Below are 72,089 nucleotides of genomic sequence, written 5' to 3'. Positions count from 1 at the left end.
AATCGGCGACCTGGCCACTTGCACCCATACAAATCAAAGGATCGCACTCAATGGCAGGAGTTCTTAACTCACTCAGGATTGAGGTCATGTTACCTATGGCCATCCTAGTGAAGTGAATTCTTTGTCATGAATGGTGTTATATAACGAGACGTTAACACTTCTTGGTCAGGTCTTATACAAACCCTTTGTATAGAACACCCCCGTTCGCATGTCCCCAACACGAATGATCAGGATCAGACCATCTGTGACAAGTCACAACACTTATGACCATTCAATAAAGTGGGCCGCGTCCGTAGCGTTACCAGGATAAGGTTTCCCTCCTTTATCCATTTACTACATACCATTTTGGTTATTACTCAAGACATGATCAACTTGTATGTCACCACATACATGCTTGAGTCACATATAGATAACCAAGGATTTTATGTTTATTGATTTGTGGTAAAGCAAATAAAACAAATAACCGAGCAAAATAATAAGATGAGAAGTAAATACCATATATTAACAATCACAGGTGTTCGTATATACTGTTTACAAACTACAGGATATGAAACTTTAGGGCATCAACCCCAACAATCTCCCACTTGTCCTAAAGCGAAGTGGGGTGTACAAAAAACTTAGTATAAAACAATAAATTAGGGCATAAAAGCCCAATACAATAAAATCTCCCACTTGCCCTAGTTCATCCGCGGGTGATCCTATAGACCCATGCTTCGTAGGTGACCTTCAAACACTATAACCGTGAGAGTCTTCGTAAATGGGTCAGCAACATTGTGCTCTGAAGCGATCTGCATGACAATTACGTCCCCTCGATGCACTATCTCGCGGATCAGATGATACTTTCGCTCTATGTATTTACCGCATTGGTGACTCCTTGGCTCTTTAGAGTTCGCCAATACCCCACTTTTATCACAATAGATGGTAATGGGCCTAGACATATCTGGAACAACTTCCAGATCTGTCAAGAACTTCCTGAGCCAGACGACCTCCTTAGCAGCTTCGCAAACTGCTACGTACTCTGTCTCCATAGTGGAGTCGGCGATGCACCCCTACTTAGTGCTTCGCCACACTACAGCTCTTCTGTTAAGAGTAAAGACTGACCCTGATGTGGACTTGCAAGAGTCCTTATCAGTCTGAAAGTCAAAATCCGTGTATTCTGTAAGGATCAAATCCCTTGAACCATACACGAGCATGTAGTCCCTCGTTCTCTGAAGATACTTAAGGATGTTCTTCACTGCGGTCCAATGACCCTGGCCTGGGTTAGACTGATACTTACTGACTATGCCCACAACATAACAAATGTATGGACGAGTACATAGTATCACGTACATCAAACTGCCAATGGCAGACGCATATGGGACCCGTCTCATCTCCTCAACCTTTTGAGATGTCTTAAGACACATTTCCTTAGACAAAGTGACTCCATGCCTGAATGGCAGTAGGCCTCTCTTGGAGTCCTGCATCGAGTACTTGAGCAACATCTTATCATACGATGCCTGAGACAGTGCTAGCACTTTGTTCTTGTGATCTCGAAAGATCTGTATACCTAGTACAAACTGAGCCTCTCCCAAATCTTTCATTTGGAATTGGGTCGCTAGCCAGTTCTTAACTGCAGTCATTAGACCTACATCATTCCCAATGAGTAGGATATCGTCTACATACAACACTAAGAAGACTACTGAAGCGTTGATGATCTTCTTGTAGACACAAGGTTCATCAACGTTTTGGTCAAAGCCATACGACTTGATCGCAACATCAAATCGTATGTTCCAAGATCAAGATGCCTGTTTTAGTCCATAAATGAACCGATTCAGTTTGCAAACCTTTTGTTCTTGACCTTAGGCTATGAATCCCTCGGGTTGCACCATATAAATGGTCTCCTCAAGATTGCCATTTAGAAAGGCCATCTTGACGTCTATTTGCCAGATCTCATAATCATAATAAGCTGCAATGGACAGGAGGATACATATCGACTTTAACATGGCAACAGACGAGAAATTCTCTTCATAGTCGATTCCCTCTACCTGGGTATAACCCTTTGCCACAAGTCAAGCCTTGAAGGTTTGTACCTTCCCATCAGCACCCCGTTTGTGCTTGTAGATCCATTTACAACCTATAGGGTGAAACCCATCAGGCGGATCTACAAGATCCTATACTGAGTTGAAGTACATCGACTTCATCTCGAGATCCATGGCCTTGACCCATTCATCCCGGTCAACATCCTTCATTGCCTTCTTGTAAGACAACGGATCCTCAACGTCACTATCTGCTACCATAGCAAGGATTTCCGTGAAACCTAGATAGCGAACGGGTGGGTTCGCAACCCTCTCACTACATCGAGGTTCCCTCGACTCTTGAGGTGGAACCGACCTACTAGATGAACTCCCATCAACAACTCTTGTTGATGTAACATGCTCTTCAAAAACTCTTGTTGAAGTTTCAGTAGTTTCATTGGAAAGCTCTCACAACATGACTTTGCTCCGTGGACTGTGTTCCCTTATATGATCCTCCTCCAGGAAAGTAGTGTTTGTTGAAAAAAACACCCTATTTTCCGTTAGATAATAAAAATAACCCCTCGTATACCTTTAGGGTATCCTACAAAGAGGCATAACCTCGACCGTGGTTCCAATTTCTTGGGATTAGCCTCAAGCACATGTGCAGGGCAACCCCAAATGCAGAAATGGCGTAAACCAGCTTTACACCTGTTCCACAACTCCAGAGGTGTTCTTACAACACTCTTGGAGGGAACACATTTGAGTATGTACACCGCAATCTCCACTGCGAAACCCCAAAACGAGTTCGGTAAGGAAGCGTAACTCATTACCGAGCGAACCATGTCTAACAAGGTCCTATTTCTCCTCTCCACTACACCATTCTGCTAAGGTGTACCCGGCGCTGAGAGTTGGAAAACAATTCCATATTCTATCATATAGTTCTGGAATGCGGAGTCCAAAAACTCTCCACCTCGATCTGATCGAAGTTTCGTCTATCTAATGCGTTTTCAACTTCAGCCTTGAACTCTTTGAACTTTTCAAAGGATTCAAACTTCCGTTGCATAAGATAAACATACCCGTACCTGGTGTAATCATCAGTAAAACTGATAGAATACTTATAGCTACCTCGGGCTCGCACATTCATAGGACCATAAAGGTCATAGTGTACTAACTCAAGAGGCTCCTTGGCTCTAAAACCTTTTCTAGTAAAAGGTCGTTTAGTCATCTTACCCTCAAGGCAAGATTCGCACACAGATAAAGAATTTCTTCTAACTTACTTAGAAGTCCATTCTTCACCAATCTCTCAATCCTATTGAGATTTATGTGCCCTAAACGTAGATGTCAAAGTTGGATATTTTCTTTTGGAGAAATTCGTCAACGTTTTGATTAAGTTACGTGTTATGAATATTTCAGTATTATGGAGGGAATTAATGGCTAACGGCCTTAGCACATATAAATTCGATTCCAGATTTGCTGTGCAAATAAAGACACCATCTTTATGAATAAATGCTTTACTCAAATTGAAAGAAACGGTGTATTTACATTGCAATAAACACTTTACAGAAATAAGGTTCCTTTTTAGTTCAAGAACAATATATACATCATTTAAAATTAGAAACCTATTTTGTAAAGTTAACTGGAGTCCTCCCACTGCCACAGCTGAGACAATGTGCCCGGTGCCTACTCGCATCGTCATTTCACCAGCCTCCAGCTATCGCCAAGATCTAATTCCCTGAAAAGAAGAACAAACATGGTTAGTGGTGCCTGAATCAATTATCCAAGCAGAATCATCATTCTCCACTAAACAAGTTTTGTGCACAAGTAAATCACATTTACCTTTATCCGCTTTGGCCTTAGCTTTGGCTGTTTCGTTCTCCTTCAGATACCGATGACAGTTCCTCTTCTAATGTCCATCTTGGTTGCAATGGAAACACTTTCCCTTGGCAACTGGTGGACGCCTCCTCAAGGCGACAGGCGGTGGGTTAGCAGGTGCCTTCCCTTTTCTCTTACCATCCTTCTTCTTCTCCCCCTTTTGCAGAGTTAGAAGTAGAAGGTGCAGACTTCGTTCCTGAGGTTGAACCTCTATGGAACGTCTTTGAGGATGAAGCAACATTTGCCTCACCCTTCTGCCTCTTCTTACTTTTTAGTAAAGATTGGTATGTCTGCAACTTGTTGAGGAGAGTTGTAAGGTTATACTTCACTTTTGTAAGAATCATATTACTAATAAAGTGCAGGAAGCTCTTCGGCAAAGAATGCAGGATTATGCTAACCTGGCTGCCCTCATTGATCCGCCACATTGAAGTATACCATCATGTTTAGTACATGTTCACAAATAGAGGTGCCTTCTTGCATTTTGGAGTTGAATATGTATTTAAGAGCCTCATGCATAAGCTGTTCAGACGATTGTCCAAACATCCCCATAGGGACTCCATGATCTCACAGGCTGAGACCATAGGTTCATGCTTCTTGGCCAAGACGTCAAAAAGACATGCCAAGATATAGGCTCGGGCCTTCTCATTTGTCCTCGTCCATCGCTCGTATGCCTCCCGAACATTTTGGGCAGCATTTGAAGCTGGAATAGGAGGACAAGCCTCCGTGAGAGCGAACATGAGATCCTCGATGATTAGGATCGTCGTGATCATGTGTTTCCATGTTGAAAAATTGTCGCCAATTAATTTTTTAGCGCTTAACAATGATAAGGTGGTTGTAGCCATTTGAAAAAGTTGCTGAAAATACGAACAAATCTTTATTAGACTTTGCTAAACCACTTTTAAACCAATTTGTTTTGCAAAACAGTTTCAAATACCCTAAGTTATAGACTTCTATTTTGCAAAGATGTCCTAGTGAGTTAGGACAAATGCCATCAGTGGGGTGATCAGTTGCCTCTTTACTGGGATGAGACATTCTCAACCATTAGGCAGAACCACCTCTTGGAACTGAACCTAACAACCACCATTTTTCGGTCTAGAATCGTTAACTTTTAACTATTCCGCGTAAGTGTAACCTCCCGCTTTCGGTGCCAGAGTTCTGCCCTAATGTGCTTACTATAGGAAAAAGACAGATTAGGACAAGAGACTAAGTTACCTTATCCTCTTACAGGAGATCAAATAAAGAAACGCACAAAACTGCCATCCTTTAGGGGGGACACTCCCAGGGTGCCTCGAGGCGATGCGCAGTAACTTTATTCAACCTAACGAGGGAGACCGAGGGATATGCTGTTGCACTTCCCACTCCCACTTACTATGAACATTCTCTCCATCCATCTTGATATTGACCTACCCAAACACCATCCGTTGGGGGCACACGCCAAAGGTGCCGCAAGGCCGAGGATAGATCTCACGCTATGGACTATTTAGGAGAAAAGTGAAAGTTTTAATGAAGCATCTTATGCCCCAAATACCTCCCACTGTATGTTCAACCTAGGGATTCATTAACCTAAACAATTTGGCTACTGATTTTAGTCTAAGTCTTCTTTTTAAAGTCTGCTCATAAACAACGTTTGTTTATGAAATATAAACAAGTTCAAGTAGTCACATTTAAACACTTTAATGGACTGTCCTTAACTTGTACGCATGCATCAAATCTATCTAATTCACCTTTCCAGGTAAGTTCCCAGGTAGAGGTGTAATATTTCTGTCAACTTAAATACCCCAGCCTAGATAGAACCTGCCTTAGACAAGAGGTCCCTTATAGATAGATTTACTATACTTTAACCTTTTATTAGCCAATTTAATCCCATTAAACTGATTAAAAGATTAAAGCCTAAGGGTTCCTAATCATATTAGAACCGTGATCTTAGGTCTATGTGATCCAAGTTTTAAACATTTTAAACCTATGAATTAAACCTAAATGAGCATGCATGTCTTTCTTATTTCTTTTAGTTCTAATTTCTCTTTAACTCTTAAAAAGAAACAACTAAAAAAACATTGCACATAACGAGGCGTTTATAAAATTTATAAAGTAACCTATGTGACATGCTTCATGCAATGTTCGGTCATTACTATATAACTTTTATATAATGCATAATAACCAAGCAAATATGCTATCATTCACCCTTATACTATAACAATTATAATATAAAAATGATGCATGTCAATGCATGTTATGCATGCATAAATATAACTCTTATATTGTATGATGCAAGAGCATGCACTTACATAATTAAAATCATGCTTCTCTAAAGTATAACAATTACAATAAAGAGATGAGGCATGATCATTGCATAACCTAAGGTGGGATTTACTATATGTGCATACCATATGACATATAAAACATACATCACATGTATTAAACAAAGAGATTAATGGATCGGGATAAGCCTTTAAACCAAAAAACCGGAATGAAAACCCTATCTATTACATTTTTCATCGAGTAAACCGGGTCTTGAACCGCCAGAAGGTCTTCATCGTGTAGCAAACTCCAACAGGTAGACGATCGTTCATCGCGCACTAGATGATAGGAACATTAGCAAACGATCGTGTAGACGACGACGAGGCTGCGAAGCCTGATCGTCCATGCGATCATGTAGCGCGACGACAGGTAAATGATTTACCTTGAGTTACTAAGCGATCGTCTAGTCAGTTACTAATCTCTGTATTGTATTACATTTTAGCTTGAGATATTAAGATATTTTGTGATCAATGCAAATCTTAATTTCTTCATTACCATCTTCTTCTTCATCTTTATCTCTATCATTTTTATCTTTAGTGTTTATTTATCAAATTCAATCACATACTTAATCGTGTAGTCTAGAGTTAGGACGCATGAAGCAACCCACCGAGAGGTGTGCGTTGTGCGAGTATAGTGAGTTAATCCTCTTTTCTTGGTGAAAAGCTGTAGCAACGCTTGTCTATGGGATGTTGCATTGTTTGTCTATAAGTTAAATAGCCGCGTCTAATTGCCTAAGAAGGTAAGAGATGGAACGCACTAAGCAAGGTTCGCATTATTCCTAGAGATAGGCACAATTTTATGCTCAACGCAACCATGCACTATAGAGATATAGTCATGCGGCTGACCACCGAGAGGTGTGATGCGTTAGTGCAACGAGCTGGGATTACTCGAGCGATTTAAGATAGTAAACATTACTATGCATTATTGGTTGTTGTGTTTTTACCTATTCTCATTGTAAACCTTTTATTACTCAATCTGTTTAGCTAGGAGTAGGAGTAGTGTATAAGTCATTTAAACTTTCTTCGCTTTATTTTTATTCTTATTCCTCGCCTCAAACGCATCACTTCACAAATATTATTGAGTGACAAGTCCCCGTGTTCAACCTCGGATTACCCGAGAAACTTGTGTTTGTGTTATACTTGGCGCAAGCGTAAGAAAACTTGTGATAGGAACGCGTGGTCATTGCATGCCAAGATTAACGCATCATCATTCCGACGCATGACCTCAGATGCATGTGAGCAAACGCATCAGTTATGTCTAACGCATGATTTCATGTTCAAACTCATCCGTCCTTAATAATTAAAATAAAACAATACACGTTCCTAAAATATCCCAACAACTACACTTAAGATAAGACACTGAAATTAAAATTTATTATAAGTTTATAAATAAAAATTAGACAATTGAAAGTAATATGAACACAAAATAAAATATAATACAAAGTACAAGACCAAGATAATATTGGAAAATTTGGACCCATTTTAGAGATTAAATGATCTTTTGTTGATGTCATGGTTGATTGAAGTCACGAATATTATCGTTGATGTATTTCTTCCTCTTTCCTTATTTTTCTCCGGTGTAACCTTCGTACAAAAACCCCAAGAACACCAAATTAATCAAGTTGTTCACATCTGCCAGAATTATCACCACCATTGACTTACTGTTCCACCACCATTTCTTAACTCCACTTTCGTCTAAACCCTCTATACAACCCCATGCCGCTGCCCTCACCATCAGATTGTTATTTTGGTTTTCGTAGAAACGCTACGGTTGGAAATGGCCCTCTAGAACAATTGAAATAAAGAGAGAAGATGTCGTTATGGAAGTTCTGCTGTATTTTTTTCATATATTTTGTTAAGGAAATGATACAATATATAGGTGTTGTCCCTGGATTGGGGAGAAAGAATTTTGAGAGAATACAATATACAGATGTGCACACATTATTGGCTGGCAGAATATTCCTTCTAACCAATTGGGCTTCTAGAAGAGAAGGATTGGGCAAATATTGTTGTTGACTTGTAGGTCCTCTGTGTATATGTGGACTGCTTACTGGACTGCTGACTTAGTAGTTTTCTCTAACATCCCCCCCCCCCCTCAAACGAGAGGGTACATCAAGTACTCCGAGTTTGAGCGAAGAGATTGGAAATGAGAGTATGTAAGGGATTTTGTAAGGCAGTTGGATAGCTGACTGAATGAGGGAACATATCGAACTTCCAAGATCCCACGAAGAACATGATCTCTCATAAAATGAGCATCAATCTCTATATGTTTAGTTCTGGCATGAAAAACAGGATTGGTGGAAATTGCACTGGCACTTAAGTTATCACACCAGATTATAGGTTTGATAGAGGATAGCATACCAAGCTCCGATAACAGTTGGTTGAGCCAGATGACTTCAAAGGCAGTATGTGCTAAGGCTCGGTATTCAGACTCGGTGCTTAATCGAGCCACAACCGTATGCTTCTTGGATGACCAAGAAATGAGATTACTTCCAATAAACACACAATATGCTGCTATAGACTTGCGATCGTCGATGTTAGATGCCCAATCTGCATCAGAATATGCAGAGATTGATAGATCGGAGCTGGGTTGGAACAACAGTTCAAAGTTTTTTGGTTGCACTGACATATCGAAGAACGTGTTTGACGGCTTGCCAATGAGCATCTGTGGATCTTTGAAGAAATTGGCTCATATGATTTACAATGTACGCAATGTCGGGCCTTGTTGTTGTGAGATATTGTAGCGCGCCTATTATGCCTCTGTAAATGAAAGGATCATCAAGAGTAGAACAATCATCAATGGATAGATGTTTGCCAAGAACACTAGGCGAGAGGGAAGGTTTTAGATTGGTAAGCTGTAATCTTTATAGGAGATCATCAACGTATTTTACCTGATTGATGATAAGGCCGAAGTCAAGGTAGTGCACTTGAAGTCCAAGGAAGTAGGTGAGCTAGCCCAAATCCTTTAGAGCAAAGGTTGTATCAAGGGATCGAACAAGTTTACTGATTAACTGAGGATCATTTCTAGTGACGATTTCATCGTTAACATACACCAGAAAGAAAATAACATACGATTGTTTGTTATAAATGAATAAGGATGGATCTGACCTAGAGTTGATGAAGCCCCACCGAAGTAGTTCTTTTGTTAAGGCTACATTCCAAGCCCTTGGGGCTTTTCTTAATCCATAAAGTGCTTTGTCAAGTTTGCAGACATAGTGTGGATAGGACTGGTTTACATATCCAGAGGGCTGTGTCATGTACACTCTTTCCTCTAAAGTGCCATTCAAGAAGACATTGTTAAAGTCGAGTTGTCTGAAGCTCCGCCCATGAGAGGCAACGATGTTGAGGATAACTCGAACAGTCGATGGCTTTACAATCGGACTGAAGGTTTCAAAAAATTTGATGCCCGGGCTTTGGTGAAATCCTTTTGCTACAAGCCTCGCCTTGTAACGTTGTACTGAGCCATCCAGATTTCTCTTAATTCTAAACACCCATTTGTGTCCCACAATATTCATCTCAGGGGTAAAAGGAACCATATGCCAGGTGTGGTTCCGCATTAAGGCAGCATATTCGACGTCCATGGATTTTTTCCAAGGAGGAGAAGTAATGGCATCTTAGATCCGTGTAGGTTCTGTCAGTGATCAGTCGACTGGAGAGGTAGATGTGAAGATTTTTGGTTTAAACACACCAACCTTTCCTCGGGTTATCATGGAATGGGTGGGTAGGTTCAGAGGGCGAGGTATCGGAGGATTTGGTCTGTCATATCGAGATAACAAGTCGAGGTTAGGTTGGGAGGTAGGGGTAGAAGGTTGGGTAGGAGAGGCCGGTGGCAAGGAAGGGGAGGAGTTGTCATTTGAATTTATAGGACTAGGGGAACTTATTGAGTTTGGGGTGAGTGGAGACAAAGTAGGTAAACGATGAGAGTGAGGTAAACAATCGAGTGAGGATGAGGTAGGTAAGCGATGGGTTTGAGGTAAGCGATCGAGTAGGGATGAGATAGGTAAGTGATAGGAGTGAGTAAGCGATCGGATGGGGATGAGATAGGTAAGCGATAGAAGTGAGGTAAACTATCAAGATGTCCGGGTTCAGAAGTGTTGGGATTAGGTCGATCGGGTATAATGTGGTCTTGTGTGCAATGAGTTGGATTATTTGAGTTGGTCCAAGGTGGATGTATAGGTGGGGTCAGGTCGGGTGTGGGTATTTGCTGATGTTTAAGACTATCCTGAGAGAGCTGAACAAAGGGAAACTCATCCTCATTGAAAGAGACATGTCGAGAGATGATAACCCGACCAACTTTGGTTAGGCATTTGAATCCTTTATGTAATGGGCTAGGACCCAAATATACACATTTTTCTGAGTGAAAGTTGAGTTTGTTGGGTTGGAAGGGGCGTAGATATGGAAAACACAAGCATCCAAAGACTTTTAGCTCTGAAAAATTTAGTTCCCTGTTGAAGAGAACGGAGACAGGGGATTTATCTTTTAGTACTGCTGTGGGAAACCCATTTATGAGCATCCTGGTTGTGAGGAAAGCATCCCACCAGAAGCTCAATGGCAATCTGCCTTGGGCTAAGAATGTGAGGCCAATTTCCACTACATGTCGGTGATTCTGTTCAGCTCGGCCGTTTTGAGCAGAGGAGTAGGGGCATGATAATCTGGTCATAATACCCATTGAACTGCAGAGGCGATGGATCTTAACATACTTTTCTCCGTTATCAGTTTGAAGCATTTTTATTGTTTTATTAAACTGAGTTTGAGCATAGGTAAGGAAATGCTGAAAAGCTTCAATGGCACCACTCTTTTGTTTTAAGGGATATATCCAAGTATATCTGCTAAAATCGTCAGTAAACAAAATGTAATATCATTTACCTTCTAAAGATACAACCGGGACTGGTCCCCATAAATCAGAGTGGATCAATTCGAAAGGCTATGTTGTGTGGCTTTTAGATGTAGGGAAAGGTAAATTATGAGCTTTGCCCATTGAGCATGAGTCACAAAACAGAAATTCTTCATTACTTTTGATAGGCAGATTACATTCTCTAATAACAGAGTTCAAAATTTTAAGTGAAGGATGTCATAAACGTCTATACCAGAGAGCTTTTGATATTGCTACATTGACATTTGCTGTTTTTCCAGATAATACCAATGCAAAGGAGTTGTTATTTATGTTCATAATCTGTTAGTGTTCAGGGAAACTGTGCTTCAACTCCCCATTTGTCTTGACAGCTACTCGGTCCAAGTGATACAACCCATCCTTTAGATTTCCTTTCAGAAGAGTTCAACTTGTACCCTTGTCCTTAACAAAGCAATGAGCATCATGAAACTCAAAGTAGATGTTATTATCCTGAGCTAATTTTGACACACTTACCAAAATTTTTGTAATGTCAGGTACACACAATACATTTTCAAGCAGTAAGGTATTGTTTCCATTAGACAGAAAGGTATTACCAATGTATGCGATTCGTAATTTGTTCCCATTTCCAACAATAACATTTTCATTACCCGGGTATTCACCTGGATGAGACAAATTTGCATAATCGATGGTTACGTGATTTGTAGCTTCGCTGTCCACATAGCAATTTGGATCCACAACGATTTTAGGTCCAACAAAAGGGTTCGAGTTTTGAGTTGCAACAAAGGCAGCAGGATTTGATCCAGTATTACCTCCATTGTTCGGGATTTGTCCTTCTCTGTTTCGCCCAAAATTTCCAGCAAATTCTTTATTGAACCTGTAGTAACAGACGAGTGCTGAATGTCCATATTTACCACAGACTTGGCATGAAGGTTTGTTTCCACGTCCACGGCCTCGTCCTCGACCGGAGTTCATTGCCATTTCCTTCTCCTTGTTGCTGATTGAACTGAGCTCGAAATTTTTCCTGGTGATGGTTGTTCATTTTTCTTGTGTCATTAGGACTGTGACTCTAGGCCACGTTCACACTAGGTACAATATTTCCTAGGTTCCTTTGTGAGTTTTGATGTTCTAGGCGTTTCTCAAATATGAGGAGCTCAAATTGAATATCAAGCCATGAAATGTCAGGTCTACCTTATATTACCACAATCATTGGGTTGTAGACTTTTTCCAAGCCAAGAAGGACCTGCGAAATCAGTGAATGTCTAGGTACAGGACTACCGACCTGACCCAAATTATCAGCGTTAGTTTTCATTATTCGTAAGTAATCCTCCATTTTTTAGTTACCTTTCTTCGTTGTCTGGAAAATGTGATGAAGAAAGTCCTCCTCTGTTCTTGATTGAACATCGAAAAGATCCTATGTGGCTTCCCATAGATCCTTAGCGTTGTTAAAACCCATCAGCTACAGGGCTACTTCAGGGGTCATCAAGTTGTATAGCCACCTGAGGAGCAGTAGATCTGTCGTGACCCATTGTTCGAATAGTGGATTGATCATCCTTGATCGAACGGAGCTTGACGATGCTTCATCAGCACTTTTGGTGATGTCTCCACCTTGAAGTGTACTTGATTCTTCAACTGTTATGGTGACGAATTTTGAAGGACAAGGTTTTTCACCTGTGAGATGACCTTACAGCTTATAGTTCTTTAGGATTGGTAAGGCTAAGGTTTTCCATAGTAGGTAGTTGCTCCGATCAAGCTTGATGGTTGTGATTTGATTCAAAGCTAGTTCAAAGGAGGATTGCTGAAGTGGTGAAGGAGGAAGGTCCTGCGGAAAAGGTGTTGGCCATTATTGGCTCTAATACCAAGAAAGACGTTTGAAATAAAGAGAGAATATGCCGTTATGGAATTTCTGCTGTATTTTGTTCATATATTTTGTTAAGGAAATGATATAATATATAGACGATGTCCCTGGATTGGGGAGAAATTTTTTTGAGAGAATATAATATACAAGTGTGCACACATTATTGACTAGCCAGAATATTCCTTCTAATCAATTGGGCTTCTAGAAGAGGAGGATTGGGCAAATATTGTTGCTGACTTGTAGGTCCTCTGTGTATATGTAGACGACTGACTTGGTGGTTTTCTCTAACACCTCAAACTATGATTACATTAGGGCTGATGTCAACTATCCAAGGTGCTCCAAGCAAATGCCTCTCATCTTCTCGAATTGCCCCATTGTCCATTACAGAGAGAGTGGGATGCTTTTTTTGTATATGTACGAGTATATTTTTTTTATAATTTCACTCGAATTTGAAATTAAAATATCATTCAGTATCCCTTTTATTAAAAAATCAGGATGATTTGACAAAGTTTTACCCAACTTTTGGGTAATCCGTACGAAACCCCCGTAATATTTTTAGCCAATACCTTTATTACCATTTTTTTAAATAAGTGATCTAAAAGAAATTTTCACGTCACGTCACGTACATATCTGCTGCAGAAAATATCGAACAAACAGTTTTCTCTTTCTCCCAGTGAAAAAAATGTCTCTTCTGTTTTCCTCTTCCCTCCATCTTCTACCTTCGTCAACTCCCGCAACTTCCATTTGTTACCAAGCTCATCCCCGTATCGCCGCGTTTTCTTCATCTCCTCCGGCCGGCGGATTCTTCTCCGTATCTGCAACTTCTCTGTCTCATTTTCTCGACGATAACTTTCGGAGTGGATCTCTTTACTGCTCATCTTCCTCGTCAATGTCGCTCGAAGAATCTACTTCAACTTCTCAGGTTACATTTCCTTTTTGGCACCTGTCATAATTTGGTAGAGAAGACAAATTTGTAATGTAGGAGTAGGACCGACTTCAGTTCCAATAGCAACGAAAGGAAAAAGGAAATTTAGATAGGCATCAGCTCAAGTGGTTGAGATTATTATAATACGGATTAAAAACGAATTTTCCTTGATTACTTCGTTTAGAGAGGAAATACAAATCCAAGAGTAATTTACAGATTGAACTACTTGAATTGCTACATGATTGCGGTTGAGTGTATGCTGATGGATGTATACTTCTTTGTGTCATAAAAACTGTGAATAGTTGGAGGATAGCTTGTTGTACTCGAGAGCTTTTTGGGTGAGCAGGTATGTTATAGCGTGGAATGTGGAAGTTGGGAGCGGTTCTTGCTATCTGTTTGCCAGTAAAATGGCTACTCTGCGTATTGAAGATGGTGTAGTCGAAGGTATGATTGTAATTGGTGGATCGTCACTGTGTTGGGACCAAAAAGAGAATATGCTGATTTATTTTCTTATCAACAGGCTACGATGTGAAACTTAAGCTGGAAAAAGACCGCGGCCGGCTTCCAGAAAATGTAATCAGGAACCAGTAACAATTTTAAACAAATTGTAGTCACTAGTCTTTGTGATTTGCTTGTGTATAATCTCCATTTTGTTGTTACATGTTATGGATGTGATTGTTTCTTAACGTTAAAGGAAAAACTGATAGATATCATTTTATATTATTAGGTGATCAAAAAGTTCCCTCATATTCAAAACTACTGCCCTTTCACAGTCCCTCTTGCATCAGACGTTGAAGCACTCCTCAAATGTCAACTGGCAGTAGCCACTTTCAACTGTAATGATATTCTTTGATTTGTTTCTCTATCATCTTATAGCATTGTACCGTAACTAGATAACATATAAACTAAAGTTTAGACGTAAGCTCCCACTAACTCTCTTCTACATCCTTGATCTAGAGTTAAAAGAAAAGGATAGAGGGAAAAAAAAAAAAGAAAAAGGGAAAAGATGATGGAATGATTTTGATTGTAGAACAGTCATGCTTTATATTCTTTATCAAATATTTTCTTGTGTATGCATTGCACCATATTAATGAAGTGGTGTCTGTTTTGTATAAAAAACATGTTTGATGCTCTTGTAAAATTGATGTATTCTGACAAACGCTACTGCACAGTAAAACTGTTGCATGTTTTCCTCCCCACAATAATATTGAAAGGCACGGTCTTCCAAATTATGGATGCTATATTATCATTCAGTTTCTTATTCAGAGACCAATATTTTATTGTGCCCACTGATCTAACATGCCTTTCTTTGTGGTGTTCAGCTTATGGTGAATGCAACAATATTACTTGCCTGCAGCTACCCGGTGTTCTGGATGACTTGTTCTCATATGAAGGTCCTCTAGGTGCAGTTTACTCCAAAGAGGCTGTATCACTTTACCTTTGGGCTCCAACTGCTCAGGTGTACCAATTTCCTGCTATCTAGCCAATGCCTTACTAACGTAGCTTGCTGTCACGATCTGATGTGCATCTTTTGAATATTAACCTATTTATTCTACTCTCTTTTTGCTGCATCAATCAGGCTGTACGGGCTCAAATTTTTAGGGACCCAGTGGGTGGGACGCCATTTGAAGTTATTCAGCTTGAGGAGCTTGATGGCGTTTGGAGAACCAAAGGACCAAAAAGTTGGGAAGGCTGTTATTATGAATATGAAGTAACAGTCTACCATCCTAGCACCTTGCAAATTGAAAAATGCTTTACTACTGATCCTTATTCTAGAGGGTACAAACCTCTGAACCAAAAAACTAAGCAGCATTGTTTTAGACCTGTATACTCGCTAGAAAGTGCAAGCTTTACGTATACTCCACTCTTTTTACTGCTAGAGCAGGATCTCATCAGATGGAAGGCGGACATTATTTGTTGATATTGGCTCCAATGACTTAATACCTAAGGGTTGGGATAAATTAGCTGACGAGAAACACCCAGTGGATTCATTTTCTGACATTAGTATTTATGAGTTGCATGTAAGGGATTTTAGGTAAGTACTTGATTCTGAACGTGTTCAGAGCTTTTTCGCAACTGCATTCCAATTTTTCAGTTGAAATATTGTAGGAATTGTTGATAAATTCTCCCCTTTTCTAGGATGCAAGAGAAAACTGACCTTTAACGTTCATCCTTATATCTATATTACTTTTGTGTGATAAGATATGCTTGATCTATTTTTTCACAACCTCTGCTACATAATGAAGCTAAAAGCTGATAATTTTTACTTTCTTCTGATCTTTACTCCATCTTAAAAGGGGTAGAAAAGGGATGAAAATGGTTAAAAGACTTAAAAAAAAGCTGATGCAATTTTTTTGTTAGATGTGGGATTCGTATACTTTTCTGCCAATTTATTAAGAAAAAATTATTCCAAGCAAAGAAAGTGGAAAATCTAGGATTTTACTGTGCCATAATGGTGGTGTGCGTATTGCCTTTCCTGATTGAATCATCTCTTTCAGCATTGTTCTATACTCTTTGCAATTAAATCCTTTTAACGTTCTGTATTCGTAGTGCAGTATAAGTGATCAAAGTGTGCATCCTGATCTGCGTGGTGGTTTTATGGCTTTCACTTTGCAGGTAAGTCCTACTTTTCATCCCATTGTGTGAATCAGTTATATGCTAAGTTGCGTTTGTATAACTTAACCAAAGTTTCTTTAATTCCTTCAACAAAAAATGTTTTCCCCCCTGCTCCCTGTCCCTTATATGCCATGCATGTTTTTATCACTTACCTTATGCATCATGCATGAATTGGACGTTTGACTAGGAAGCTGAAAGTTGTAGGATCCCTATCTCTTGTCATTCTTGTACACTACACATGCATTTGATATCAGAATAAGAAGCTGATCTTGCAGAAATGAAATAGTGTTTAATAATAAGCATATGCCACTTGAAGGATTCTGCTGGAATCAATCATTTAAAGAAGCTATCGAATGCTGGTATTAGTCATGTTCATCTACTGCCAACCTTCCAATTTGGTGGTGTTGATGACGACAAGACAAAGTGGAAGTTTTTCGGTAAGTATATGTCTTTGGTTTTCCTTTTGTGATGTTTCAATCTTGATCCAAAACTAAAAAGCATGGTTTATTGTTTGCCCATTTGAACTCAGATACTAGTAGACATAGCTTCTGTATGCAAAATCTGTCTTTTACTTGCACTTCTTTTGTTATCAATCAAAAATTTTTTATCCCAACTTTTCCATTCCCAATAATGCGATTATCATCAGAATATTAGGGAACTGATGCATATTATTTAAAACCTGGTAGACCGCTTCATTATTCAATGTTTAGAATATGGAACCTCTTAACTGAAAAGTTATTAGTTTCTTACAACTAAAATTTATGGATTTATATGAACTGGGAAGTATAGAAGACTTCTCTGAAGACAGATAGGAAATTGTTGAAAGTTCTCGAGATCAGTTGTTGGAGTGCATTATCTAATGTAGAACCTCAAAGAAACTTCTCTATTCAATTTGATAGTGGCCAACACAACTTACATATTTATAGGCTGGACAGTAGCCTTAACAAAGAGCCCAATGGGTAAATCCTAAGGTCTAAACCTTTAACCATCGTAAAACAACATTTAACCAAGCCTAAAAAAAAAATTAAGAAAGAACACCCAAGAAACAGATACAAGTGCCCAAGAAACCTCATAAGGATTACAAGAAAGGTCTCAAGAACACATTAGCCCTTCATATTTTTCATAGGTTTCACAACATTGATTTAAGAGGAACTACAAGTGAATAATGTTCCTGTTACAAAATCGACAATTAAAGAAAACAAAAAAAAGTAAAAAAGTAGAGAATCGATACACAAATTCATGTGGTACACTGATAGTGTATTAGCGATGTCCACGGGGCAGAGGGACAACAATTTTATTATAGAGAATGTTATAAATTACATAATAAAATAACACCTTTAGGGTTAGAGAGTTTATACAGAGCACTTCTAAACCCTAGGGTCATAATCGTAAATAACCATAAATAATTAAATAATGTCAAATACGAATTTAACTTCGGTTTCTGGGGGCGTCACCCCCGAACCCCCCACCAGGGTGCGCCGTCCTCGGACCCAACCCCATACTAAGTTGTTCGAAGCACCAGATAACAAATTCAATACATTCCAACAAATTTCACTATTAGAGCGCATGCATTTCTTTCACTTCCTTTGAATCATGTGTTGTTAGCAGTCTATTTTCCTGTCACTAGACACATTTAGGTGGTTTTTTCAAAATAAAAAAAATTAAAAACAACCTTAAGATCTCAATGGCTTGTTTCAGTACCCCTTGCTGCTGTAATACAGATTCAATCTCGCTATGCTCCTCCATTTCTATAATATAGAGCATAATCTTTTTCATTGGCATATTGATCTTGGCTCTACATCCATGGGTAATGCATTGTGAACCATGACAATCAGAGAGAAGATCACGTACTCTCCCAAGAACTCACTAGTGTCAGAATCCTAAATTTGTTATTTGTTACAACTCACTGTTAAAATTGAGCACGTCAGGCTGCCAATAGGATCGATCCATGAAGCGAAACACCCAACTACTGCCCATTACTAACTAACAATAGCCTGCTTCCACCAAATGTGGAGCATTCCTGGGTTTTGTTTTTCTTCTAGTGTCAATAACGTGTACTTGGGTGATGGGCCCTACCAATACATGATCGTAAATGAATGGTATTCTTGATCTACATTGAGTTGATTATGGGAATCCTTGTAGCATTTGATGTGTTTGACACTCACTGTCTACATAAAACAATGTTGCAGATACCGAACTTCTGGAAGATCTTCCTCCTGATTCAGCTGAACAGGAATCATTAATTGCAGATATCCTAAACAGCGATGGGTATAACTGGGGGTAAGCTCCTGATTTTGGAGTTGTCTTTGAAGCAGTTAGGTTCTTTGAATTTTAAAAAGTCTTATTTGTCTGTGTTTGGCATGTCTTTTTAGGTATAATCCTATTCTGTGGGGAGTACCTAAAGGAAGCTATGCAAGTGATCCTAATGGTCCTTGTCGTGTAATTGAGTTCCGAAAGATGGTTCAGGTTGACAAATTTGTTTGCGTTTCTGACAATTTCAGATCACCATTCAGTTATCAGTAACGAGCAGAGCAGTCTATCATATTAAAGTATTCAGTTTGTTACAGGCACTTAACCAAATTGGCCTTCGTGTTGTGTTGGATGTTGTCTATAATCATCTACATGGACATGGACCTTTTGATCCAAATTCTGTTCTTGATAAGGTCTCAACCTATGATTGCTTTTAATGTACTCTTGTGCTTTCTAGATTGCTCAGCCCACCACTAAACATTTCACTGTTCATGTCTCATCTTGTCATGTTTACATTTTATCGATGGGCTTTTGTGTGTGTGTGTGTGTGTTCCCCCCCCTTATTTGTTTGTTTGTTTTGTTTTTTTTTGATAATATGGTATTCCTCGCTTGTAGATTGTACCAGGGTATTATTTGAGAAGGAACGCTGATGGTTTCATTGAGAATAGTACCTGTGTAAATAACACTGCCAGTGAACATTTTATGGTTGAACGCATGATTGTGGATGATATCTTACACTGGGTAGTTGATTATAAGGTAATTTATATACAGAAAAGATGGAACCGTCTGCTCCTTCATTCAATTGCATGTAGATTGAACCTGACTATTTATTTCTTTCGAACATAATCGGTTGATGTTTATCAGGTTGATGGATTTCGGTTTGATCTTATGGGCCATTTGATGAAAAGTACTATGGTATTAGACTTTTTTCTCAACTTGAATTCATGCAATAGTACCAATAGCACTTCGTAATTCAAGTGCAACTCTCAGTTTTCATTATCTGTTACATTTTTTTTTTTTGTTTTCAAAGCATTATCTGGTACTTTTAAACTTCTAATGTTGCAATGACTATTTAGCCAACTGCACATGAGCTTTGAAATTAAGAGTAAACTTATGGTCTGCATGAAATTTATGGTTTACCTGAAGTTGAAAGCTAAAGATGCACTTCAAGGCTTAACTAAGGAAAAGAATGGAGTTGATGGTTCAAGTATCTATATGTAAGTTTGGGCAAATGTTCTAACTATTGCACATTGTTTTGGTAGCATAGTTCCTTCAATATTGCACATTGCACATTGTTTTGCTACCCATTTTCATGTACTGAAAATTTAAATATAATGTTATATTCGAAGATTATTTTACCTTCTCTAATATTTCAATTTAGATATGGTGAGGGATGGGACTTTGGCGAAGTCGCGAAAAATGGACGTGGAGTAAATGCATCACAGTTCAACCTTTTTGGAACTGGAATTGGGAGGTATATACTTTTGTTTCTTGTACAAACTTAGAGTGCCTTTAGTTAGTGATCTAAAAAATAAGGGATTCAATAGAAAACATAGTTGTATTTTATGTATACAGTGTTTTCTGATGTGTTTGGCAACAGATTTAGTTGCTAGATCACATTTTAACAATTGTTCAAAATTTGTTTGGTAATATATCTATAAACCATAAAAAATAGTTGTAGTTACCACTTAAAGATTAGGCTGAATCTCAACTATATATTATTAATCAATTTAGAACATGTTTTATGTTATAAATTTTGTATAATTATTATAGGGATGTTTTCAAATATAGCAAAATGAGCCAACTTATTTACAAATATAGCAAAATGTCATTGTCTATCAGTGATAGATAGCGATAAACATTTATCAGTGATAGACAGTGATAGATGATAGTAGTCTATCAGTATCTATCATTGGTAGACAGTGAGATTTTACTATATTTGAAAATATTTCTAATAGTTTTACCAAACGATTATCCTATATTATATTATACATATTTTAATTTAACAAAAATGAAATGGGTTTTTTTAGATAAAGGAAACATTTCATTGATAAATGAAATTAGGGGATAACCCGAAACACCTAAAGGTGATCACATAATAGAGTATCAATTATTGACAAAAAGGATAAGGAAAGGAGAAGAAAGGTGCTTTGCATTATACCAAGAAAAAGAAAAAAACAAGGTCCATAAAACAATTAGGGGGGAGAGTTACACCGCACAAACACAAAAAGAAACACCACAACCAACTAAATCATCTTCTTTGTACCACCAAAATGGCTCACCAACAAGGAAATCGAGAAGGTGACTGATTGGCAAAGTGAACATTCCAGGTAAAACCATCATTGGTGAGCTGTTGCATCCTCTCTAATAGCCAATGTGGCTGATTTGTCGTAGTGAACCGATGTGTAAAGGCCTTGTAGTTCTCTCTGGAGCTTCGCCTTTTTGTCAGCTGTTTGTAGCTTTTTAGGTTTGGAGGGAAGAGGGATGGATGGAATTGCCATAACACAAAGTCCATGATCTGATAATAAGGAAGCTAAATCCCGAAGTCTAAATGGCAATGATGATGAAACCAAAGATGGTTGTGGGGTGAAAGTCTGTGTAGATGAATTAGGATTCTTCCCAAATGTCGAAGGGATTGTATGGCTAGAACTAAGGTCAGATGGGATAGTGCAAGGTGCCAGTTGGTGAGATTCATCTAGTTGGTCTCCAAAGGCGTCTCTGCCAAGAGGATGCTTGGAAAATTTCACCTCTTTGGTAGGGCTAGATAGATATCCTTCCGTGTCAGAATCATCAAAAGGAATATTTGTCTTGTTGATAGAGGTGGAAGGCCTTTCTCGTAATGTGACTATGGAGAGAGAGGGTAGATGATTGCCAATGCAGAGGGTGGTAGGCCTTTCTCGTATTGTGACCATGAAGAGAGAGGGTTGTGAAAAAGAAGGGGAAGGCAAATTGATGGTGCTAGGGTTTTGATTTTGGAAACTAAAGGATAATGAAGGCTCAGTTTGAATTGATAAGGGAGGTGGGTCCACTGTTTGATTTGGTAAGGGAAGCCCCATATTTTTAGGAATTGGTCAAAAGAGCCGAAAATGAGGAGGGTTGTCAAAATGAAGGGGAAGTTGAATTGTTATGGCTAGGGTTTGGATTTCGGTTTTGGAAACTAAAAGATAATGAAGGCTCGATTTGAATTGGTAAGGGATGTGGGTCCATAGTTTGATTGGGCAGGGAAAGCCTATTTGATTGCTCCATATTTTTAGGAGAATCGATCAAAGGAGTTGATAATGGGGAGAGAGGATGCGCAACCAAATGATTGGAAGAGGAAGTAGGTGAAATACTTTGATCACAATCCCGAGAATCAAGGGGATGATCGGCCAAAATATGCAATGATGAGGCATGAGATCTTCCAAAATCCCGTAAATCATGGGAATCCTTATATTCAGCAATCACATTAAAAATCTTTCCATGTGACGATTTCTGACGGCCATGAGCTCTGGCGGTCATGGGTTGGATGCAAATGGTGAGATCAACGCTGGCCAACTGTAAGGGTAATCGAATCTCGTGTGGAATGAAGCCGGGGTCATTTTCCTTGACCTTTATACGTGCATATGAAAGATTCAAACCTCTTTCCATTTGATTTGATGGTTGAAGATAGCCACCACAAGAGTCACCAATATGTTTGAAGACTGCTTTTGACCAAAGTGTCACTGGTTGGTTAAAAATGTCAATCCAACCACTATTGGAGGCCACCATATGCTGCTTAAAAGATAAAGGGCTCATTGGAGTAAAGAATCTCAATCTGTGTTGGTCAATAACTATCCAATCGGTATGAGCACATAGAGTATTTGAGATCTTTGAGTTGTAGACATGTAGCAAGGCTTTTTCATCTGAGATGGAGACAAAAATGAAAAGGGTTTATCATATGAAATACTATATTTATCATGTTATTATCTTTTTTAATGTTCCCTAAAAAACATTTTTAATGTAATTTTGCATTTGAAAATTTTAAATTCAAAATCTACATAAACCAAAGACATGAAAATGTTATTTTTAGAATTTCTACTATTTGGATCAGAAAATCTAAAAAAAATTTAAAAAAACAACCAGTTGAATCTATTTGATAAAGTGAATTTGAAAACATAAAACAAAAATCTTTTATTCAACCCTTTGTCGCTCCGATTCATCCTCATTTTTCTTTAAGATTGCATATCGAACAAGCTGATATAAAAACCTTGACAATTTGAGAATTAGGAACACTTTAGTTATTTGTACCCCCAATAATTAGTTCTAAAATCCTCAAGGAGAGTTAGAGAAGGTTACCTTATGATCGAAGACTAGGAGGTAAGGAGAAGAGTTTCCTACTCAAGGTTTGAATACTCTAGAAGCAAGTTGATCAATTATACCTGAATCAAGAATTGCAAAAAGGATGGTGATTAATCTGCATCATCAACACAAGAAAAATGTCATTCCATTTCCAAAATCCAAAAAAATTGTGTACAACTTAATGACCAAGCTTTAGATAGCCCCCAAAACCCTAATGTGTGCCACATCTAAGATCTAAATAAATGACAAAAATACCTTTATCTAACACATTTTTGAAAGGATAAAGATGGAAAAAATAAAACTACATCTAAATTATTAAAGAAAAAATGAACAATAACTTTGAGCCCTTGGTGGTCCATATCATCCTCTCCTCCTTTTGATTGATTTGTCCTCAAATCGAAATTGTCATTATAGAGCAATTTTGTCGTAAGAGATGTTAACGATCTTGCTTTCTTTTGATTCTTCTTAAACTTTCGACCATGGATGAGTTTGTAAAGAAGCTTGGAGCAATATTTTTTTCAGTAGCGTTGTTTTTCTTCTCCATTAGTGCTTTGAATTCCTACAAGTAATCAAAATAAGTAATACTAGATAACACATCGAGATTAACTCCATCTAGGAGATGGCAAGCTCTCTAGTGTATAGGCTCAAAGCTGAGTCATTTTGAGGAAATATTTCATCCTCAGAAACTCTCATAATTGGACTCTCCCTCAATCTCTCCTTCATTTTCATTACTTTGCACACTATTCTCAAATTCTTCTTTCACATTCTCTTCTTCTCGTGTCTCTGCATCCTCATTCTCTTTCTCTAAATTTGAGTGAGAATTGTTTATCGCTTTACTCTCTGTGGCTCTTCTTTCTTCATCCTTAGACATCTCTCTTTTTAATTCTTCTCATGTTCATATCACATGCCTTTAATGTTTCCATGTGTTGATATACATTTTATGAAACTTGAGCATAACTCAAGTGGTTAAGGCTGTTGAAAATAGGAGGGTTTAGCCGTAAGGGCATTTTAGTAATTTACCCTTGCCCTAGGTTTCCTACTAGTTTATTTATATGAGTAGCCTCTCCTGTATTCAATATTATCAAATTAATAAAAGTGTTCCGTATCGTGGTTTTTTCTCCCTGTTCTAGGGTTTTCCATGTAAACAAGTGTGTGCTACTTTCTTCCTTTCTTCTTTTACTTTCATCATGGTATCAGAGTGGGAAGATGAAACCCTAGCCACCATTGAGGAAAACCAATTAGGAGAGTCAAAATCGCCATCAACCGACAACAATGGCGCCACAACCATTGATATAGTTGCTGCTGTACAGACTGCCGTAGACGATTTTCCCTCATCTCCTCAAGCCGGCCGACCCTACCGAAGCTGACCAGCCGAGTGAAGCCTAGCCAGCCGAACGTTCGATCGGGTCGACCAGCAGCTAGCCGACCGTGCCGGATCTTCGTGCCGCGACCCAACCGATCTCTATCGGTGCAGCCCATTCGGTTCAAGCTCTCGACCAAGCCCAGCTGCAGGCGCAACCCAACCGTCGCATCCCTAGTGTCACAATCGCTCTTTCGGAAGCTTCTCTTAGCGATTGTGCGGCACTTGTTCCCGCTCACGAACAAGTCAGCCAACTCGAATACGGACTGCCGATGGCACACCGAGTGCCTCTCGCAACCTCCACCCCCGTTTTAGGGAAAACGGTTTTTAGAGAACGGGTTTAGAGAAAAGGTTTTCGTAAGAAGTTTTGTGAGTGTGAATAAAGAAAGAAAGATTGTAGTAGACTAGAAAGCAATAAGCAACAACAACAGCTTTATAGAGTACTACTCCGGGTATGAGGAAGTGATGGTTAGTCTTATCCCTATATAGTGCATTCTGAACAAAAAGCGAACTGGCGCCCTTGCATATGCAAAAGGGCGAGTGGTCACTTACAATGAAAATGTAAAGAAAGCAAGCTAACTAAGCTAATACAATACAAGATATGAAAGTATGCTAGGAGGGGGTCGGATCGGGCATGCGGCCATGGGCAACAGGCCCTGGACAAGCATGACCGTGACATTCTCCCCCACTTAATTGGTTGACGTCCCCGTCAACTGACCTTGTTCAAAATCTGCGATGGCTGGAGCTGCATTCTTCAAATCTTCGGCCCGCTCCCAACTGATCTCTTCGTCTGGGAGATCCTTCCATTTCACTAAGAACTCTGTCAGTTCTCGTCTGGGTCTTCCAATACGGCGCGTACGTTTATCCAGGATTTGTGCAACTTCTTTCTCAGCAGAACTCTTCATCGTGACTGGTGGGCGCCTTAGCATGTTTCTTTGTTCATCCTCGGGATCGGGATGATAGGGCTTCAGGATACTCACATGGATGACAGGATGAATCTTCATCCATGAGGGTAACTGAACCTTATATGAGGTTCTCCCGACCTTCTCAATTATCTCCACTGGACCTTCATATTTCCTTACTAGCCGTTGGTCTCTCTGGCCTCGGAAACGAAACTGTTCCGGTCGTATCTTGATCAGGACCTTGTCCCCGGCTTGAAACTCGAGGGCCCTTCACTTCTTATCAGCCCACTTTTTCATCCTTCTTGATGCTCTTTCTAAGTAGGCGCGAGCTATCTCAGAGGTTTTGCTCCACTCTTTAGTGAAGTTATGTGTCTGAGGACTTTTGCCTGCACAAGGGTGGTCCACCAAGTGTGGCATGAGTGGCTGTCTGCCGCACACCACTTCGAAGGGCGTTTTTCCGGTCGCAGAACTCTGTTGGCTATTGAAGCTGAACTGAGCCACATCTAACAACTGGACCCAGTTCTTCTGCCTAGCGTCGATAAAGTGACGTAGATATTCCTCGAGCATACTGTTGAAGCGTTCCGTCTGGCCGTCAGTTTTAGGGATGATAGCTAGAGGAGATATTCAGTGTTGACCCCAATATTTTGAACAATTCGGTCCAGAATGTCCCAGTGAATCTTCCGTCCCGATCGCTAATAATGCTCGCGGGGACACCCCATAATTTCACGACGTGTTTGAAAAACAGCTGGGCAGTCATCACGGCTGTGCACATTTTCGGCGTTGAGATGAAAGTGGCATATTTTGAGAACCGGTCGATGATAACAAGGATCGATTCGAACTCTCCCACCTTGGGCAAATGAGTGATGAAGTCGAGAGACACGCTCTCCCATGGTCTAGAGGGCACAGGTAGGGGTTCCAGCAGACCCGCTAATTTCGCCCTTTCGACCTTATCTTGTTGGCAGACAAGGCAAGTCTTGGTAAATTGCATGACATCGTCCCGAAGGCTTGGCCAATAGTAGCCTTGTTTCAAAAGGGCATAAGTCCTCTGCCAACCATTATGTCCTGCCCACGGTGTGTCGTGGCACTCTTTCATCAGTGACCTTCGTAACTCCCCAGATCTCGGGATGTAGAGGCGATTGCCCTTGGTGTATAGTAGGTCATCTTCCACCCAGAACTGGCGTGTCTTCCCCTCTCTGGCCAACTGTAGGATGGCCTGCGCCGCTGTGTCGTTTGTCAAGTGAGTTTTGACAGTTTCTCGTACTGTTGCAGTCAACGTACTTGCTTGTAGGCGGGCGAACATGCACAGGGCCGCATGTTCGCTCTTTCGGCTAAGAGCATCGGCCGCTTGGTTACTTTTTCCTGGTCTATGTTCGAATTGGAAGTCGAACTCCGCTAGACACTCCTGCCACCGTGCCTGTTTCGACGACAACTTCGGTTGGTTGAAGAAGTGACAAATGGAGTTGTTGTCGGTCTTGACCACGAACTTGGCCCCAAAGAGATACTGTCTCCAGGCCCTCAAGCAGTGAACTACTGCTAACATCTCTTTCTCGGAGGCGGCATACCTCCGTTTGGCATCATTTAGTTTCCTACTCTCATACGCGATGGGGTGTCCGTCTTGGAGGAGGACACCGCCCAACGCGAATTTAGAAGCATCAGTCTCTACTTCAAATGGCTTGGTCACGTCGGCAATTCCGAGGACCGGCCCCTCAATCATCACTTTCTTCAAGCCCTCAAAGGCGGCTTGACATTCAGGAGTCCAGCTCCATTGGCTATCCTTCTTCAACAGTTCAGTTAATGGCCCTGTTCTTCTCGAGAATCCTTCTACGAACCGCCTATAGTAGTTGGCTAGTCCGAGGAAGGATCGTAGTTCGGTCACGGATGATGGTACCCTCCAATCTCTAATCGCGGCCATCTTGCCCTCTTCCATACCAATCCGACCACACTCAATCACGTGGCCGAGGAAATTTATGCGCTCTTGGGCAAAGGAGCACTTCTCTCTCTTTACATACAACTGATTTCTCCTCAGCTTTTCAAAGACTAGTTGGAGGTGATGTAGATGGTCCTCCAGCGAGGCACTATAGACCACAATGTCATCAAGATACACTACGACGAATTTGTCGAGGTATTCGTGAAACACTTGGTTCATTAAGGTACAAAACGTTGCTGGAGCATTGGTGAGGCCAAAGGGCATCACGAGGAATTCGAAGGCTCCATATCTCGTGACACAGGTCGTCTTAGGTTCGTCTCCTTCAGCAATTCGAACCTGATAATATCCAGACCGTAGGTCCAACTTCGAGAAATACTTAGCACCGTGAAGCTGATCAAATAAGTCAGTAATGATAGGAAGGGGATATTTGTTGCGGACTGTGAGCTTATTCAAGGCCCGATAGTCGATGCACAACCGGAGGCTCCCATCCTTCTTCTTCTGGAACAGTACTGGGGCTCCGTAAGGGGCCTTCGCCGGTCTGATAAATCCTGCATCTAACAACTCGTCTAACTGTTTCCGAAGCTCAGCCAATTCTGGCGGGGCCATCCGATATGCATTCTTGGCAGGCGGCTTTGCCCCTGGTAACAACTCAATCTCATGGTCAATCCCCCTTCGTGGGGGTAAGGACTTGGGCAAGCTTTTCGGCATGACATCCCGATACTCTTCCAAGTCAAATAGAATGTCTTGGGGGATATCCTCTTCAGTGGACTCAATTGATTCTATCGGGATGGCCATGAACGTGGGTTCGTCGTGGGCCAGGCCTCTCTTCAATTGGAGGGCTGAGATCATTCTCACCCCACTTGGCTGCTTGATACTGGCTTGGACTACGGTGGGTGTAGATCCGGTAATGACTAAGCATTTGGCGAGGGGCATTGGTATGACTTTATGTTCAAGTAGGAATTCCATCCCCAGTACCACGTCGAAATCATCCATCTTGACAATCACGAAGTCGACGAAGCCCTTCCAGTCTCCTAACTTCACCGGAGTTCTCTTCGCTATCCCCGTAATCGGTAGGGCTACGGAATTCACAGCTTTCATCTTCCCTGCATCTCTTTCCCAAATCAAGTTCAGGCGGCGAGCTTCCGTTTCAGCCATGAAGTTATGGGTAGCCCCAGAGTCAACCATAGTATTTTTGGCCGATCTTTGGTTGACCCAAGCGTCCACATACATGAGACCATTCTCTAGTGGCTCCGTCACCTTTCCCATATTCTTCTGGAGTGCAGATAAGAATTTCAATGCCCCCATTCTGGGATTCTCAATTTCTGCAGCTGGCTCGGTTACCGTCTCCTCCAGTTCAGCCTTGTCTTCGGAGGTAGAGGCTAACGTGGCTTGAAAAGCATTGAACGCGGTTTGATTTGGACATTCACCCGCCCTATGTGGCCCTCTACATATGAAACAAGACAGGGGGCGATTGTAATTGTTATGCTGTTGCGGCGGCCCCCGTCAGTTGTTTCCTGATCTCGGTTGGGATGATTTACGGTCCCCCCCTGTGTTCTTGTCTCCTCCCCCAGGTCTGGGAGGACTGGAACGGCTGTTTCTGTTTCCCCCATTTGAGGAAGTTGATTGCTTTCTCACATCCTGTGAGTCAGTGCTAAGGTCGTATAGCCGTTCAGCTGCCGCATAGGCAGAGGGGAGACCCTGTACTCTCTGTTCATATAGTTTTGATTTCGCCCACGGTTTCAGCCCTTCTACAAAGCAAAAGACCTTGTCTTTTTCAGACATATCTCGTATGTCCAACATGAGTCCTGCAAACTGTTTTACGTAGTCCCTGATGTTACCTGTTTGCTTTAGCTCTCGGAGTTTTCGTCGAGCCAAGATCTCGACATTTTCAGGGAAGAACTGCGAACGAAGTTCTTGTTTCAATCTATCCCAAGTATTAATAGTGCAGCGTCCTTCCTGTATGTCTGTAAATCGTGATCTCCACCACAGTTTCGCATCTTCAGCTAGATACATCGTTGCTAGTGTGACTTTCGACTCTTCAGTCACTGTGTTCATCGCCTTGAAGTACTGCTCAAGGTCGAAGATAAAATTTTCCAGGGCTTTCGCTTCTCGCACCCCACAGAAGGGTTTCGGTTCTGGTATTTTTATTCTGCTCACTGCCATTGCTCCCCCAGATGGGGCTTGGTTCCCTACCGCTTGGATGGTGAGATTCACCCTAGCACTCACATCCGCTATCTCGGCTCTGACGACATCAAGGGCCGACCGAAAGTCTTCAGACAAATCGGTTACCATCTGAAGTATTGCTTTTTGGGAGCTGTCCAACTCTTCGACACGCTCCTCTATGTGGGCAACAGAGCCCGAGGAGCTATCGCCTCGTTCAAAGCTGCCGGACCGTACTGTTTTGGTCTCGAGGGTCTCTACCCTCATCATCAATTCTCTGACGGGTAATCCGTCTAGGCGGCCTACCACCGCATCAATTCCATCGGCTTTCTCAGCAACTTCTTGTAGCCGAGTCTCTAGGAACCGGACATTATCTGGGACCTCTCTCAGGTAGAGCATTTGCTCTTCCATCTCTACCAATCTGTCCACATGGGACTTGTTCAGGTTCTTCGTCGCCGACATGATCACTGATCTTCCCTCTATAAGCCAACCTGGCTCTGATACCAACTGTCACAATCGCTCTTTCGGAAGCTTCTCTTAGCGATTGTGCGGCACTTGTTCCCGCTCACGAACAAGTCAGCCAACTCGAATACGGACTGCCGATGGCACACCGAGTGCCTCTCGCAACCTCCACCCCCGTTTTAGGGAAAACGGTTTTAGAAAACGGGTTTAGAGAAAAGGTTTTCGTAAGAAGTTTTGTGAGTGTGAATAAAGAAAGAAAGATTGTAGTAGACTAGAAAGCAATAAGCAACAACAACAGCTTTATAGAGTACTACTCCGGGTATGAGGAAGTGATGGTTAGTCTTATCCCCATATAGTGCATTCTGAACAAAAAGCCAATTGGCGCCCTTGCATATGCAAAAGGGCGAGTGGTCACTTACAATGAAAATGTAAAGAAAGCAAGCTAACTAAGCTAATACAATATAAGATATGAAAGTATGCTAGGAGGGGGTCGGATCGGGCATGCGGCCATGGGCAACAGGCCCTGGACAAGCATGACCGTGACACCTAGCACGCCGATTCCTCTCCAGCCTGCAGTTCTAGCCGAGTTCGATTCCCAGCCGTTTTCAACCAGCAGCTTCAACCAACAATTTGTCCCGATGGTGAGTGGGTTTGAAGTTGGGGAGTCGTCGTTGTACTATCTCGGACAGCAACCTGTCTAGCCTACCACCACCGACAATATGCACTTTGTTTCAGGGGCTCAAGGCACTACAGGCCCCACAAATCTATCCCCAACAGAGGTCTAGCAATAATTCACCCAACTTCAACAACAGATAGCAACAATCGGGGCATCCCTGGGGACAACCACAAATATCCAATCAATTTTGGTCCACTCAGATCTCTCTTCCAACTTACCAATGTATTCAGAAAATCTGGTAACTTCTTTCCATGCTTTACCCACAACAAATTTATTGTCTGGATTAATGGGAAATTCTATAGGTTTTATTATTGGAGAGAAATTGAATGGTCAGAACTATTTCTCGTGGTCTCAATCTATCAAGATGGCCCTTGAGGGACTTCATAAATTCAGGTATTTAACGGATGAGATACCGAAACCTAGGCCTGGTGATCCTCAAAAACGTATCTGGAAGGGAGAGGACTCGTTACTCTGATCTGTGTTGGTGAATAGCATGGAACCCCAAATAGGCAAACCCCTGCTGTATGCTGCGACTGCTCGGGATATATGGGATGCAGTTCATAAGTTATATTCCAAGAGACAAAATGCCTCTCGGCTTTACACTTTACGTAAACAAGTCCATGAATATAAACAGGGAACGATGGATGTGACATCGTATTTCAACAAGCTGTCTCTACTCTGGCAGGAGATGGACCTGTCGTGAGGTTGTCTGGGATTGTCCCTGTGGTGGGGTATAGTACTCAAAAATTGAGGAAACAGATCGGGTTTATGATTTTCTTGCAGGCGTGAATACTAAATTCGATGCAGTACGTAGTCGGATATTAGGACAATGACCAATACCCTCTCTCATGGAAGTCTGTTTTGAGGTTCGTCTTGAGGAAGATAGATCCAGTGCCATTAATAATCTTTTGATCTCTCCAACAGATTCCGCTGCGTTTAACGTCAAGTCATCTGGACCCGATAGTGACAAACAAAATAGTAAGCCTCCTCCAGTGTGTGAACATTGTAAGAAGCCTTGACATACCAAAGATTAGTGTTGGAAGTTGCATGGTAGACCACCAAATGGTAGACAACGTCAATCACATGATAAGTCAAGTTCTGAGTGAGCTCTTGTAAGTGAGTCAACAAATGGTGGTTCTCAGCTCCAAACTCAGGTGAATAATCAGAATGATTCTGGTGTTGTTGGTGTCAGTGTTATTGCCTAGTCAGGTACAATTCAATCTTTTGGTCTTATTAGTGTAAAGGTTAACAAGCCGTGAATTCTAGATTTGGGAGCTACAGATCACTTAATCGGCTCATCTGACCAATTTATTTCGTATTGTCCAAGTGCTGGTAATGAAAGAATTAGGATTGCAAATGGGTCCTTTGCTCCGGTTGCAGGGAAGGGGCATCTCTTCCTATTTGAGGGTTTAACTTTATAGGACGTATTACATGTTCCAAAAATTTCTTATAACTTATTGTCTATTAGTAAGATTACGAGAGATTTGGGTTATCAAGTCGTTTTCTCACCTAATACTGTGTTATTTTAGGACCTGAGCTCGGAGACGACGATTGACACTGCCCAACAAGATGGGGGCTCTATTTTCTTAATGCAGATGCTTCTTCTAGTAATTGTGATAGGACTAGTTTGATTTCTTCTTGTTATTCTACTTCGGAAAAAGACTACATGTTATGGCACTTTCGCCTTGGGCATCCAAGTTTTCAGTATATGAAATATTTATTTCCTCATTTGCTTCATAATGTTGATGCCCCTTCTTTGACTTGTGATGTGTGTATTCCGGCTAAACAACATCGTGTCTCGTTTTACTCTTGGCCTTACAAGCCGTCCAAACCTTTCACTCTTATCCATAATGATGTTTGGGGTCCTTCACCCATCACCACCTCTACTGGCAAATGCTGGTTCGTGACTTTTATTGATGATTACACCAGCTTACCTGGGTCTTCCTCCTTACTTATAAGTCAGAGGTATCATCGGTGTTCCAACAGTTTTATACCACTGTGGAAACCCAGTTCAACACGAAAATTGCCATCCTTCGGAGTGATAACGGGTATGAGTTCTTCAACAATCCTTTTCAGGAATTTTTAGCATCTAAGGGAATTGTTCATCAAAGTTCCTGTGCATACACTCCTCAACAAAATGGGGTGGCTGAATGGAAAAATCGCCACCTGGTTGAAGTTGCTCATTCCCTCATGTTGTCTACCTCTTTTCCGTCCTACTTATGGGGGGATATTGTCCTAACTGTAGCCCATCTGATTAATCCCATGTTTTCCCATATCCTAAAATTTCACACCCCTCTTGAATGTTTCAAAAAGTTGTACCAAACCACCTGCCTTATTTCTAATGTCCCTCTCTGGGTGTTTGGGTGTGTTGCTTTTGTCCATACCCATGGTCCTAATCGCACCAAATTTAACCCCCGTGCTCAGAAATGTGTTTTTGTTGGGTATCTCCTCCATCAACGTGGGTATAAATGTTACCACCCATCTTCACGAAAGTATTTCATTTTGATGTTCTCGAGGATTAGCCCTTCTTTCCCATTAGTCATCTATAGGGGGAGAGTTTTAGTGAAGAGACTAATTGGTCTACATCACCAATTTCATTATATTTACCACCTGAACTTGAGACTGTCCTCCCTACCAAACAATTTCCGTGGATAACATACTATAGGAAGAATCTTAGGAAGGAAATAGTGCCACCTGTTGCTTTTCTGGTTCCGGTCCATAAGTCAAACCCAGCATCAGCTCCAGGTACTTGTATCCCTACCTCTAATGATATTGATGTTTGTTCTGAGAATGATATGTGTAATGTGGGTGAGAATGAAGAAATCTTTGACAGTACCGACAATTGTACCAAGGACACCTTATGCGATGGAGTTGCAGTTGGAAATAACAGTTTTGAGGAAACAACTCTAGAAAGTGGCACTATTACAAGGAAGGAAGGATGTGTGAAAGATTCCTCAGAAAATGAAACTCTTAAGCGGAATACTAAATGTGCTGAAGGGTCAGATGAGATAAAAAGTCATGATGCCTCCCTCGACTTCTCATTGCCTTGAGGAAAGATACTAGATCTTGCACGAAGTATCCTATGCACAGTTACTTGTCTTACAGTAATTTGTCCCTCGAGTTTAAGGCTCTTACTACGAGCCTAGATACAGTAACGATACCAAGGAGTATACATTGGGCAATGGAGATTCTTGAATGGAAAGCTGTGGTTATGGAGGAAATGGGAACCCTTGAGAAAACAACACTTGGGATTGGGTCCCGCTTCCTAAAGGACACAAGACGTTGGATGCAAGTGGGTGTTCACCATAAAGTACAAGTCTGACGGAACGATTGATATGTACAAGGCTAGGTTGGTTGCCAAAGGCTTTACTCAGACCTTCGGAATAGACTACTCAGAGACTTTCTCTCCAGTGGCAAAGCTAAACAACGTCCGGGTCCTTTTGTCAGTGGCTGTGAACAAAGACTGGTCTTTCCATCAACTTGATGTGAAAAATGCTTTTCTTAATGGTGAGTTAGAAGAAGTTTACATGAGTCGAAGTTTACATGAGTCCTCCCCTAGGTTCGAGAATCAGTTTAATCACCAATTCTGTAGACTAAGGAAGTTCCTGTATGGATTGAAACAATCTCCGAGAGCTTGGTTCGACAGATTCACTACCTTCATGAAGTCTCAAGGGACAATCAAAGGCACTCAGATCACACTCTATTCACAAAAAGGTAAGTATCAAGGAAGATTGCAGTTCTCATTGTTTATGTGGATGACATTGTCCTATTTGGTGATGATGCCATAGAAATTATCAGGCTCAAAGAGAAAATGGCTGAGGAGTTCGAAATTAAAGACCTTGGGAAATTGAGGTATTTTCTCAGAATGGAAGTAGCTCGATCAAAAGAGGGGATTTTAGTTTCTCGACAGAAATACATGCTTGACTTACTTAAAGAGACGGATATGATTGGATGTAAGCCCGTTGATACTCCTGTGGAATCAATGCTAAACTTAGTGATTTGGATAACAAAGTTCCAGTCAATAAAGAAAGATATCAGCGTCTTGTTGGAAATTAATTTACCTATCTCATACTAGACCGGACATAACCTACGGAGTCAGTGTAGTTAGTCAATTTATGCAAGCACCTTATGAAGAACATATGAAGGTTGTGGAACGCATCCTGAGATATTTGAAAACCACTCCTGGTAAGGGTTTGATGTTCAGGAAATCTGACAAACGGTGCATTGAAGCGTACACCGATTCTAATTTGGCAGGTTTTGTTGTTGACAGAAAATCAACGTCTAGGTACTACATTTTTGTATGGGGTAATCTCATTACTTGGAGGAGTAAGAAACAAGGAATGGTTGTCAGAAGCAGCGCCGAAGCAGAGTACAGGGCCACGAGTCTAGGAATATGTAAAGAAATGGTTGAAGAAAGTCTTGTCGGATCTCTATCAAGATAGTGATCTCACGATGAAACTCTATTGTGATATTAAAGTAGCAATAAGCATGGCGAATAACCCTGTTTAGCAGGATAAAACATGTGGAAGTTGATAGACACTTCATCAAAGAAAGACTGGACAGTGGCAACATCTGTATTTTATACCTTCCTTCCAGTCAACAAGTTGTAGATGTCCTGACAAAAGGATTACTTAGACAAAGCTTTGATTTTTGTGTTAGCAAGTTGGGTCTTATTGATATCTATGCCCCAACTTGAGGGGGAGTGTTGAAAATAGGAGGGTTTAGCCCTAAGGGCATTTTAGTAATTTATCCTTGTCCTAGGGTTTCCTACTAGATTATTTATATGAGTAGCCTCTCCTGTATTCAGTATTATCGAATTAATAAAAGTATGTCGTATCGTGGTTTTTTCACCCTATTCTAGGGTTTTCCACATAAACAAGTGTGTGCTACTTTCTTTCTTCTTTTACTTTCATCAAAGGCATATGCCCTTGATCAAGAGGTTAGAGGTTCAAATACCTTCCACCCTATATGTTATTGAACTATAAAAAAAGGATGTACGTTTCATTAAAATTCTGAATTAAATATCACATCCATAATATATGGTATTGTTTTTCCTCTGCCATGTATTTTTATTTGTTGGATGCTGGATTTACCAAAAAGAGTAATCCTCTATCTGAGTGTCATATCTTAAGAGAAGGAAGGATTTGATTGCATATTTGATATTTGTTTTTTTTTTAAACAAAAAATTAAAACAACTGCTTTCATTGAGGAAAAAAATGAAAGAATACAAGGGCATACAAAAAACTAAACCCACAAAAACCCCACTAAAGAAAGGGTTTCCAACTAGGAGAAATAATGCCTATAGAGTAATTACAAAAGGTTTTTGAAACTGAAGCCATAAGAGAAACATGAAATCTTACCAAAGACCAAACCTCACTATGGTCCCTCTCCACTCCCCTGAACACTCTATTGTTCCTTTCCCCCAAAGAACCCACAATAAAGCACACACCCTAGCAGACCAAAGAAACCTCTCTCAAAAAGGTGGATGGAGAAGGAAACTCTTTGATCGTCAATCGAACACCTCTCTGATAAGCAATCGAGATATCAAACTCCAGCAAAAAACGATTCGAGATGGATCTCGGGAACTGATATTCCTAAAAAAGGTGATCCAGACTTTCCTCCGTTTTCCAACATAGAATGCAACAAAAAGGACCCATTAACGAAGACATCTTTCTCGAAATTCTATCCAAAGTATTCACACGACCAAGCAGGACCTACCAAGCAAAGAACTTAACCTTCTTTGGAATCTTAATCCTCCATAAGACCTCAAAGACCGACTCAACAGAGGGGGAAGGATCCAACAAAAACCTGAAAAACGACTTACAAGAAAACCCGCAAGCGGCTTAGGACTTCACACATATCTGATATCTGTTAAACAATCTTTGAGATGGACTAAATAGTGTCTGCTCTTGGATGGAAATTGTATCGAGAACTAAAAGATAGCTTTATTTTCTCATTTCATATTCAAAGATATCTTAAAGATGGAGAAACTTAACTATCTTCTGGATCTTGTGCCTTTGTGAATTTTCTTGGTTGATTGAATGAATAAAAATGCACCTCATTTTGATGTTTGTGCTGTTTTGTCTCAATTTATAAATGCTTGCTAGTTAGGAAACGAGACTTACTCCATTAGCTTGGCATGCATTTCTTTTGTACTGTAATATTTTGAGATTTAAAATTGATCATGTTTTTTTCAGTTTTAATGACCGGGTTCGAGACGCAATACTTGGTGGATCTCCATTTGGGCATCCTCTTCAGCAAGGATTTGTGACTGGCCTATTGCTAGAGGTATTTCAGAATTTCTTTGATCCAAGCGTCCTATAATCTGACCTCAACAGTTTCTCACTGTGCACAATCAAATATCACAAGGAAGGAAAATTGCTCTGATTAATATTGCATGAGTAGGCTTTAGCTGTAAGACATAGTTTTGGTTCAAATCTAAGTCTATGCTATATGTATTGCACTCACACACACACAATTTTGACTAAATATTAAATATACTCGATAATACTTCCTTCCAGAGCTCAGTAGTAAATGCATAATAGAGAAAAGATAGTTTTCATTTTATGCATGATTTTTACACATAATAAATAACTTTTATGCCTAAATAGTAGGAAATTTCCTTTGTACTTTTGTCATTGATCTTCATTTTTTTCCAAAGTGAGGTTCTACAGGTAAACATTCATCTGTGTATAGATTTTCCTTATCCAATGGCCTATGGTTAAAGCTCCATTAAGAGCACAATCCATTGCCAGTAATTGCTGCGGAATGGGTTTGCCCTTTTCAGGGGGATTTTCCCAAGTTATCTCGAGTCCAAACTCCCTTATCAGCATGTTGAGAGGCACAAATCCATCTCACAAATTCAGCAGCCTCCCATTCTTAACTTTCTTTACTTCAACTTTCAGATTCCCAGCAATCATCCCAATAGTCTGCAAGCAAAGTGTTTTTAGTCTGAGCAGTACCATAAAAACCAGGAACGGAAGAAGTCAAGGGAATCCTTGCACTCTAAAAATCTTCCAAGATCTGAACTGCCTTTTCATTTCTAACATTGGAGGGGAAGAAATAGTCAATGCTTATTTTTAAGAAGGTCCATGAACTCTTAAAGCTTGAGAAGATTTTTTTTACAGAAGTCCATCCCTGGGCTCAATTCCATACTTGCTGACTAAGAGCCATCCAAGGGCTCAATTCCTTTGGATTGTTGATGAAATATTAAGTCAGGGTTTTCCTTCTTTATTCACATTACATTTTTTATTCCATAATTTTGGTTGAAAAATTTGTTTGGTAAATAATGCATATGTTGAATTAAATGTGTTTTTTTATTTTTTTCTTCCTGGCTGTAGAATAATATTTATACTTCGTTTTGTTGCAGTTTTTTCCCTTGTATCCAAATATATCAATTTTTCTTATTTTGCAGCCTAATGATCATGACCATGGTACAGACAAAGTTGCGGAATCTATGCTTGCTGTGTCAAAGGATCATATTGAGGTTAGTCATCTGACATCTCTGCGCGAGTGGAAGTGGTCAACTCTTAGAATCATGTTGTGGTTATTTTCCTTCTCAAATTATTATTTTTATATATAGGCATTAAAAAAACTATTTTTTAATATATATATATATATATATATATATATATACACACATTAAAAGAGATTTATTTAGTTTTCTAAATCTGCCAAAACAATTATTTTTCCTTCTCAAATAAACACGAGGGGCTGAAACAAAAGTAAAGGATACTGGCTTCTTTGAGAAAGAGACCAGTTTACAAGTTACTAGTAAAATAAAGAAAGAATCGACAAAATGCTAAGAAAAAATTGAAAAGAGAAATCTGCTTTTTAATTAACTACCTTTAGATAACTTTGATTATTTCAACATTTCCATTGTACAAAGCCATCATCATATCATCAATGTTGTCAGGTTCAAGTTTATCCAATATAGCTTCTGCAGTATATTATTGTTTACCTTCGGTTCCGATGTATTGTAAGTAATTAAAATAAATTTCAGGTTGCGATGGCTGCCAATTTGAGGGACTATGTTCTAACCAATTTTGAAGGACAAGAGGTATTCTTTGAGGGGAAGAGCAGTTTCTCATTAGGAACTTTTTAAGATGGAACTGATATTTGTTTCCCACGTGTGCACGTACATTTGTTTAAATGTATGTGTGTGTATACATGCATGCATATGATTCATCCTACTGACATTATCCAGTTGGTTTACCAATGTTTTATTTTTTTTTTGAGGAAAAGTTTTACGGTAAAATCATGGAAAAGACATAGTTCTTGGTTTTCCAGATCATTTATCCTTTTCCAATTTAAACAAGAAATGGGCATTGAAAAAAAAATATTTTAGTACACTTTCTTCTTGTCTTAAGAATTGAAATAAAAATACAAATGGATCTAGTTCATTAGTCTTTTCCAACAAGAATTGCATATCATTATCATTTTTTTAGTTGAAGAATTTCGATACTATTATATCTTTTTCCAGGTGAAGGGGTTAGAAGTACTGACTCATGATGGATCTCCAGTGGCGTATGCTTCTTGCCCCTCAGAAACTGTAAGATGCACTCGTCTCTAGATTTTTGTGAATTCATGCTAGTCATCATTAGTTCTCATGTACCTTTTTTCTTCCCTGGATAAGAAACCATAAAAAAATATTTACTAACAAAGATTAGGGTACAAAAGACGATTCAATAAAGAATCACCCCAACTTAAGCTCTGTGGGTCAATAATGCCCAATCAAACTATTTATGAAACAACGTAAAACACTTCAATAGGGGTTGTAACATCAATATCCATAGCTTATCTCTTTTTGCCTCCAGAATTTCCATGCACTTCACGAAAATTAGCTGCCTCTTTCGGAAGGATATGTCGAGAATTTTGTAAAAAGACTACCTTTTTTGTCTGATCCTAGAAAAGGAGTTGACCGGACAAGTAAAAGATTTCAGGCTGATCAGTGTCAAAGTGGTCTTAGCTGAAAAACAAAAGTAGCTAATTCATCCCATGGTTTCTAGTAATGAAACATCCTTTATTCTAATAAGACTTTTTATAGGTTTGACACCTGAAACATGAGGTAAAGGAAAGGCCGCAATCAAATAGGAGGAGTTGGTTAGTTGATTAAGATGAACTTAGAGAATGCCTCTGACATGGTGGATTGAGGCTTCCTGCTGGAAGTCCTAAAGTGAAAAGGTCTTTGTGAGAAATGCATTGAACAGATGGATGGATGCATTTCTTGAACGAAATTCTCTTTTTTACTAATGGAAGAGTAAGACCGAGAAGAAATTTCAGGACTCCTGGAAGAGGCTTCGGGTTGGAATACCTTATTTCCCCTTCCCTTTAAACTTCTTGAGCAGGCTATAATAAAATACAGAATAAGTATCTTTTACAAATAGTTAGGCCTATACTCCTATTAACCTTTTAAATTTTATGAGTAAATCCTTCAAATTTCAAAATTTTCTAGAATAATTTTTTAAACTAGCATGGTCAGTGCTGATTATCGTCACTGATATTACAATATGATTTTAAATTCTGGTATGCTTAGTGTCACAATCGCTCTTTCGGGAGCTTCTCTTAGCGATTGTGCGGCACTTGTTCCCGCTCACGAACAAGTCAGCCAATTCGAATACGGACTGCCGGTGGCACACCGAGTGCCTCTCGCAACCTCCACCCCCGTTTTAGGGAAAACGGTTTTAGAAAACGAGTTTGGAGAAAAGGTTTTCGTAAGCAGTTTTTGTGAGTGTGAATAAAGAAAGAAAGATTGTAGTAGACTAGAAAGCAATAAGCAACAACAACAGCTTTATAGAGTACTAATCCGGGTATGGAGAAGTGATGATTAGTCTTATCCCCATATAGTGCATTCTGAACAAAAAGCCAACTGGCACCCTTGCATATGCAAAAGGGCGAGTGGTCACTTACAATGAAAATGTAAAGAAAGCAAGCTAACTAAGCTAATACAATACATGATATGAAAGTATGCTAGAAGGGGGTTGGATCGGGCATGCGGCCATGGGCAACAGGCCCTGGACAAGCATGACCGTGACATTCTCCCCCACTTAATTGGTTGACGTCCCCGTCAACCGACCTTGTTCAAAATCTGCGATGGCTGGAGCTACATTCTTCAAATCTTCGGCCCGTTCTCAACTGATCTCTTCGTCGGGGAGATCCTTCCATTTCACTAAGAACTTTGTCAATTCTCGCCTGGGTCTTCCAATACGGCGCGTACGTTTATTCAGGATTTGTGCAACTTCTTTCTCAACGGAATTCTTCATCGTGACCGGTGGGCGCCTTAGCATATTTCGTTGTTCATCCTCGGGATCGGGATGATAGGACTTTAGGATACTCACATGGATGACAGGATGAATCTTCATCCATGAGGGTAACTGAACCTTATATGAGGTTCTCCCGACCTTCTCAATTACCTCCACTGGACCTTCATATTTCCTTACTAGCCGTTGGTCTCTCTGGCCTCGGAAACGAAACTGTTCCGGTCGTAGCTTGATTAGGACCTTGTCCCCAGCTTGAAACTCGAAGGCCCTCCGCTTCTTATCAGCCCACTTCTTCATCCTTCTTGACGCTCTTTCCAGGTAGGCGCGAGCTATCTCAGAGGTTTTGCTCCACTCTTTAGTGAAGTTATGTGTCTGAGGACTTTTGCCTGCATTAGGGTGGTCCACCAAGTGTGGCATGAGTGGCTGTCTACCGCACACCACTTCGAAGGGTGTTTTTCCGGTCGCGGAACTCTGTTGGCTATTGAAGCTGAACTGAGCCACATCTAACAACTGGACCCAGTTCTTCTGCCTAGCGTCGATAAAGTGACGCAAATATTCCTCGAGCATATTGTTGAAGCGTTCTGTCTGGCCGTCAGTTTGGGGATGATAGCTAGAGGAGATATTCAGTGTTGACCCCAATATTTTGAACAATTCTGTCCAAAATGTCCCAGTGAATCCCGATCGCTAACAATGCTCGCGGGGACGCCCCATAATTTCACGATGTGTTTGAAGAACAGCTGGGCAGTCATCACGGCTGTGCACATCTTCGGCATTGGGATGAAAGTGGTATATTTTGAGAACCGGTCGATGATAACAAGGATCGATTCGAACTCTCCCACCTTGGGCAAATGGGTGATGAAGTCGAGAGACACGCTCTCCCATGGTCTAGAGGGCACAGGTAGGGGTTCCAGCAGACCCGCTAATTTCGCCCTTTCGACCTTGTCTTGTTGGCAGACAAGGCAAGTCTTGGTAAATTGCATGACATCATCTCGAAGGCTTGGCCAGTAGTAGCCTTGTTTCAGGAGGGCATAAGTCCTCTGCCAACCATTATGTCCTGCCCACGGTGTGTCGTGACACTCCTTCATCAGCGACCTTCGTAACTCCCCGGATCTGGGGATGTAGAGGCGATTGCCCTTGGTGTATAGTAGATCGTCTTCCACCCAAAACTGGCATGTCTTCCCCTCTTTGGCCAACTGTATGATGGCTTGCGCCGCTGTGTCGTTTGTCAAGTGAGTTTTGACAGTTTCTCGTACTGTTGCACTCAACGTACTTGCTTGTAGGCAGGCGAACATACACAGGGCCACATGTTCGCTCTTTCGGCTAAGAGCATCGGCCGCTTGGTTACTTTTCCCCGGTCTATGTTCGAATTGGAAGTCGAACTCCGCTAGACACTCCTGCCACCGTGCCTGTTTCGACGACAACTTCGGTTGGTTGAAGAAGTGGCAAATGGAGTTGTTGTCGGTCTTGACCACAAACTTGGCCCCCAAGAGATACTGTCTCCAGGCCCTCAAGCAATGAACTACTACTAACATCTCTTTCTCGGAGGCGGCATACCTCCGTTCGACATCATTTAGTTTCTTACTCTCATACGCGATGGGGTGTCCGTCTTGGAGGAGGACACCGCCCAACGCGAAGTCAGAAGCATCAGTCTCAACTTCAAATGGCTTGGTCACGTCGGCAATTCCGAGGACCGGCCCCTCAATCATCACTTTCTTCAAGCCCTCAAAGGCGGCTTGACATTCAGGAGTCCAGCTCCATTGGCTATCTTTCTTCAGCAGGTCGGTTAATGGCCCTATTCTTCTTGAGAATCCTTCTACGAACCGCCTAGTTGGCTAGTCCGAGGAAGGATCGTAGTTCGGTCACGGATGATGGTACCCTCCAGTCTCTGATCGCGGCCACCTTGCCCTCTTCCATACCAATCCGACCACACTCAATCACGTGGCCGAGGAAATTTATGCGCTCTTGGGCAAAGGAGCACTTCTCTCTCTTTACATACAATTGATTTTTCCTCAGTTTTTCGAAGACTAGTTGGAGGTGATGTCAATGGTCCTCCAGCGAGGCACTATAGACCGCAATGTCATCGAGATACACTACGACGAATTTGTCGAGGTATTCGTGAAACACTTGGTTCATTAAGGTGCAGAAAGTTGCTGGAGCATTGGTGAGGCCAAAGGGCATCACGAGGAATTCAAAGGCTCTATATCTCATGACACAGGTCGTCTTAGGTTCGTCTCCTTCAGCAATTCGGACCTGATAATATCCCAACCGCAGGTCCAGTTTCGAGAAATACTTAGCGTCGTGAAGCCGATCAAATAAGTCAGTAATGATAGGAAGGGGATATTTGTTGCGGACTGTGAGCTTGTTCAAGGCCCGATAGCCGATGCATAACCGGAGGCTCCCATCCTTCTTCTGAAATAGTACTGAGGCTCTGTAAGGGGCCTTTGTCGGTTTGATAAATCCCGCATCTAACTGTTCATCTAACTGTTTTCGGAGTTCGGCCAATTCTGGCGGGGCCATCCGATATGCATTCTTGGCGGGCGGCTTTGCCCCTGGTAACAACTCGATCTCATAGTCAATCCCCCTTCGTGGGGGTAAGGACTTGGGCAAGCTTTTAGGCATGACATCTCGATACTCTTCCAAGACAAATAGAACGTCTCGGGGGATCTCTTCTTCTGTGGATTCAGCTGATTCTATCGGGATGGCCATGAACGTGGGTTCGTTGTGGGCCAGGCCTCTCTTCAATTGGAGGGCTGAGATCATTCTCACCCCATTTGGCTGCTTGATACTGGCTTGAACTACGGTGGGTGTGGATCTGGTAATGACTAGACATTTGGCGAGGGGCATTGGTATAACTTTATGTTCAAGTAGGAACTCCATCCCCAATACCACGTCGAAATCATCCATTTTGACAATCACGAAGTCAACGAGGTCCTTCCAGTCTCCTAACTTCACTGGAGTTCTCTTCGCTATCCCCGTAATCGGTAGGGCTGCAGAATTCACAGCTTTCATCTTCCCTGCATCTCTTTCCCAGGTCAAGTTCAGGCGGCGGGCTTCCGTTTCAGTCATGAAGTTATGGGTGGCCCCAGAGTCGACCATAGTGCTCTTGACCGATCTTTGGTTGACCTTAGAGTCCACATACATGAGTCCTCTCTCTAGTGGCTCCGTCGCCTTTCCCATTTTCTTCTGGAGCGCAGATAAGAATTTCAATGCTCCCATCTTAGGATTCTCAATTTCTGCAGCTGGCTCGATTACTATCTCCCCCAGTTCAGCCTTGTCTTCTGAGCTAGAGGCTAATGTGGCTTGAAAAGCATTGAACGCGGTCCGATTTGGACATTCGCCCGCCCTGTGTGGCCCTCAACATATGAAACAAGACAGGGGGTGATTGTAATTGTTATGCTGTTGTGGCGGCCCCCGCTAGTTGTTTCCTGATCTCGGTTGGGATGGTTTACGGTCCCCCCCCTATGTTCTTGTCTCCTCCCCCAGGTCTGGGAGGACTGGAACGACTGTTTTTGTTTCCCCCATTTGAGGAAGTTGACTGCTTCCTCACATCTTGCGAGTCAGTGCTAAGGTCGTATAGCCGTTCAGCTGCCGCATAGGCAGAGGGGAGATCCTGTACTCTCTGTTCATATAATTTTGATTTCGCCCACGGTTTCAGCCCTTCGACAAAGCAAAAGACCTTGTCTTTCTCGAACATATCTCGTATGTCCAACATGAGTCCTGCAAACTGTTTTACGTAGTCCCTGATGTTACCTGTTTGCTTCAGCTCTCGGAGTTTTCGTCGAGCCAGGATCTCGACATTTTCAAGGAAGAACTGCGAGCGAAGTTCTTGTTTCAGTCTATCCCAAGTATCAATTATGCATCGACCTTCCTGTATGTCTGTAAATCGCGATCTCCACCATAGTTTTGCATCCTCAGCCAGATGCATCGTTGCTAGTGTGACTTTCGACTCTTCAGTCCCCGTGTTCGTCGCCTTGAAGTATTGCTCAAGGTCGAAGATAAAGTTTTCCAGGGCTTTTGTTTCCCGCACCCCACAGAAGGGTTTCGGTTCTGGGATTTTTATTTTGCTTACTGCCATTGCTCCCCCAGATGGGGCTTGGTTCCTTACCGCTCGGATGGTGAGATTCACCCTTGCGCTCACATCCGCTATCTCGGCTCTGACAACGTCAAGGGCCGACCGAAAGTCTTCAGACAAATCGGTTACCATCTGAAGTATTGCTTTTTGGGAGCCGTCCAACTCTTCGACGCGCTCCTCTATGTGGGCAACAGAGCCCGATGAGTTATCGCCACGTTCAAAGCTGCCGGACCGTGCCCTTTTGGTCTCAAGGGTCTATTTTAGGTCTAACTCAAGAAATTGTGTAAGTGAAGGCGGATCGAGCTTATACCCTCATCATCAGTTCTCTGACGGGTAATCCGTCTAGGCGGCCCACTACCGCATCAATTCCATCGGCTTTCTCAACAACTTCTTGTAGCCGAGTCTCTAGGAAACAGATACTATCCAGGACCTCTCTCAGGTAGAGCATTTTCTCTTCCATCTCTACCAACCTATCCACGTGGGACTTGTTCAGGTTCTTCGTCGCCGACATGATCACTGATCTTTCCCACTATGAGCCAACTTGGCTCTGATACCAACTGTCACAATCGCTCTTTCGGGAGCTTCTCTTAGCGATTGTGCGACACTTGTTCCCGCTCACGAACAAGTCAGCCAATTCGAATACGGACTGCCGGTGGCACACCGAGTGCCTCTCGCAACCTCCACTCCCGTTTTAGGGAAAACGGGTTTGGAGAGAAGGTTTTCGTAAGCAGTTTTTGTGAGTGTGAATAAAGAAAGAAAGATTGTAGTAGACTAGAAAGCAATAAACAACAACAATAGCTTTATAGAGTACTACTCCGGGTATGGGGAAGTGATGATTAGTCTTATCCCATATAGTGCATTCTGAACAAAAAAGTCAACTAGCACCCTTGCATATGCAAAAGGGTGAGTGACCACTTACAATGAAAATGTAAAGAAAGCAAGCTAACTAAGCTAATACAATACATGATATGAAAGTATGTTAGAAGGGGGTTGGATTGGGCATGCGGCCATGGGCAACAGGCCCTGGACAAGCATGACCGTGACACTCAGCCATGCATTTGACATTCTCAATTAATTTTCAGGTGAATTATGTTTCTGCTCATGATAATGAAACTCTATTCGACATCGTGAGTTTGAAGGTATTATGAACTGGTTTTGTGAATTATACTGGTTTTTTTAAGAGCTGAATCTGCATATAGCCTCTTTCCTGTAGACTCCAAGGAACATTGCCGTGGATGATAGGTGCAGGATTAATCATTTAGCCACCAGTATTATAGCACTATCACAGGTATTTAATTTTAATAAATCATGAAAGTTGGTAGTCTTCATATTTACGATGTTAATTCTCCTATTATCTTCAAAGTTCAAGGCATTAAATGTGTAAATCAGAAGAAACTTATTTCACAGGAAACCATGTTCATGCGCCTTAAGAAATTATAAACTATTCTGGAAATTGAATTTATTCAGACGTGGCTACTGGAATATTTTTACTATTATGAAAGTTTAACATACCTAGTAAATGGGATGGCCTTACCGACATGGTGTTTGTAGATGACACTAAACTTGGTATTGTTATGTATCGAATCAACAGATTAACTAGATGTGGAAATTGTATCGCAAGTGATCCAGGTCATGGATGCCTGATGCAGGACATAGAATTTTACATGTTCTTGGCTCTTCAACTTCATGATCAAGTTGACTGTGACATGTAGATCTGAAAAATGAAACCATGTTTTCTTTTTATTGTTTGATTAATATTATGGGCATTGGCATAGTTATAAGACAGCATCAAATTAAAGACCAAATTAATTATTTATGATTTTTGGTTCTGTAATTCTGGTTACTTAATTACTCTCTTCCTCTAAAAGGGAATACCATTTTTCCACTGTGGTGATGAATTACTACGCTCAAAATCAATGGATCGTGATTCATACAACTCTGGTGATTGGTTCAACAGGTCCTGTTCTAATTTTATTTCGTTCAATGATGTATTAACCTTTCAAAAGTAATTAGACGTTGAGGGTGTCAACTTCAGAGTCTAGTACTGTTGTTTTTTTGTTCTCTACTTTTTGGCAAATCCAATACGGTACATTATTTGGAACATATATGCATTGGGTATCCAAATCCCATTTTCTCTAACTGAATAAGGTTTACTGCCAGTAAGGGTGTATCTTGGCTTACCTTGAATTGATGTTTTCTTTCACAAAATCAGACTCGACTTCACGTACACGACAAATAATTGGGGCGTTGGCCTTCCTCCAAAAGAGAAGAACGAATACAATTGGCCCCTGTAAGTTTTACAATATTTTGACATATCTTGACGTGTTAGCTATTTGATTTTGAGTAGCATATATTCTACAACTATTCCTTTGCCTTCTGGAATCTGGAATAGATGGAACTTGTCCCAGTGGCCAGTAATCCAATTAATTATTTGCCTGAACATCTTTTTGATTGTTTGGACTAGCCACTGTCTTCCTGTACTTTTTAAAATTTCCGTTGCATATGTTTACTGGAAACCTTTGCTAATGATGCCTTCCATTTCAGAATAAAACCTAGATTGGCTGATCCCTCCTTCAAGCCTAGTAAAACTCATATTCTTGCTGCTGTGGAAAATTGCACAAATCTGTTACAAATCAGATACTCTTCACCCCTTTTCCGTTTGAAGACATCTAATGCTATCCAGGTGAGAATGGTTATTTAAGACCAATAGTCGGATGAAATACAAAATTTCATTTTTAATCAGTTGATTAATCTTAAGGACTTGACATTATATTTAATAAAATGGCCTTTATCTTGTACAACTTTATTTTGTACAAGAGCCACATAAATCATGCTACGGGAGAATACTGTCAAGGTGGCTCAGAGCATCATTACTTGATTCACGCTGGTCTACAATATACACTGTTTTATTTCAATTTCTACTTTTTAACGTGCAAAATTTAAATGATATGGCTGAACCAGTTAAACTGGACCTGAAATTGCACCATCGGTTCCTGAGGTTTCAGCTATTACATATAATGTCATAAGCTAAGAGCATAATGAAAAGATGGATCTAGATAAAAATGTGCTCGTTGTGGAATTAAGAAAGTTTTTGCTTTTGGGAAGGTTTTCTTTAGGTAAATGCTATTCCTTCTTTTTCTTTTCTTAGATTCTCTTTTTCTTTTCTTAGATTCCTCTTGCATCCAATTTGGAATTGCTGTGTTCATCCCTTCTGATATTGAGTTTCAACGGGGTTGTATGGCTTTGCCTGCCTTTGTTTACATGTTTACTTTATCTAGTGTTCCTTACCTGAATGATCTTGCATCATGACTTCCTGTGGCCTACGCTTCTACTTTATGTCATATCTACAGTCTACCTCAACTTCTTTGATTTATCAGTTGCTACACATCTGAAATTTTATCTTGTCAAACTGTCCAAAAGTCTTAAAAATATTGACTATTTAATGGATATTGTACTGATTATAAAATTGGGCTAGAAATAAAGGTAAATAGATTTTGAGTCCAGGACCATTTGTAAATTTCGTAGGATTTTAGATTGTCACTATCTCAAAAGCTTCTTGTTTATTCAGAGTAATTATAATCATTCCAACTATTTCTTCAACTCCTCAAACAGAACTGGGGTCATTTTGTTGAAATGTTAAGCTACTAATCTTCATCTTCGTTTAGTTTCTCTAGAATTGTTAAAACATGAAACCTACGTGTAGTGCTTGTGATGTGAAGTGCATTTGCCTTTTTGTGTGTATAGAGACGAGTCCGTTTCCACAACTCAGGTGCATCACTTATACCTGGACTGATAGTGATGAGCATTGAAGATGGGCACGAAGGCATTCCAGGGTTAAGTCAGCTGGATTCAATGTGCGTAGAGTAGCCTTCTCTTCTTCTATCGAGGATTTTACTCATAATAATACCCTTATCTCATGTTATCCGCAGCTACTCGTACATTGTTGTTGTGGTTAATGCACGTCCAACTGAGATTTCATTTCCTTGTCCTGCATTGCGGGCAAGGACTCTTCAATTACATCCCATTCAGGTAAATACTCTCTTGAGATCCTAACAGTGCTTGGCTTCAAAAGAGATTGTTAAGTAAATATAGCTTTTATCTTTATCATTTGTGCCATGTCAACGTCAAAAGACCTAATTAGGCTTTGATTACATGCTATGTAAATTGTCACCACGTTTCATCAGCTCCTCCCCCCAACCAAGAAAAGGCTTTGTAAATAATTGTTAGAAATGTTGGAAATAAGGGCCTTTGTTGATAGTTTATAGCTCCAAAGATATTTTTGTATTTTACTGTATCCTAGGTTTATTTTCTTTTTTATTTTAGGGCTTGCTAGAGCCCATACTTCTATTGTAACATTGTTAAAAATATTAAAAGAGATTCTCTATCGTGGTTTTTTCTCCCTGTTCTAGGTTTTTTCATCTAAACCTAGTGTTCTCTATTTTCTATCTTTTAACTTTTTATCTGTAAATATGGCAGTTAATGTCAACCGATCCCATTGTAAAAAATTCAACATACGAGCCATCCACAGGATGCTTCATGGTGCCTCCAAGGACGACAGCAGTATTTGTGGAGCCTCGGATATATGAGTAGCCATATTCTCTGAAATGGTATTTCCTTATGCCTATGTCATCCTGAACTAATTGCTTTCGTTTAGTGAAAGTGACAGAAATGTCTATCTCAAATATTGAAACTTACGCCGTATCAAGTGCAATTGTCATATTCATCATTGTACAGTATGCTAAATTAAAAAGTTGAGATTGATAAATTGATATATATTGAATCTTTTTCTAATATATCTATTGCACAAGAAGCTCAATAATTGAAATATATTCAATCTTCTTCTAACATATTCTTTACCCTATAATCTACATAGTTCGATGCAATTTGGTAGTTTGGCTTATCTATCTCTTATTTCTCCTCTTCCCTGAAAAATCCAAGTTTTAGATGGGCTATATCTTTGGTCAATACTCCAATAAAAGAATTCTTCGACTTGATCTAGCTTTCTCCATCAGTGATGTTTTGACTGCTATTTCTTTTTGCCACCCTTCTACTCACACCCACCTCTCTAAGGGAGGAAAAGTGGGCATGAATAATCCTTCATAGCCTCTTATTATTTTTTCAGTTATGTCAATGATGGGGATTGAACACACAATTTTATTTTGAACTGGGTCCTACTCCTAGATGGATGGACTGTACAACTGAAAGTAGAGACTTTTGGTGATGAAGGGCTTTTATAAATGATCTACATTTCATTTTTCTTTCTTTTATTTACATAACATATACTCAGACCTTCTCATTGCTTTTATAAGGAGAAAATTCCTCTTCTCCGTGGGGCCATGCTGTGTGTTTCGTGCAAGGTATGCAACTTTCATGTTCTAATTTTTTAGTAATTGTTTTTTCATATCCTCACAAATTTGGCCAAGTAAAACAAAAAAGTCTTTCTTTTGATGCATCCATTATTATTTAATTGTACTGTTTTCGAAAATATTAGATCTGATATCATGTCAGTTTTTGGAATTGATAAGAGAATGACCATTATTCTTCCATCTTCCTTACTTGGGTTTGAAGAAAAAGGAGAGGGAGTGGTTTTTCTTTTTTTTTTTTATTAAAAAAAAAAAAAAAAAACTTCTTTCATGGCAAAAAGAAGAAAAAATAAGGACGTATTTGGTAGGTAATTTGAAAACAAATGATTCAAAGAAAATAAAATTGCACTTCATGTTTCCAAAACAGATTCAGAAATTAACTTTAAATTTGAACAATTTTTCAAAATATTTTTGATAATATATTTATGAACCATAAAATAATCATAGGTACTCACTGGAAATTAGGTTGAATATAAACTATCATTGGTTAATTTATGAACTTATTTATGTTAAAATTTTTGTATAATATTTATTTTGTAATATCATATAATATATAATATCTTATATAATATATATTTTAATTTCACAAAAATAATTGAGTTTATTAAATGAAATACCATATTTATTATTGTTTTTATAATCTTTTCTAATGTAATTTTGCATTTTAAATTTTGAATTCAAAATTTGTTGCACGTAAAATATAAAAATGTTGTTTTTAAAATTTTCACTGTTTGGATCACAGAATCATAAAACAGTTTTCAAAACCGAAATCTAGACTTACCAAATGCATACTTACTGAACTCATTGAATCTGCAAATATAAAACAAAACTTGAATTGCCTACCAACAAGCATGTTGCTTCAGTATGGTTAAAGAAATTATGGCCTTATGTCATGTCTTAATTAACAAATAAAACAAATAATCTAAACTAGATGCAATGTTTTTCCTATTAAGATCCAAGTATAAGTCAAAATAGAGTTATGGTGAGTTCAGGGTCAAACATAGGGACAATCGACTAAGATGTGTTTGAGCCTAATGCCTGATCTAATGAAATGAGATCTTAATTATACGTTGAGAATGCTTTATACAGTTAATCTAATTTGACTAAGTACAAATGTGGTGGAAGTGTATGCTGGTGAATAATGTAAGCGATAGTGACTGATGATTCGTCGAATGGTTGTGGAAGTGAAGGTGGTGATGACAATTGCAAACACCTTGAAATAGCATGTGTGAAATATGAAAGAAATATCAATGAATAAAGCAGGATTGAGAAAGATTGAGAAAGATTTACTAACATTTTTCTAAGTTATGCCTAAGTCATGCGTTCATATCGTTATCTCATAAAAGACTCATGTCTTAGTGTTTTTAAGCCACAATACTCTATTTCTAGGATGCATGTTTGGTTAATTTCAGACAAAAATGTTAATTTTATGTCTAAAGTCACTCCTTTCCTTGTTTTATAAGTTTCACAGTGTCAGACACATATTCTCTCAAGCAGTTGATTATTTTTACTTAAACCAATTTCTCAATCAATTTATTCAATGTTAATATGCACACATTAAAAAAGATGAACTTTGACTTATGCAAGACTTGGTAAAAATGTTGGTTTAACTTCCTCAAGCCATTGACGAAAATTGCTCATGATAAAGGAAAGGAATGACATGGATGGATTGAATATGGAATAGATCATATTTATATTAACGCACATGAGTTTTTCAATCTCAAATAACTTGATAAAAATAAGATCACAGGAAAAATGTAATAAGGAGCAGAGAATGAAAGTGTCAAGCAGTAGGTGCAATCGCTTTCTTCCTTTGGCTTGTATAGTGGTTGCTTCAATAGATGATGGAGTTTTCTCTTGTTTCAGAGAAGAAGATTGAGTTCTCACTCAGAATTCTTAAAAAGAAAAAAGCTTGAATGGTGGACGATAATGGTGGAATAATAGAAGAATTTGGGTAGTGCTTCAACCAATCTTTAGTTGAGAAGTCTCCTTCTTAGACAATTTTCGGATGAGCTATTTATAGGCGTCAAATGGAAGCTTCATTGCCTCTTCCTAATAATGCTTTGACATGTTTGTATTTAATTCCATGCTCTGCTGCGTCGACTACTCGCGTCACAGGTTCATCGGCTACCAACTTGCATTTTGATTTGACATCTACCGGTCATGCATTTGTCTTTTTCTCTCTTCATGTTTCTGCTCGTCACATAGTTTTTTGCATGCAAAATTTGGAGTTGATTTGATCAATTCATATGCGTCCACGGCTGTAGCTTTTGTTTCTTTGGTTTGTTTTTGCTTTTTTTTCATCAGAAATCTTGCATTCAAAAGATATTAAATTTTATAATTTTTAGGATAATAAGTTTTGTAAATGCATGAACGCAAAGCAATTTTTTTACATGAATTTCACATTAAAGTTATGTATTTTTATTTAAATTTTCCTAATTATTCTAAATAAAAAGGTACGATAATTTATATTTCTATCCGTTATCAAAATCCATTCGAAAGATGAAAAGTTTGGATGCCTCAGAAGTAGAGATGTTTGGAATACGCTACTGCATTGCTTTTCATTTTTGAGATCCCAATAATGATGGATTTTAAAGAGACTGGTAAACCAATCATCCTTCATTATCTCATTGACCATTTTAAATACTCACATGTAATTAGAAGTTTTCAAATGATTGGGATTTATCACTAAATTCAAAAATATTAAAACCATAGATAAGAAAAAGAAAAAAGGCAGACTTTTGAGGGAGATTGAGATTGAGTCTCCTTTCAATAATTATAATAATAAAAAAAAAAATACATGTAGCATTAAATATAATGGGAAAGTTGGTTATAGTCACTTGCACACATAGTTGTTCATGACTTGCTTCCAAGCTAGCTCTAATTAATATTCCCACGCTTCACTTCAAATCTTTCATATTTTATTCTTTATAATTATTGATCGAAAATAGGATGACATGTGGCTTCATTTCAACCGTTGATTTAATGTTTTTGCAAATCATTTGCATTTTAAAGTTTGTTTTTAGGCATTCCCTTTTTTAACGTGCCACACACATTCAAATATATTATGACACACCAAATTATTCTTCACTTAACACCAAAATCTTGTAAAACCATTGACTTTCCCCTCACCATTTGAGACAAAATATATATTCTAAATAAGGATTAAGGATCCACCTTATACCCGTCAATTATACATGCATCATGCTCTCTCAACCAATAAAATCAAGACACCTAAGTCAACCATTTTTTTACAAAATCATATTCTAATGAGTTTTATAAATATTTTAAAACTACTATGTAGTAGAAATCAATTTGAATTTTGGATAAAAAATATTATATATACTAGTGTGATGGTAAACTAAAATAAAAATTAGGATCACTATACTATTTCAAGTCATCATCATATCGATTCAAGTTCAAAATTTGTCCAGTATTCTAAAAGAATTGCACTTTATTAGTAGTTTTGAAACAATTATAAAAGACCACGGGTAACATTTTAACTTATGAAATGTTTTCATCATGCGTTACCATGCATTATTTTCATACATATTTGTGTTTGGTAAGATCAAAGATCCATTAGTGTCAACTAAAAGAAAAGAAATATTATTTTTCATGGCTTATATTTTGATCTATAATTTTTTCTATGTGAATTTAGAGATTATATTCATACAAATACTAGCCTCTAACTTGCACAATGTAATTACTCTAAAAATAATTATCCTACTACTCAAGTATATGCTTTTAAAAAGAATATTTGTGTACAATCAATCACTTTGTTGAGTATCAAGTCAACTCTAAGAGATTTTCAAATGGCACGAACTTTGGCCCGATTATATAAGTAATGGGTCACTTTCATTGAAATATTTCTTAAGCAACTAGGTTCTTAATTCCATCAATCTAACTTCCACATCATGAAACATAGCTAACTAGTCCACCACTCTTAACTCTTAAGACTTTATTTGTCATTCCTATACAACCTAATCTCAAATATTAGCAAACTTTAATTGTTCCAAGCTTGTAATATATCTTGCTTAAACCCTAATTACAAAAGCTCAAGTCTCTAAGCTTTCGTGTTTGTGTCTTAATTAATAATTACAAATTTATTTTACATAAAATTAAAAATTTTGGTGTCCTATTAGATATTAAATTTAATTTTATGTCTAATGGACTTGTTAATTTTAATATATATATATATATATATATATACTGAAATTGTTATGGACTTGCTAAATATAAAATTGAAAGTTTGATAATTTATTAAACACCTTTTAAAGTTAGAGACTTAATAGACACAAACCTGGAAGTTTAGATCTCATTTGGTAACCATTTGGTTTTTGGTTTTTTGTTTTTGTTTTTGAAAATTAAGTCTATAAACATTATTTTTACCTCCAAATTTCTTCATTTGTTATCTACTTTTTACCAATGGTTTAAAAAATCAAACCAAATCTTGAAAACTAACAAAAGTATCTTTTAAACATTTGTTTTTAGTTTTTGAAATTTGGTTAAGAATTCAATCATTATACTTAAAAAAGATGTAAATCATGGTAAAAAAATTGAGAGAAAATAGCTTTAATTTAAAAAAAAATAAAAAACAAAATGATTATCCAAAGGAATTACTTGTAATCTAACAAATTATAATAATATCAATAGACTAAAAGATGGTCTATTGAATATTATTTACAAAAATGACAAAAGATGTAAGGATAATGAAGCATGCTTGTGTTTTTGGTAATGACCTATGAAATTTGTTCAAATAATTTAATTTAACTTAACAAAGGTTGAGTGTGTGTATGGATGGCTGAGTCAATATATATATATAAAGGCCCTCATGATGTGTGTCTTTTGTTGGAAACAAAGCACAGTTGTGCAAATTAATTATGAGCACATTCAGTAATTGCCTAAAGATACTCACTTATCCACATCTTGATTTGGTTCTATTTTATAATTGTCCAAAGAAGACCTTATGTTCTTGAGGTTACTATTTAATTCATTTATTTATCTCCGATCATTTTTTAAGATAAACTATAAGAGGTCTAATTTTATTGATTTTATCTTTTTGTACTTCAAAAGATTTGAATGTCTAACTTTTCGATCAATAGACAATATTTGGATGTTAAGAAAACTAATAGGAAATTAATTCCGAATTAGGTGAGCCATCGTGAATTGAACTTTTGACTTTTTAGTTATTTATTGAGACCATGTCTCCTTTTTTACCACAAGACCAACCCCGTGATAGTTTGGACATTGTATTATTAGTTATAAGAAACATAATAGTAAATAATTTGGTTTTTCTTTTCTTTAGAGATTTTCATGAGTTTTAATATTCTTCCATCAATGCTAAAAGCCTAAAACAAAACCTTGAACACAATATAGTCTCCAATCTAAATCCAACAATGGTATAATTGGTTAAAACATCACTGGTGTGAATTATAATAGTCTTAAAATAAAATATATGGTATAGTCTTCCAATTTGGGTAATTGTTTGTTAAATATGATAGGATGATTTATTTCATCATTATTATTTTTCTTTGAAAACATTGTAATAGAACCAATATGAGTATCATTTAACAATAATTGACATATACTTTTTATTGAAGATTCAAGTATCGATACTCCCCTTTGTTGCACTAAAAGAGAGAGAAGTGCTTTTGTTTTTATATTCTTTCACTCTCTAAAATCAAGTTCCTTCAAAATTAACAAATTTTCTTCTTTCCAAAAATATAAAAATGAACAAATTTTTATGATAATGTAAAACTATATAAAATGTAAAAGTTGACACTTGAAAGTATAAACTCATTAATTAAAGGATAATTATTTTAAATGGCAAAACTGTTGAAAATATTTTTAAATATAGTAAAATATCATTGTCTATCTATGATAGACATTAATAGACGTCTATTATTGATAAGATATTAACATTTTATTATATTTATAAAGCTCATTTTTCTATATTTAAAAACAATCTTTAATTATAATCACTTCTTCCAAAATCAAAAATAAAAAAAAATAAAAAAAAAAAAACAAAAAAAAAAGACATTATTAATTTCAATTCAATCATTATATAAAGTTTGATGAAATATGCAGCTTCTATAACTCCCAAATGAAGGGATATGCATGTGAAAACCCAGTTGTTATTGTTATTATGGGCAAAGTTTGTTTTGAAACCCAACAAAAGGCCAAATTACAAAAAGAACACTCTTGAATATAGTTGCATTTGAAATTACACTCCCAAAATTTCAATCGTAAAAATTAAATCCTCACATTTCTACAAATGTTAAAATTGTACCCTCAAACTTACAATAATTTCAAAAATTGAAACCCTAAATGATAAAATTTAAACCCTTTTCATAATTACGTAAGTTTGAGTGACCAATTTTTACAATTAAAAATTTGAGAGTTTAATTGTAATATTTTTTAGTACAATTGATCACTGAGGATAAGGAGATTCGAACCACAGACCTCGTTACTCATATACTCGTATGTCAATTGAGTTATGTTCGATTTGACTAGTTTAATTGTAACTACCGTCATCGTTGTGTTTTTTTTTTTTTTTTTTTTACTATTTGAAAAAGAAAAAAAAAAGAAAATTAAAAAATGAGTGGCCATGCAAAGTGAAGAAAATAAAAAGGCAAAATAATATTTAAGAGAGAGAGAGTAGAAGGAAGTAGTGGGTGCACCGCAGATTCCGTGGGTACAGGCTTGCACTCCAATCATCTCATGCACAATCCCTTCACCTAAAGTAATCTCTTTTTTTTCTTTTTCTTTTTTTTTTTTCTCTAAATTAAACTCGATTTTACTTCATAAACTTTCGATTATTTTATTTTATTGATTTTAAAGTTTTAAAATGTATGTTTTAGTCTTTAAATGATTGTGAGGATTTAATTTAATTTAGTGTTGTAAACTTTCAAAGGTTGTAGATCTAACTTACCCCCAAAATTTGTTTTTAATGAATATATATAATATGGTTTTGAGTAATATGTATTATGTGTAAAGTGAGTTAATGGCATGTAAAGTAACAAAGAAAAGACAAAAAAAAAAATTCTTTTCTAAAAGTTTTTAATTAAAATAGAACCTTTTGAAAATCTAATAACTAATATCATATCTGGTAATCATTTTGTTTTTTTTGTTTTTTCATTTTGAAAATTAAGCATATTTCATTCACATTTCTTATCATGATTTGCATCTTTCTTAAATACAGTAGTTGAATTCTTAGCCAAATTCCAAAAACAAAAACAATTTTTTGAAAGCTACTTATTTTAGTTCTCAAAATTTGCCATGTTTTTTCTACCATTTGTGAAAAGTAGATAACAAAGAAAGAAAATTAGATGTGAAAGTAATGTTCATAGGCTTGATTTTTCAAACAAAAAATAAAATGGTTACTAAACGGTGTTTAAAATAAAACAAGCTTAAAAATTTAAGGATTTAATTTACTTTAGTTTATAGACGAAAATACAAGAAGCTTAAAAGCTCTGAGACTAAAATGAGATTTGAACTATCTCTTTTTTCTTTTTTGAGTCGGATATCTACTTAAGTTGACTAAGACGAATATCGAATATTTGAGTACTACACCATAATTTTTTAGTATAAAATAAAATAATAGTTAAGACCATAATATAATTAGCCTTTAAAAGTTAAAAGACTAAAATAAATGCTTCACAATTTAAGCATAGCTTAGCCGATAACCATTCCAAATCTTTCAAACCCTTCACCAAGCCATAGTTTTACTAAAAAATAATAATACAAACATTTCAAAATAAATACTTTACTAAAATTTTAAAACTAAAATTAATAGATAACACTCACACCTACACATTTGACATTATTTAAAAAGAGCTCCTACCAACATATTTCTACTACTAAAAATTTTTAACCATTATGTTAATAAGATTTTTTTTTTTTTCTTTTCATATCACAGCAAATAGAAAAAATTCTACATTTTAATAACTATTTACTAACTAGTAGAATAAAACAAACTTTAATTTATTAAATTAAGGATAAAAAATAGATTTAAAGTTAATTAATAATCAAAAAGTAAAAAATAATAATAATAATAATAAGAGAAACTATTTACACAAGATAACAAAATTTTAATCTTCTTTGATAGAGGTTGATAGAAAAGTGTCAGTGATCGAAATTGATAGAAATTTATCAGTGTTTATCAATTTTTTTTTTTTTTTTTTGTTGCTATTTCTGTAAATATTTTGACATTTTTTCTATCAGTAAAAATTTTCGAATTAAAAAACATAGATTACCTGTCATGAAAAAAAAAATAATAATTCAATAATTGAGTGTGTGATGTTTTGTTGAACAAGACGTGGTTGAAGTAGCGATGGGTACACCCACTGTCCAACCAAACCACAGAAGAATAAACTTCCATTGTTTTTGGACTTAAAATCTCTCCACCATTTCTGGCGATTCTTTCTTAACCATGAATTTAGCCTTCTGTCAATTTGCCAACACGAGCTAATTAATACTGAAAACTTTAAATTCCCTTAAATTAGAAAACTCTTGGAATTACCATTGGTTTTTTTTTTTGGGGGGGGGGGATTAATTTTTTAATTTTTGTGTTAAGATTTTTAGTATATTATTGGGTTCTTTTCATTTTGTATCTCTTGTTAAAGTGGGTTGGCAAAGTGTGAGAAAGAGAGTGTGAAACGGGCTTTAAAACTAACAAACTTGCCTGTTTCCTCCATCAATATTCTTCAACACTGCCTCTGTCTATCTAAATTTGCACTCTTTCTGTTACACAATTTGTTTGTTTTTAGTTTTACTTTATGGCTCTGTGTCTTTTCATTCTCTACCCCTTCTTCTTCTTCTTCTTCTTCTTCTTCTTCTTCTTCCCTTTTAACTCTTCCTTTTTACCCCTCCTTTTTCTACATATATTTCTCACCCTTCCAATACAATACCCAATAAAAGGAAAAAAAACATTCACTGATCTTTCTTTACTGTTCCATTGAGATCCATTGATATTAATTACATCATCCTATCTATTTATATATATATACATAGTTTCATCCTATCATTACTCTCTTTCCCCATTTCTTCCTTTTCCCCACCCACCAATTTCTTCTCCCTTTTTCTTTTTTTCCATTTTTTTGCCTTTTGGAGGGTGGGGAGAAGGGAAGAATGGAAGTTGATCATCAAGATTCAGTTATGGGGTCCAAAGAACAAGCTCTGATAGCCAAAGGAAAGAGAACCAAGCGCCAAAGGCTTCATTCTCCAATCCCTTTTGCTGTTCCAACCAATTCTTCAAGTGGGGAATTAGGAGGATTTGTTGTTGATGATGATGATTCTAATTTTGTAGCAGAAAACAATGATTATCATCACATCAATACCAATTTTTCTCCTTCTTCATCCTCTGCTGAATTGCAGCAATTTAACACCACCACTTCTGAAGAAGAAGAAGACATGGCTAATTGTCTTATTCTCCTTGCTCAAGGGAGACCCCCTTGTTCCCCACCGCCGAAACAAGTCGATACTGGACCGTTTCATCATCTTAACAATAATGTTCGGAGATTCACGGCGGAGAATGTTGCAGTCGGAAATGAAAAGGGTGGGGTCAGATGCTATGCTTATGAGTGCAAGACATGTTATAGGACATTCCCTTCATTTCAAGCATTGGGAGGACATAGGGCTAGTCATAAGAAGCCTAAAGCCATGGAAGCTGAAAAGAAGATTCTTTTGTCTTCAGATGATGAAGAGATACAATTCAAGAACAATATCACACAGTCACTTTCTTTGCAATTGAATCAGAGGGGAAGTTTGCATAGCAGTGGCAAGGCTAAGGTTCATGAGTGTGCTATTTGTGGGGCTGAATTTACATCTGGGCAGGCCTTGGGAGGCCATATGAGGCGCCACCGTGCCATGCCAGTCGGGACGAACACCGCGTTGTCTCTGACTCCGATGAACATGGAAGGTGAGGAACAAAGACAACCAAAGAGGCAAAGAAGTGTAATTTCTTTGGATTTGGATCTCAATCTTCCTGCTCCTCAAGAACATGATCAAAGAGAATCCAAGTTCTTGATAAAGTCAAACCAACAACAGCAACAACAGCAGCAGCCACAACAACAACAACATAATAATAATAAACAACAGCAGCAGCCACTTGTTTTTCCTGCCAGGACTTTGGTTGACTGTCATTACTAAGGATGCATAACAATTCTAAAAATTTTCCCCCCTAAAAGATTTGATTTTCCATCGTTGTTTCTGATGATCGACTTGATGTGATTATGTGAATTTATCTTCTTCATTTATTTATTTTTTTTACATTTTACTTTTGTTTGAAAATTTACCTTTCATTGTCATCAAATTCTTTTAATTTTTATTTTGCATTCTTTCTTTACCCCCAACTTTGATAAAATGTTGTTATAATGGAACTAATGAAATTGTTTTCTGAAACGCATTGTTAGAATTGCCTCTAAGCTTTTTGGTCATGAAAATTGCATGAAGGGCATCTTTCTTTCTTTCTTTCTTTTTCTTCCCTTTTACTTTGTTTTGCTCTTCTTTCAGTTGGAGTAAATGTGATAATCACTTAGAGAGGGATGTTTGGCTTGGTCTTGTCACCACCATCTCCAAAAGTCATGTTTTTGGTTGCATTCTTTCATTGACAAGGAAAGCCATCCCTCTCTCTCTTTCTGATTGGTGACAAGAATAGACTAACAAGTACAGAAAGCCAGTGAGTAACTGCAATTTGCACATGAATCCACCTTTTGTCTTTTTTTCCTCTCTAAACTATCAAAATACTTTTAAAATAATGCTCACCCGTTACCCAAGTTTTGTTCTTTTCTTTGCACTTTGGTCCACTCTTCTGTTAGTTACTACCACACCCAACAAAACCTAAGCAAGATCTGGATTATTGATTTTTGTACTTTACAACCCAAACACATTTAATATGGTCCAGTGGCTTCTCATTAGCTCATTCAAAACCCAACTTGTTTCTTACTACTCTCTCTTTATTCATTCAGTTGGCTTAATTAATTTTCTGGTCTCAAATGTCTTTCCCTACATTGAATCTAAAGTATAACCATCTTTCTTCTCAAGTAAGATAAGGGTTATGTCGACATCACACACAAACAGGGGGATATTGAGAGGTTGGCCATGGCTGGAAACTGGAGGATTTGTTTGCTAATTTTGAGGAGTTTAGTAAAATCGTATGGACTAAATCCCAAACTCCAGCTTGTAAGCTAAAGGTCAATGGATCAAATTGGGGTAGTTTGGAGGTTTTCAATGTGTGGTCAAAGTCATGAGGCTATTATTGGGTTTTCCTTATTTTTCATGATTTTGTTTCATATGTGTTTGTTTTGTTAAACCCAACTACCTGCTTAACACTAAATTTAGTTTTAAGTTTCCTAAAACCCGTTCTTTCTTCCTTTTTTTTTTTTTTTTTTTTTTCCCCCTAAAACTTTTCCTTCCTTAATCTAACTTCTTTTTTTATGCATTTTCAACTATTGATATTAGAAAAGTGAAAAATGGAAGGTGATGAAGATAAGAAGCTTGTAAAAGAAAATTAATGAATCAATATATACTGTGACTTCGCTAGTTGCACAGTAAGAAATGTGACCAGAACAAACCACAACTTCTACAGTATATATGTCACAGACAAAGTGAGTAAAATAATAAAGGTACAGAATTTCCCCCTGTTGCAGGTCTCATAGGACTTATCAGACAGTATTCAAACCAAAAGTAATAGCTTTAATGAGTCTTCTTAATCACTGTCACACAATCACGGTCGGAGGTGTGCGCTAGCTGGGACAGATGATTGATTGAAAATTCCTGTTAACAAACAAAACATACCAGATTGGTCACTTATATAAATATTAGAAAGTTTTCAAGGATATCGGGATTTAAGTGGGAACAACTTCTTAAGATGTGTATGAATCTATGAACCAAACATTATATCCCTAGGATTGTGGCATTAGGCAACAACAAGAACATGCTATGTTAGAAACAGAAACAAAAAGTATGTGCAGTGGAAGTTGAACAAACCACAAAGGAGGAGATTTGCAGGAGGTGGCCGCTCCTTAGCCGGGTTAGGATCACTGTCATGAACTCTTAGGTAAAGCTCTTGGCCTAAAAACCAGTTTTTCAAAAGTTGTGACCTTAAATTCCACATTCCTGGGTTGTCTAGGAAAGCATAAACTGCGGTCCATCCCCCTGGATAAACCTGTACCGTTGATCTCACAACCGGATCAAGCAGGTTGTATGTGTCACGCAATTCCGGCGTCCAATCTCCATTTCCAAACCTGGAAGTCATACAGCATTATTTTGTTGAATAGATGAGAATCCAAGTACTTCACAAATAAAAACAGCTTTATAAAGAGAACCATCTGAAGATGATTAAGTTCAGAAGAATCGGTTTGCAATGCTGCTAAAATTAGTGGTTGCTGACGTTTTTCTTATACTTACCCGACAACATAGAACCCAAAACCATCTAGATGCCAAGAATCTATAAACTCCCAGTTGTTCTTAAGGACAATTTCTATCCAACCTTTGTGGTCTCCAGTGACAACAGAGACTCCAAAAGAAGCATTAAGATTGACAGATTGAACAGGAAACTCATCAAGTTGGTACACCCCGGAACCATTGACTAAGAGATCTGCGAGCTTCAACGGGGTATCAATTGTGAGGTAAGACACGTTGTTGACAACAGCTTGTGGTAATCCATTAATCATGCCCACAGAGTTTTGGAGAATGAAAGTTTGTGATAAGGTCACATTTGTTACATTGAAGGTTCCTTGTGGATTTGGTCTTGCAGCTCCTGTGGTCATGTTCCATCTGTGCAAGAAGATTTGGAGAATAAGATCCAAATTATGTGTAAGTGAGCACGAATTTACAGAAATGGATACTTCCAGGATATATATGAGAACTTAAAGACTTTACTTGCCTAATCGATTTTGCTTGATTTACTGAGAAGTCAAGGTCGAATGGATCAGGACCAGTTGGTAGAGGGCCAATGGGTTGTGCAGCAGAATTGGAATAGTGTAGCACTCCAACACCGACGAGGCTGCTAAATTCGGTGGCATTCAGCAATTTAGGAGATGCTACAATGAAATAATCAGCATCGACCTGATTAGCGGTAACAAGAACGGAATAGGATTGCCCCACGTGAACATCCAGTGAATCTAATATGGTTTGATTGGTGTAAGATCCTTCTGTCTCAACCAACAACATATTATGGTTCTGAATCCTGAAGTTGAAACTCAAACTTGTCCCCACGTTCGATATCCTGAACCTGTAAACCTTCCCTACAAGCCATATCATTCAAGTTCAAGAAACTTTAGCATTTTGAAACTTCAAAATTTCATCTCCATTACATTATATATAGAAGAAGCACTTGCCCAATAACAGCTAGATTACCTTGTGTGACAGTGAATGATTCAAAGGCTTTTCCTTCAGTGTTGCCAAAAGGTGGCTTCCCATTCATTAACATGATGTTTGGGATGCTATCAAATGCAATTATCGGATTGGTCATCATGGATCTGGTTATCTATCCAAATTAAGTGCGGAATCAAATACATTAAGCTTAAGAAATCCAAAGTAATAAAACAAAAAAAGAACAAAACTCCCAACAGTCCAACATGCTTCAAGAACCAGTCCAACAGTACAATTACCTTGTAGTTGTCAAAAGACCAATCACCAATGAGAAGATCAAACTCATCTTCAGGTTTTGGGAAGGGAACAGCGATCACGTTCCGGTTGTTGACACGAATCGGTCCAAATCCTCCGGCTGCCTTCTGAAAGTTGATTGATGGGAAGTAGAAGAAACTGCCAATTTGGTCCTTGGTCTGAAACACATAAGTCCAATTTGAACCAGGCAAAATTGGACAGTTTGTTCCAGAAACTCCATCTTGCCATGAGTTTAGCCTTTGTTGTATCCCATTCCTACATTATAAAGCTCAAGCAAACATAATACTCAAATCCAACATTTCAGCCATTTAAAAACAAGAGTTTCTCAAACATTATATCATCATTCATTTCATACCATGTAAAAAGAAGAGGCTCATCCAAATTGTTAAAGACATTTACATGGACAAAATCATTTGTTGTGGTATTAATCAGAGGTCCTGGGAACAACCCATTAATGGCAATGACCTAAAAAACAAACCCACGTTCATTATCAGAAGAGAAACAAAGAGAATTCAATCAAAAATCAAGCATAGCAGAATGAACATTCTTACAGGCTGCTGCTGAGAAACAGGTTGGATTGTGGAATCCAAGGTCACATTCCATTCAAGAAAGATATCAATGGCACTCACACTGAGAGCAAATATCCCAATTACTAGCACATAACCAAGTGGGTGCCTGTGAAAACCATTAAAAGCCATTGTAGTGGCAAAAGATGAAGAAGAAGAAGAAGAAGAAGAAACTTCTTCTTTTTGTTCTCTTTGAACAGAAATAGAAAATGGAAACAAAACAGGGGAAATGCATAGAGGTAATAATGATGTGGGTTCATATAAAGAGGAGGAGATTTCCAAGAAAGATTAGGGAAAAAAGACAAGAAAAAGGAAGAAATATTGCAATTGGGTATTGATAAATTTAAAAATTGAGACATACAATGCAGGGAATTGAATATTAAAGAGAGCCGGCACCGGCAATGAAGAAGAAGAAGAAGAGGAGGAGGAGGAGGGACAAAGTTTCTTGGTGGAAGGAAAGCTTGAAGCTGGTTTGGGCTCCTTGACGCTGACCAAGTTCTGCTATTTTGACAAATGTCAAATGGGTCTGAGTTTTCAATGCTTTATTATTTTGTTTTTATATTTTACGGATTTTTCATGAATTGTCGATGATATAAACTCCAACCGTTGGTCCCAGCTTACCATCTTTCTTGAAGCTCAAGCTTTAAAAGAAAATTAAATCTAATTTTTTAAAAAAATATAGGCTTGGATGAATAAGGTAATTGTTAAGAAATCGACCAAATACATAAAACATTAAGAGTACGTAGATAAGTCGAAAACGGTATAGAGATTTGCATGGTTCAATAAATAAAATAATAGCTACATTCATAGATAAAGAAGTTTATTATTAAAAAAAAAATCATATTTTAAATGAGATTTTAGAAAATTCATTAAATACATTTCTCTAAACTTTAAAGTCAAAATCATAAATAATGTAAATAATATAAATACAAACTTTTATTTCAAAGTTTTTATATTTTGTTATCAAACTGAAAAAACATAGGTTAATATATAAAATGAGTAAAATTACCTTTTTTAGGCCAGTTGTCCTATAAAAAGATTTACATTATATTGGATTTTCCTGGTTAATATCCCTACTTCTACTTCTGTAGAGTTATTTTTTGTGCACTAAACACCATACTTATCCTATGTATTGTGTAGTTCGATTGGCGGACGAGTGTGCTAATAACCATGAGATTTATCATTCGAATCTTCCTATTCCCAATTGTATATGTATGTATATATGATCCAAATTGTCCGAATCTTGCAAATCATGTAGGGTCATGGAGAGAACTAAAGGGGCGTTTAGAGTTGTTTAATTTAAAAAATTGTTTAAATTGAATCGTGTGGTCTATATTGTAAAGACTCGATAAGTCATGAAATTGATGTTTTTATTCTTGGAGCCCACAAGCTCTTTGGGCTGAACAAAGAGTGAGCCAAATTTTGATAATATTTTGAGAGCCAACATTATTATTTGGTTACATTAATTAAAGTCGATTAATTACTGGAGAACTTTCTGGAAACCATTTTCGACTTTACAAATATCAAATTTAATTCTTAGAGGCCTAACATGTTACTTATTGTCTTCTCTTTTTTCAGGCTTCGATTGTGATGTAAAGATATTTAAGCTAAGTTCATGGTCAACGAAGGAAAATTCATCCCTAAAGAGCAAACTCTCCAAGAACAGTATTCTATATTCAAATTGATAATCAAAAGTTTCTTTCTAAATACAACCCTAAATTGCTTATTTATAGCGTTACAAGGAAATAACATAATTAACTAATTAATTCTAAAATAACAATTAAAATACTAGTTAAACTAAATAACAACTAAACAAATATTAAATTCAAATATATTAATTATCCTATAATTCTCTTCATTATTTATCCCGACTTAAATATATTAATTATTGTCTTCAGTTGTGTCATTTCTCAAGCCTGGTTGGTGTTGGCTCCATATCTCCCTCAATTTTATCCATATTTTCCATATTTTTCCATTTTAGTGAATCATCTTTTAGATACAAAATTACCTATAACACGTTTAAAACTTAAAAAACTCATCTTAACACAAGTGGAAGGCAATTTTATTGGTGTTAAAGTTTTTTAAGTGTTTGTTTTTACTTTTTAAATCTTGAATATGGGCGCAAAACATCTTCAAAATAGATTAGAAAATTATTTATAGGTTTAGTAAAAGAGTATAATGTTGAAAATATATATATAAAAAAAGAAGTATTAAAAAACTCCTCCAACCCATTACCTATATATTAGGTTAAAATATTATTGTGATTATTTTATTATATTTCTATATTTTTAAATGTCTAAATTTACTTCTCATACTATCTATAAATTTTAAGATTAAATAGTTCGTGTTTTTACTTTATTGTTGACTTTTCTTTTTATATATACATACACACATCTTTTAACATTCTATTTAGGGAGATTTTCAAAAATAAAAATAAAAAATAAGAAAAATTATTTACATAAAATAAAAAAATTTAATCTCTTTTAAGTGATAGAAACTGATATAAGTTTATCACTGTCTATCATTATTTTTTCTTTATTGATATTTTTATAAATAGTTTGATATTTTTTTTATTGGTGAAAATTTTTCTTTTATTTATACATTTATAAAATATATTCACATATGGTCAATTCTGGTATGAGAAATTTTTTTATTACTTCACCTATATATTATATATACATGCACACATCAAAATTCAGCAGGAAAACACAAAACAAATCTCAACATTACTCAGCTTCTTAATAATAATAATAATAATAATAATTATTATTATTATTATTATTATTATTTATAATATGAAGCATGAATTCATGAATGATTTCAAGTTCGCATGGGTCACAACTCACAAGGAAAACAAAGGGAATTTAACATTTTAACTTTTAAAAAATAATGATAATTATTATTTTTTTTAAAAAAAAAAAAAAAAGGGCAAAGAAGAGAAACCTTCAAAAGGAAGCTTTTCCCCACCTTTTATAGAGAAGCAGTGTAGCAATTTCACTTTTTTATACGAGAAAATAATTTAATATGAAATATGAATTCATGAATAATTTAAATTCAATTCAATTCCATTTAAAAAATATATATATTATTGATTCATTTGCCAAAAAAAATCTTGAAAACTTGACTTATTTGGATAAAAAAAATGACATCTTCTTTTCAAAATAAATAAATAAATAAGTTTTGGACACTAGAAACGACTTAACTATAAAAAATCTAATGGATTATTCAAGATTTTTCATTTAATTATTATTCCTTCTAAATGAATTAAGAATTTGAATTATTCTATAATTTTTATGAAAAAGACGTTGGATATTATGACATTTTCAGGAATGTTTTTTTTTCTTTTTCATAATTTTTTTTATGAAAAAGTTGAATTATTGTGGATATTAGCTAAATGATAAGTGTCAATAATCCAACCTAGATAAATGATTAAGGACTGGTTGCACATATAAAAAAACTAACCAAATTAATAGCAAAAATAGTAAAACCGAAACTATTAGTAAATATAGCAAAATATAAATTCAACCTATGTTAATTATATATATATATATATATATATATCATGAAAAAAAAAAAAAAAAAAAAAAAAAAAAACTCTTCTAATGATACAATTTTATTATTGATAGACGATCACAAATTAGAAGTTATCATTGACAGACTTTTGATATTGTTAATAAAATTATATCAATATCTATTATTGGTAGGTTCTTATTATTGATATTTTAGTTCAATATCATAGACTTACATTGTTATTAGAATTATGTTTCGTATTGAAGTCTTAAACAAAGATAAAACAATAATTAAAATGATCATTTGCTCAAATTTGCAAAAATTGCAAAACCATTTATAATTTGCTATATTTGCAAAATCTCGAAATAGAATTGTTACCCAATATAATTATTGTATTTGTTTTTCATTCATTCGTATTTTGATTTTAATATTTTGCTAATAATACATAAGTGTGTGTGTATGTAAAGCCTATGATAATAAAATACACTTAGAATCTCTACGCTTCAACATTTTAATTTTTTTAAAAAAAAATAAAACGTGAGTAGGTAATTAACTTTAGAATATTGACATGAGCTCATAGATATACGTTTCTTTCATTGAGTTTGAAAGTTGAAATTTTCATCCTCTTATTTCACATACCACCAAAATAATTTTAAAATTTTGTAATAAACTAAATGTTAAATTACAGTCTTGGTTTATATGATTTAAATACATTGCTTATAATTTCGTTCTTGTGATCTTAAATTTGTTTATACTACTGATAAATTTGATACACTTGGATTAATATATTTGACTAATATACTATTGTGAACCTAATATTAATGCACTCTTTTATACTAGTGATACACTTGATTGCTATACTATCGATAATACTGTTGATGCACTTGACTAATATAATGTTGATAAACTTGATATGTTGTTGATACACTTGTTTGATATACTATTGATAAACTTGATAGTGATGCATTTGTTTATATTGATGAAACACTTTACTAATATACTATAGATGTACTTGATAATTAGACAATGATTTAAGTTTTTAAAAAGATCCACATAACCTCAACAGACCCCCAACATCTCTCTTTGTCATCTACACTATTTGTTGTCGCTTAACTTTGTCGACCATCGCAGCTTGGTTGCATGTTCGATCATTAATCCTCCACCGCTTCCTCACCTCGTTTTCACTCTCTCTTTCGTTTCTCTCTCCATTTTTCTTTAACTCTTTCTTTTCCCTCTTTCTATCAATGGGCTCTTCAGGGCAAATATGGAATAAAAAATTTAAATTTAAAGTTTATGCTATATTGGCAAAATATCTAATATAGGTGATACATTTATAAAATAGCATATTCAAATTGTCATCCAATGTAAATACTTTTTCGAAAAATGTATAGATTTTAAATAACTAGGTGGAAAATACATGCAATGAACGTGACTAAATTTTTTATGACATAAAGTTTTAAGATATAATTTAAATTTGGTTGAATATTAATTAAATTTAATTAGTAAATATTTAATATGAAATGAAATAATTAAAATACAAACTTATATAATTGGAATGAAATTTGTGAAGTAAAATTGGTAGAGAGTGACATAGGTAGTCTTTGTTGGTTGCCTTTTGGGAAAAAGAGAGAGAAAAAAAAGAATATATTTCATAAAAATTATATACCTCTCTTTAATGAAAAAAAAGTAAATAGATATTTAATAATTTTGACCTTGAAGAAAGAAAAATCTCTTTGTAAACAAAAGAGAATAACTTTTTTCTTATTATATTAGGATCCAATATATCAAATCATTTTTTAAAGAAAATTATAATAACTAACTCTTCACATTGTTCATAAGATTTTAAGTGTGGTTGGGATTTACCTTTTTAGTTTGCTTATCCCTTATTTTGATGAATCTTTTTGCATATGCTACTAAGATATGAATTTTTTAAAAGAAAATTAAAAGAACAACAAAGTCAAAATCTATAACTAGACTAAAATTTTTATTTAGAAAAATAAAATTATCTTCATATTTTAATTTATTTATTTTAAAATATAAAATTTCAAGAGCTTTTAACATTTAAATACAATAAATAAATATATAAAAATATTACAGTAAATAAAGATACGAAAAGCGATAGATAAATCAAATTAAAATATACAATGATTTAATTGGATTATAATAAAATTTGTGAAATATAATTATATGAAAGTGATATAATAACATTAAATATTATTTTAATTATGGGGTAGTTACTTGATGGTTGCTTTTTGGAAGGGAAAAAAAGGAAAAGAAAAAAAAAATCATAAGAAGCATGTATCTCAATTTATAGATTAAAGGAAATTGAACGTTGTTTATTTATCATTAAGATCCTAGATCGTAATTTTTTTAAAAAAATATATAATAACTAGATCATCTCCTATTATTGTTTTAATTTTTTTCGTATTATTACTCAAAATTAATGTTTTGAGTTTATTGATACATGATTTTGATAAACCTTTTGTTTAAGTATTCCACTAAACCTTTTGTTTAAGTATTCCACTAAGTTAAAGAATTTTCAAAAAGAAAAATATAAACAATAACCCCAAAAAGATTATAGGAAAAAACTACCTCATATTATATATATAAATTTTATTTATCATAAAATACAAAACTTCCTTTTGTTTTCAACATGTAAATTCCTTAAAAAAAAGTATGACTTTAATATTTCTTTAACATGAGATAAGTAATTTTATGTATGTGAATGAAAATGGCCAATTTAATCCAATTTTGAGCAATTAAATCAAACATTAAATTTAAAAAAATAATCTAATAATACCGAAAGAATTATGTATAGGAAATAAATTTGAAAAACTAAATTTACTAATTTTAAAAAAACCAACAAAAAATCCGAACTAAATCTATAATGATGGATTGAACTAAAATATCTACAATGATGAATTTGGAATTGAGAGGAGAAAGAATCTATAATACCCATACAAAGAACTATGTGTATACAATAATAATTTGGAATTTTTTTTTTGAAAATTTTAAATTACTAATTTTAAATACTCAACAATACAATGGTAGATTGAACTAAAACATCTCCAATGATGGATTTAGAATTGAGAATAAGAAGAATTTGTAATGCTCATAGAAAGAACTATGTATACAACAACAATAATAGGGATATAAGTTTGGAAATTAGCCTCTACGTAGGAAAACAAAGAAGTAAAATTTGGATTTGGGTTTAGATTAAAGATTTCACAGACTATTCAATTTCAAATCACAGAAAGACAATTTATCGGCAAATGCAGAAAATACAAAACGAAGGCCGATGTCACCATTTTTAAGATTTCTTTGCAGAGATTTGAAGGAAAAGTTCGAACCGACATATTGTAAATATGAAGAAATCGAGTGGATTACCAATATATTGTCAAACTTTAAAAAAAATGACGACGTTGTAATGAAGAATGATCGATAAAATTAACTAACTTAAGAAATGAAACAGTATAATAATAAGTAGTAATTAATGTAAGAGATTGGAGGATAGTAACTGAGACGTGATGGTATATGAAAATTTGTTTAAAATTGAAGGGTAATATAGGAAGATAAAGATTCTCCTATATCTCTATTTAATATAGTATAGATATCGATACAAATATAGATAGATAGAGAGGTTAATTTAACTTGAAAAAAAAAAAAAAAAACAATATAAATGGAGAAGTTGGTAGATTGTATAATGGGAAAATGGAGGTGTGGGGTAAAGCCAACGATTACTTGCCTTACAGGTTAAGTGCCAACATCAGCTATCGTGCGCCCTACTCAATCCTCGATTGCACCAAATCCCTTCTTTTTAATTTCTTTTCACACCCACCTTTTAATTACTTTTAATTCTTTTTGCTATTTCCAATTTCATCTATGGATATTTGAAATATGACCATTGGTATTTTTAATTATTTAACTATTTTTGAATGGATAATATATTATTCAAAATTTGTTATTTCTAATGTAACTCTTTTTTAAAAAACTCTTTTTTGTATTTTTTTTCTTTTTTTCAGATTTTGAATGCAGAACCCCACATAATGAAAATATCATTTTATTACTCATTCAAATATCTTCATTTTTACTTTTACCTAACATAAATTTTTTCACCCATATGAACTTTCAATAAGATTTGAAATATTTTCTCGTAGGTCGTCTTCTTTTTAAATTAAAAAATATAAGAATGATAATTAGAAAAAACTTTAAACCTAAACCTAGG

The 72,089-nt window shown here is 37.1% G+C and overlaps 3 protein-coding genes and 1 pseudogene across 13 annotated transcripts; 2 read left to right on the top strand and 2 right to left on the bottom strand.

Annotated features, from left to right (window-relative positions):
- Nucleotides 1–12,081: 12,081 nt before the first annotated feature.
- LOC150035144 (uncharacterized) lies at nucleotides 12,082–12,570 on the bottom strand (annotated as a pseudogene).
- Nucleotides 12,571–13,464: 894 nt separating this feature from the next.
- Nucleotides 13,465–52,589, top strand: LDA (limit dextrinase). Of its 11 annotated transcripts, none has more exons than XR_005482862.2 (31): nucleotides 13,465–13,792; nucleotides 14,098–14,239; nucleotides 14,316–14,368; nucleotides 14,523–14,631; nucleotides 15,118–15,254; nucleotides 15,375–15,574; nucleotides 15,681–15,830; nucleotides 16,351–16,411; nucleotides 16,728–16,848; nucleotides 18,601–18,691; nucleotides 18,784–18,877; nucleotides 18,979–19,074; nucleotides 19,277–19,417; nucleotides 19,526–19,576; nucleotides 19,808–19,878; nucleotides 20,043–20,135; nucleotides 36,663–36,753; nucleotides 37,880–37,951; nucleotides 38,468–38,524; nucleotides 38,948–39,016; nucleotides 45,879–45,935; nucleotides 46,010–46,084; nucleotides 46,665–46,753; nucleotides 47,009–47,086; nucleotides 47,341–47,479; nucleotides 48,541–48,650; nucleotides 48,726–48,825; nucleotides 49,273–49,403; nucleotides 49,919–50,013; nucleotides 50,106–50,153; nucleotides 52,026–52,589. XR_005482862.2 is itself a non-coding variant. In XM_039036441.2 (28 exons), the coding sequence occupies exons 1-28, from the start codon at nucleotides 13,553–13,555 to the stop codon at nucleotides 49,384–49,386; spliced, it is 2,901 nt and encodes a 966-aa protein (XP_038892369.1). In that variant the 5' UTR covers nucleotides 13,465–13,552; the 3' UTR covers nucleotides 49,387–49,623. The 11 variants fall into 11 exon arrangements, 2 of the variants coding, with proteins under 2 accessions (XP_038892369.1, XP_090171582.1); XR_016530619.1 differs by adding an exon at nucleotides 47,758–47,912 and having other exon boundaries at nucleotides 49,919–50,153; XR_005482861.2 differs by lacking the exon at nucleotides 49,919–50,013.
- Nucleotides 52,590–58,796: 6,207 nt separating this feature from the next.
- LOC120081201 (zinc finger protein ZAT5-like) lies at nucleotides 58,797–60,415 on the top strand. Its single transcript, XM_039035900.2, has one exon. It carries the CDS (start codon nucleotides 59,289–59,291, stop codon nucleotides 60,306–60,308), a length of 1,020 nt encoding a protein of 339 aa, XP_038891828.1. The 5' UTR covers nucleotides 58,797–59,288; the 3' UTR covers nucleotides 60,309–60,415.
- Nucleotides 60,416–61,655: 1,240 nt separating this feature from the next.
- On the bottom strand, nucleotides 61,656–64,633 carry LOC120081200 (monocopper oxidase-like protein SKU5). The gene is made up of 8 exons (XM_039035899.2): nucleotides 64,340–64,633; nucleotides 64,144–64,253; nucleotides 63,773–64,043; nucleotides 63,519–63,648; nucleotides 63,046–63,406; nucleotides 62,568–62,936; nucleotides 62,148–62,404; nucleotides 61,656–61,934 (listed from the first exon to the last, which is right to left on the bottom strand). Exons 1-8 carry the CDS (start codon nucleotides 64,484–64,486, stop codon nucleotides 61,885–61,887), a joined length of 1,695 nt encoding a protein of 564 aa, XP_038891827.1. The 5' UTR covers nucleotides 64,487–64,633; the 3' UTR covers nucleotides 61,656–61,884.
- Nucleotides 64,634–72,089: the final 7,456 nt, after the last annotated feature.

Source organism: Benincasa hispida, chromosome 7 (assembly GCF_027475165.1).
Source record: "Benincasa hispida cultivar pf3 chromosome 7, pf3_genome.v1.1, whole genome shotgun sequence".
In the NCBI taxonomy this organism is placed as follows: domain Eukaryota; kingdom Viridiplantae; phylum Streptophyta; class Magnoliopsida; order Cucurbitales; family Cucurbitaceae; genus Benincasa; species Benincasa hispida.
The sequence above is the reverse complement of the archived record's forward strand: the minus strand, read 5'-3'. Positions and strand labels throughout refer to the sequence as shown.

Excerpts from the sequence above, each read along its gene's own strand:
- LOC120081200 (XM_039035899.2), bottom strand. The coding sequence starts at position 64,486 with ATGGCTTTTAATGGTTTTCACAGGCACCCACTTGGTTATGTGCTAGTA. Across the intron at positions 62,405-62,567 it reads TTTGGGTTCTATGTTGTCGG|GTTTGGAAATGGAGATTGGA; the intron begins GTAAGTATAAGA and ends TATGACTTCCAG. Across the intron at positions 61,935-62,147 it reads TGCAAATCTCCTCCTTTGTG|GAATTTTCAATCAATCATCT; the intron begins GTTTGTTCAACT and ends GTTTGTTAACAG.
- LOC120081201 (XM_039035900.2), top strand. The coding sequence starts at position 59,289 with ATGGAAGTTGATCATCAAGATTCAGTTATGGGGTCCAAAGAACAAGCT.
- LDA (XM_039036441.2), top strand. The coding sequence starts at position 13,553 with ATGTCTCTTCTGTTTTCCTCTTCCCTCCATCTTCTACCTTCGTCAACT. Across the intron at positions 18,878-18,978 it reads AGTTCCGAAAGATGGTTCAG|GCACTTAACCAAATTGGCCT; the intron begins GTTGACAAATTT and ends AGTTTGTTACAG. Across the intron at positions 45,936-46,009 it reads TCGACATCGTGAGTTTGAAG|ACTCCAAGGAACATTGCCGT; the intron begins GTATTATGAACT and ends TCTTTCCTGTAG.